The sequence below is a fragment of the Rhipicephalus microplus genome, chromosome 1 (genome assembly GCF_043290135.1).
Source record: "Rhipicephalus microplus isolate Deutch F79 chromosome 1, USDA_Rmic, whole genome shotgun sequence".
Taxonomy (NCBI): Eukaryota; Metazoa; Arthropoda; class Arachnida; order Ixodida; family Ixodidae; genus Rhipicephalus; species Rhipicephalus microplus.
This window is the reverse complement of record NC_134700.1, coordinates 128,441,732-128,513,820: the sequence shown is the minus strand read 5'-3', so window position 1 is coordinate 128,513,820 and position 72,089 is coordinate 128,441,732. Positions and strand designations below refer to the sequence as shown.

Here is a 72,089-nt window from a genome sequence, read left to right as displayed (position 1 = left end):
TTGGACGAACGTACACACAGACAGATGCATAGACGGACGCATGGTTGGCTGCACGGACGAATTCACGCATGGACGGACACACGCGCGAATGCATGGACGAACGCTGAGACGGACGCACGGATGAACGTGTGGATATACGAACACTCGCATGCACGGCCAGGTGGATGGACGCATGGAAGGTCACACAGACGGACGTGTGGATGGACGGAAGCAAGAACGAATGGACGGACGGATGCTTTGCCCCACTCTTCATTATTCACCCCGTAGATATGCTGCCATTTTTTTCAGCTACAGCTGGAGTTCTTTCTTTTTCAGATGCTCTTGCTAGAGGCGCTATTGAAAAACTTTTCTCGAGGAAGAATAAGAGTGTGAGGAGAGAAAGCTGCATCCGTTCGGTCACTGTGCGCTTCGCGCCAAACCAGGCACCATGCCGTGCTTCCGACCGGGCTGCAGAAATTACGTGCCTTTCTCCCCTTCTAACCCCTACCACCACCACTCCAAATGAGCGAGCCGCCCCTCGCGCCCTCCGAGGCAATCGGGGAGCAACATTTGAGCACTTGTTTGCGTGTCAAGGCCGTTTTACAGAATGTGACCGTTTCAAAAAGCGGCTACAGTTTTGTTGGGAGGCAGGCTTCACGCCACCATGAAAACTCGTGCTTGGATCGGTTATCCTCGGCTTGCATGATTGGGCTGCGCTCCCGTGGATGCTGGAAAACCTTATTTAAGCAGCGACTGGGGCCCTTTTAGGGGTGAGTGGACCCGGGGTCAACAGCGCATCTCACTACCAGAGACCAGTCATGCAAGCCGAAGGGTATGCCATGATCTTCCATGTTTTGTATTTGCGTCTTAGTGCATTGTGTAAATTTAAGTTGTATTAGATATATAAACCCCCAATCAGTGCTTCCCAAAATCATCGTGTCGACTTGTGATCGCTTGCGTGTGCACAAGTGCTTCCACACTTCTTTGTCTGGATTTGTCATCAGATTTGTCTAGCTTAAACAACCCCGAAGTAGCGCTACAAAGTGGTGGAGGTGTCCCGGTAGCAATATTACCGCTCTAAAATTATGCTTCAAGAAAATGACAAGCATCAAAAACAACCTAAGACTTTTCTACTATGACGCAATTGCTACCTTCCTCTTCGGGATGTCTACACCCCAATCAAAACCTTTCGTCGGACCCCCAGTGTTCAGAGGCATGCTGGAGGAATCTATTTCTGAGTGGCTACTTTGCTACGTCATTGAACAATTGAGACCAAGCCCCAAAGGCTAAATTTTTATATTTGGTACTAGATGGGAATGCAAAAACGTGGCACGCGACACAAATTCTAACGGGCGCCTCAAATTCATGGGAAGAGTGGGTGACGCTCTTGACAACCTAATTCACAAGTCGGCACTCGGTTGAGATCGCCCTTTTGCGGCTACGAAACCAGATCCAGCTGCCTTCCGAAACCTCCAAACAGTATTGTTATAATGTCACACAACTTTGTGCTAGGACCCGTCTATGACAGAAGACGATCGGTTGCGGCACGTTTTGCGCGGTCCGCGCGTGGACATTCAAGACAAAAATGATAATTTCGAGCCCGGAAACCTGCACTGCTCATCTCTAAATTTTACAGTGCTATAATCAAACATCTTTAAAAAGTCGCGCGTCAGGGCCCCATCTGATTGTCACTTATCATTCTATTGGCATGCAGTCATGGACGCAAAACATCGTGCTGCCGGTTAGAATAGCACCCGCCGCAGCAACAATACAGCCCCCTCCGTGTGTCGCCAGCTGGGCCACGGCCGAGTTGCGTTGCTCGCGGGAGGCTCCCGACCACGAAATAGACCTAAAGGCGATTGCTGAGTCCATCGCCTCGCTTTCTGACCGGCTCAAAAGCATCGAGTACGAGATGCGTCACCCTCCAATGCCTTGGCCACCGCGAAATTCCCGCACCAACGATGGCTGTCCCCGACGCCAAATTTGCCGCCACATAGGCCACATAGCGCAACAGTGCTGGCAGCGGTTTCTAGATGACAGGAATGATCAAGCGGCGTCTGTGGAGAACCAGAATGAACAGCATAACCCTTCGGTAAACGAGAACGGTCGGGTCTAGGGGGGTCAGCGCTGCCGCCCCATCGCCACATTATCTGAAAGTCAGGTGAACACAAGCCAAGTTATGCGACAGTTTGAGCAGGCTAACGCCACCACGCTTTCTCGCCTTCCCCATGAGCCTGCGCCCGTAAGCAAACAAATCCCCTTACCATTGCTGGTTATGCATCAGGGAATTGTTGGAAAAAAGCAGAGACAGGACTCGTGGATGAGAGGCATCATGCAACACCTCGAACAGCCGGACATTCCCGTTGTCAGAAAAATATAAAGGACGGCATGGAGCTTTCGGCTGGTCGATGGTGTATTGCATCGAAGGACGCAGGGGTTTCGGTATCGCACAGCACTCGCTGTTCCTCACAGATTAACAACCGAGGTTATAAGACGTTGTCATGAAGACGTAACGGCAGGTCATCTCGAACTCTGGCGAACTTGGAAAAAGTGAGGGGGTTCTATTTTTGGCCGGATATGTTTGAGCATGTGCACAATTACGTGGCGCTCTGCCCGGAATGCAAGATGACAAAACCCGAACCCAGCGTTCCTCCATTTTCCTTTTTGCACGGCAGCGAACCGCCCTTGCCCATTGACGCGAGCCGCCACTATCAATGCGGGAACGATGCAGCGTCACACCAGCTCAACAAATCCTGAAAATATAAATGCGAAAGAAAACAGTGGGAAATAAACAAGAAGGCCTACGAAGCCAAACGATGCAGTGAGGCCTATCGCGAGGGGGACTTGCAGTACGTGTGGAATACACCACAAACAAAGAGAAAGATAGCAAAGCTTTATGGCGTAGACAGCAGACCTTACCATCTTCTGCGCCGCGTAGGCGAAAACATCTAGGAGATGTTACCCCAAAATGAGCAAAACCGTCCCGTTGTTAATGTTAAGCGTCCAAAGTCCTACCACCTTCGATCCTCTTCTGATGCCGACGACGCCGACGATGAGTCTGGTGATAATCAGGAAGTATGCGATTGAGGTGGTGATGTTGGCGAGTGCAGTGCGAGGAGTGATATCCATGAACAACATCGAGCTGTTCACGTGCGTGGGTGCAGTAGGAACAATGATGAACACGAATTGCATCCAAGTGTTGTGCGCGAGTGCGGTTCGCGAGTGTGTCAAGAACTTTTTTTGCGACATGGTGTGCGCGGGACAGAGGCCAGTGTTCCAGTACGGAAGTGCGAAGGTTCCGACTCTGACAGTGAACTTTAAACCGTGGAAGACTTTTTCAATTGGTAACAACGCACAACAGAATGTTGGCGCTTACGACACGGACACTGAGTTGTATTACAGGGCCAACGAGTGAACTCCATTGATTTTTGTGTCGCGATGATTTTTGTTTTTCATCTGTGGTTTTACATATGCAAATGTTTTAAGGCTTCCACTTTTTAGATACATGTATAAACATCTCTAAGTAAGCCCCTCACACACTTGTTGAACTAAAACCTTTTTGTGTTTTAGTCTATTTGTTTTAGCATTTTGCAGATAAAATGAGTGGGTCACTCTTTTTCATAAGAAGAGGTGTCTTGAAGGCAATGTCTCGCACAAAGCTTTTTTTTTCTTTTTCAGCTACAGCTAGTGTTTGTTCTTTGCGAGATGCTCTTGCTAGAGGCGCTAATTAAAGACATTTCTCGAGGAAGACTGAGAGTATGAGGAGAAAAAGCTGCATCCGGTCGGTCACTGTGCGCTTCGCGTCAAACCAGACACCGCGCCGTGCTTCCAACCGGGCTGCAGAAATTAGGTGCCTTTCTCCTTTTCTAACCACTACCACAACCACCCCGAACAAACTAGTCGTCGCTCGCGTCCTCCGGCGCAATCGGGGAGCGACATTTGAGAACTTGTGTGCGCGTCAAGACAGTTTTAGAGAATATGCCCGTTTAAAAAAGCTGCTACAGTTTTGTTGCCAATCAGTCTTCACGCGACCATAAAAACTCGTGTTGGGATTGGGTATCCTCGGCTTGCCTGATTACTCCGCGCACCTGTGGATGCTGGAAAACCCTATTCAAACAGCGACTTGGACCCCTTTTGGGGTGAGCGGACTCGGGGTCAACGGCGCATCTCACCACCGGAGACCGGTCATGCTATCCGAGGGGTTTTGCATCATTTTTCATATTTTGTATTTGTGACTTAGTGCATTGTGCAAATTTAGGTTGTATTACATAAATAAGCTCCCACTGAGTGTTCCCCGAAATCACCGTGTCGACTTGTCATCGCTTGCCTGTGTGGAGTTGCTCCCACACTTCTTCGTCTGACTGGTCATCAGATGTGTCTAGCTTAAACAACCCCGAAGTTTCACTACAATAATTGAACCGCATTTTATGTCTCGCGTTGTGGATGCCGCGAATTTTACAGCCAAGCCACGTTCTTCTGCCAAAACTGAAATCGCATGACATAAAGTTTGGTTTTTATACTTCAGCACCATAGGCCTACACCATGTAAACATTCATGTTTTCCAGTACTACGCATCACTTCAAGGATAAAGACGTATTTAAAACTTTCATCTTGTTGCGTTTTACTAGCGGCTTATGCAGGTGATGCTTCTTAAAAAGCAGTTCTGTAAACGGAAATCTAATCCGAAATGTCGCAATTACTGATCCGGTAATGGATACATAAGTTATTCAGTGCAGCGTATACATACCATATGATAGTTGAGCGTTTTAATAAGTTTTCATGCCTTAGGGTGATACTGGACATCTCTCGGAAGACTGTTTCGAAATATACGTTTATTTCTCTCTCTATTTGCTACACAAGAAACGTTATTCCGACCACTCCCAGGCACATAAATCATGAACATATATAGCTATATGCAAGACTACAAGTGCATTGCTTACGAGGATAGTGCGTAACAAGGAACCACTGCATAGAGTGCCTTGGCAGGCATTAAATCGGTTATTTGTTTGCAACTTTTCATTGGAGATACAAAAATTTTCATGAAAGACCATTCATTATGAGACGTATCAAAACATGAGCTTGACATTGAAGAACAGCCATCAGAAGCATTCATCGACGTCGTCAAGTACTTGCAAGGCCATTCAAGGCCCCAACTTATCAGCCAGTTTTGTGTACTTATGCATACAATTATCAATTACTGTGGCATCAAGCGCTTTCTCGCAATTTGAATTTCACAATAAATATCACGATAATATACGTATGCTCTAAACTCTTGTTTCTTGAGTAATCTCAGTTAAGTGTGCGGAAAGTTTTTTTTCCGTGCTTTTCTTCATGTACCATGAACTCCATTGATAGTTTCGTTCGTCGTCGTGTTGTACAATGTTTTCCTGGTTGAATATTATTTTTATACTGGTCACATTCCCGCATGTGAGAGTTTTTTTTTTTAGTCCTTGAGACAGCACGAAGGATATTTGATTAGTGGACGTTTTGAAAGTAACCTACGTCTTTTATATTGCTAAATATTTTCTAACGGTATATCACAAATGCAAAGGGTGTACCAACAAGATTTTCCTTTTTTGTAACCATTAGAAATGTTACAAATATACATGTTACATGGATGTAACTTTCAGTTATTCGGTGAACAAAAATGTCAAAATGTTCATCTTTGCAATAGGTTACCAAATCTAGGTGTACATTTACAGGGTACTGTATAAAAAAAATGACCGCAGTTTCCCGAGAGGGAACACTGGTTAGAATGCGGAGCGTATATGTTGAACTGCGATAAACGTAGTTTGTAATTTGGGACATGCGTGTGTATTATGAATGAACACGAGTGAACACGAGTGAACATGCACGCACGTATTCTACAAAAGACGATGTTTATTGATGAGGCACTTTGGGTAATTGGAGCAAGATGGCTTTATGGTCTGTAAAGTGAAGGGTGAGTGGGTCTGGTTGCAGCGGTCGAAGGTCAAAATTCGCAAAGACGTGGTCGATGCACGTCCCGCGAACCGTGGTCGGATGATGTTTGCCGTCGTGCATTGCTCGTTTCAGCGAGTGCCGCGACTTCATGTAGTCGACCACCCAATCGTCCTTGATGACGTCGATGTTGAAGTCGCCAACTATCAAGAAGGGTCGTCGTTGCGGTCGTTGTTTCAGCTATTCTTCCACGGCTTCGTCGACGTACTTCTCCACGGCGGCACGCAACAGGGCGGCGTGCCCCAATACTCGGTTATTTATAGCGAGCGCCGGCCCCAGCCTGCGCATGCGCGCGTTAGCATACAGCTGGCGCACGTAAAACTAAAGGTTGCACAGCGCGCGGATGGGAGAAGCGAGCGCAGCGCGCGCTGTGTTGAGAAGAGGAAGGGATGCACAGATGGCTAGCGGAGGGGGAGGGGAGGCTGCGGACAGTGACGGCGCAAGACTAGCCCCTAGTATAACATGCTCCGCATGTAAAAGTTAATAGCAAAGCGTGGCTTCATCGCGCTAGTTGAATTAGATGGATGGATTGACATGGCTATACCCTTTAGATTGGGTGGTGGCTAACGCCACTAAGCCGTAATACTTAGTGAATCAGAAATGGTTTATTTTATTCTTTTAAATAGTGAGAATCGAGACTCGTACTCTGCAGTGAAGGGTTTGATATTCACTCATGCCTTGACTTTAGCCACCAATCATATAACACTCTTATAGTTAATTCTACCCGCTTAAAGTATATTTTGTCCTCCCCTCCCCTAAACCCCAGTGCTTTGAAAAACTCTGTGCCATCATCCTGAACTACAGAGTGAAGCCCTTTACAAAACATTATCAAGTGATCGGAGGTTTCCTTTTCCTCTCCACACGCACTGCATACCGTGTCTACACTACCCCTTCGCATTTGGTCCGATATGTCTTGATTCGCAATACTCCTGTCCTGGTCTCAAACAGTGAAGAACTACCCCGAGTATTATCATAGATCCTTTCCTTGGCAATTTACTGCTTAAAAGTTTGATGTATCTCTAGTGCGGACTTCTTAATCATGTCTATTTTCCACATATCGGTCTCAGCTTCCTTCACCTTCTTCTTAACCGATAATTCTTTTCAGTTTGGCCCCTTGTTTTTTTCCAAGTATTTACCCGTCAATTTTTTGGTTCGCTTCCTCCATTTTGTATCGACATTATTCATGTACAAAAGGCTGAAAACCATCCTATCCCAACGCTTCTCCCCATTTTTCTCAATCGCTTATCAAATTTTATTTTGCTGCTAGCTTCCCTGCCCTCAAATGATGTCCATCTCATATAACCTGTACTCTCTGATTTGGTGTATTCCCGTCAGCTCCTAAGGCAAGCCTACCTATTCCACGTTGCTTACTTTCTATTCTTGTTTAAACTTCTGATCTCATGCACAAGACCGCATTGCCGAACGTCAGACTATGAACCATGACCCCTTTTCATATTCCTTTCACAAAATCATTCCCACTGTAATTCCGCAGGGCTATATTTTTCATCACCGCTGCATTTCTGTTACCTTTAGCCGTCACATATATTTTGTGTTCTCTCAGGTACTCGGTATGATGAAGTAGTTATTTTAAAGTTAAACGTCCTCTTACGGTGGCGCATGCTCTTGAAAAAAAAATGTACAGCTGTCGCAATGATCAACAAGTGCGCGCGCATGGCAACTTTTCGTACGTCAGCACCATAGAACCCGAAAATTCTTAAACTGGTTAAGCACAAGTGCATGCCCAAGAAGGGCATTGGGCCATTTGTCTGCTATCAAGGAAAGAAGGAAGAAAAATAACTCTATTTGGTTCTACGGAAAACGACTGGGTCACACACCAGTTCCTTTATTATTTCACCATTTATTAGCTTACCTCATCTCACCTCATATATATGTATATATATATATATATATATATTTGATTGATTGATATGTAGGGTTTAGCGTCCCAAAGCCATCATATGGCTATGAGGGACGCCGTATGGGAGGGCTCCGGAAATTTAGACCACAAGAGGTTTTTTAGCGTGCACCCAAATCTAAGCGCACGGGCCTACAGCGTTTCCAGCCGTTGCTGCTGCAATTCAATCCCGCGCCATGAGGGTCACAAGCCGAGTACCTTAGCCCCTAGACCACCGCAGTGGCGCAGGTGCACGAAATGCTCCTCGCCCTATCGCGCATACTAATAAATATTTGGACGGCTGTACTAGCTTCCAAGAATTCCTATCAATTGCGACTGATTAAGAGGAATAATACAGGTTCTTTGCTTAAAGTCCAATTGTATGTGAGATTCTCGAATATCCCCTAATTGAATCGTTTTTTTTTCCTTTGGTACGTATGCAGTGAATCAAAAGGAAAAAACACCCAACGCATAGTATAACGTTCAGAGTGATCACAAGTTTCTTTAACAGGAAACAATTTCTCTTTGTTAGTACTGTTATTCAGTATTTTTTTGCAGATTTAGTGTTGCTTTATTTAGCGTTGTGCACAAGTTATCAACGTGTTTACTGCATCAGTGTTGCATACGAAACTATTTGACGTAGGACGAAGTAGTCGCGCCCTGTTGGTAAGACGTGAAAACTTATTTCAGCTTTTATATAAAATTGATGTTTATTGACGAGTAACTTTGCACAATCATTCTGCTAAACGCAACATCTAGTCGTCTTGGTAGACCCTGTCTTACAGTGTGGGAGGTTGTCCCACATTAGAAATAATTTCAATAGCGGTGATATTAAAGGTCCTCAACATTTACTCAGTGGAACGCGTAGGCTGCATTTCATTTGCGTTAGCTATACGAAACACCAAGTTTGGAGAAAAAATTGTGCTTTTTAAAACTGCTTTTAAAATTTCGTTGCATCGAGTAATTGCAAGATGATGTGGATTATAACGAACCTGTCATCAGTGTAAATAAATTGTTGAACCTTAGCGATATAAATATGCCATTCTCGAACTCATGAGAAATAGACATTGATGACACAACTTGATGAGAAACAGGCATTGAACTAAAAGCTGACTGAATAACTAACGTTGGGAGGTCTATTTGTCCTGGAAGTAGTTTATACCCGTAACGAAATTTATTTTCTACATTCACTGTTTCCATTCTGTACAACAATTGTTTTAGATAATCTTTGTTTCGCTTTTGCAGCTAAACTGAAGCACTAATAAGGCCCAATATCAGAGCACATTTCAAAATAAATAATGAGTGGATGCACTCTTACAAAAAATAAGTAAATAAAACCTATCAAAAGCGGGCGTTGCGCCATTCTGACATCAAAACGCTTGTGACGCATCCTGCGATACAGAAGTTCTTCTAGTGACACTGCAGGGAGAATTCTTTTTTGAAAATAAATTTAATTTTTACAGTGATGGCTTTTATTCTTTTTATTTTCTGTAGGGTCATCAAGGTTTTTGCATGAAAGGAAGTAAGGCATTAGTCTACACATTTTGTGATTGATAGTTTTCGAGGAAAACTTCGTTAGTCTGGCGTTGACGAATACAGGTAGTTTCAAACGGAAGCATCAGCAGAAAAGGGGCAAATTACTATGAGTTAATGTCAACGCTGAACGAACGTTACCTTTATAGTAGGTTTTGGTTCAATTTCAAAATAAATTTATCAGATATCTAAAGTTGTGTGTTTCTTCTACAAGGAATACGGTCATCGATCACGGGTTTTAATAAATTTTTTATTTATTTTGTATTTATCAATACTGCAACCCTAACATAGGGTTTTGGCAGGGTGGATATACATTTGATGAATTTACAAATCGGCAAAAAAATAAATATAAAACAGGTAAGGCATTTACACACTTTCAGAACGAAAAAAAAATAACGGTAGTTTGTAATAAACCGGCATAAGAACATATAGAGAAATGAGCGCTACATTCAAGATGATCACAAGTGGAGAATGGTTACAGTGATTGAAATAAGCAACAGGAGCACATGTCAAGTCAAGTCAAGTCAAGTTTATTAAATAGTTCAGTTAAGTTACATGGTTAGCGTTATTACAGCAGGAGGTCCCAAAGTTTCAGAGAAACTGACAGGGGGACCTCCTATGGCTACATGGATGGGGTAATTACAAAAAATACAGCAATAGTATACGGTCTTGTGAGTAATAATGAATAATCTTGATTAACAATAAAAACACGATCAATACACAACATAATGGTAATACTCACTATTGAAAAATAACAAGGAAACAATCAAAAGCATGTTAAGACTGATGTCATAGAATTTAGACACTCACTGCTATAGCTGCACAGCAAAAAGGTTCAAAGATGACTGGGAAACAACTTCGTTACTAAGGTTATTCCATTCGGTAATTGTTCTGGGGAAGAACGAATACTTGAATGTGTTATTACGGGTGGAAAATGGGGTAATGTGAAGGCATGCCTCTGCCTTGAGGTATATCCTGTGGACAAATGAAGTATATGTGATAAGTCTAACTTAAAAAAAAAAACCTTTAACTAACTGAAAGAAAAATTTCAATCTCAATACTTTATTTCTTTGAGTAGGTGTTGGGAGGTTAGCTTTTGCTAATAAACATGTTATTGAAGTACGACCGAAACTGTTATAAATAAACTTAACAGCTCTCTTTTGATTTTTTTCCATTTCGCTGATATGTTTCTGGTGTAAGGGTACCAAATTATGAATGCATAATCTAAAGTAGGTTGAACAATTGCATTAAATGCAACAAGGTGAACGGCGGGAGTGGAGTGCTTAAGAGCTCGCCTAAGATAAAATACTTTGTAATTGCACGACCTTATTACAGTGTTAATATGTCTCGTCCAGTTAAGGTCATTCAATATCCAAAGACTAAGGTACTTGTAGTGTTTTACCCCCTGCAAAAAAACATTATTGGCTGAATATGCAAAATGAAGAGTGTTACGTTTGTGAGAACTTTTCATGAAAACGTTTTTTTTAAATTAACTGACATCTGCCATTCATCGCACCAACGAGTGACCTTTTGAAATGCATCTTTCAAATGAATTTGATCAGTATGGTTTTCTATTTCCGAGTACAGCATGCAATCATCCGCATATAACTTCACTTTTAAAGGTATATCATGTGATATATCATTTATAAACAATAAAATGAGGAGGGTTCCGAGCACAAAGCCTTGGGGAACACCCGAGTCAACTGGTACTGTACGAGAACAATGGTCATTGAAAAAGACGTACTGTTTTCGATTTGAAAGATAACCAGAAATTCAATTTAGAAGCTGAGTATTCTTAAGAATATAAATCCAATTCGAAGTGTAATTTATTGCGAGAGACCGTATCGAAAGCTTTAGCGAAATCCATAAAAATTGCATCTACCTGTTTTCCGGAATTTATATATAGTGCTGAACTATGAGCTGTAGTTACCAGCTGAGTACAAGTAGAAAATCCTTTCCTGAATGTCAATTAACTGGTGTTTTTTCTTATACCTTGAACGTTTCCTAATTAGAATTATGTGCAACTGTTGACATATATTGAATTTCACATCGTTCAATTTCGGAACACCCTGAAGTGCTATAGAGCTCTTTGTGCTAAGCAAAGGTGATATTTTCCAAAGCAATACTACGCGAAAATAAAAGAAAAGTGGTTTAAGTTTACACATTAAATATTTTCACGTGCTTTCGGCAAGACAGACGATGCTAGATAGTTGTGCATGTGTCATGAAGGTCCATGAAATGAACGAAAAACAAAAACTCGCTTGCGCGTTCTAATAGAGAGCTCAACCTGCGTCTCGCGTCTTGATTTCTGCGGCAAGACCTCTATTTTGGCATCATGATAATATTGTTCGATATGGCATGTTTTACTTGGCTTAGATATCGTTTTTAAGAGCTAAAGAAAGTGCATGTTTCTTTCGTTCTCCATTTTTTATACTAAGCGCAGTAATAAAACACGGAGAACTTTGATAGCTGGAAACAAAAATCACTGGTAATTGTCCAGTAGTTCAAAAAATTTTTCACTTCACCTAATATTCAATTTATTGGGTTTCTGTCTTCACTGGATAATAAAGTTAGTATACTTTGCTGAATCTAGCAAAAGCAAAGCCTTGTTAAAGGCATTCAGTTTTGTAGAGTTCAACTAATGGAAAGCCATTTATGCACCTCCTGTAACTCATGAATTCTCCATTCAATGTTACTACGTAAATGATAAACCCAGATAACCAACAATACTTCAGCCACTTATAAGGTCGCGCATGATCAAGACAGATTATCCTTGTATAAAATGAAACTACTGACAATCGGTAATACATGGCTAGAAGTGCATGAGCTTGCCGTCCATGGTATGATAAAAAATAATCTATGGTTATGAGTATTTGTATGTTATATTCGCCTAACTTGACACATCGCATTATTCAATTTCAATTTTTTCTTCACTTAACAACATTCATGTCGAGCTGCTAAAGCAGTGTTCAACAATTTTAGCCCGAAACACTGGCGCTGCAAATAAAGAATACATTTGCGAATGCAACGAAATGATGCATTTTACAGAAGCAACGAGTAAGCACTACACAAGTGCACGCTCTTGCGGGAGTCTCTGTTCTTAAACAAATTTTCTACCACTTAAAGAAAGCATATTTCACAACGCTTTCTATAATGAAGTCCTCTAGTTCACATGGTCACACGGTTGTTCGTGTGATCACGAATATACGATGAGGATTCAAGTATTATCTAGGCTTTTCATTCTACAGTTTATGAACGTGAGACTTGCGGTATACAATGCAAATCATTTTTCTACGTGATCGTCCCCTTTGTCAATGCACGTTACCCAACGATCGAGTCCAAATTCAAGTTAAATTTAAAATTACGATTTTGTATTTTTCTGAATACACTTCAATTGCATTTCAAGTCCAAGCTTTTCTTTCCAAATGAACTATTTGGTCTCTTGAAAAGCCACTTTTGAACAGCATTCTGCAGGTCGATATCTCAGGCAAATACACACAGCAGAGATTCCTAGAGTGGTCCAAACAAGCGAAAGTCGCATGAAGCTTGGTCTCGGTATCAGGGTGTTTCAATGATTGAAAATTCAGCTTGTTGATATTTTCAAAATTGTCATGAGCTGTATGTGGCCGCGCATTGTCATGCAACAACAAAACTTTCTTAGACAACAAACCTTGGTGTTTGTAGCCAATTGCTTGCTGCATTCGTGGCGTACACCTAATTATTGATTCATAAAGTTTTACGTAATGACGCACTCTTATCATATTCCGACAATAGTCGGCGATGAATTTTTGAAGTTTGATACATGTGGAATGCCGGAGACAAATGAATGCTCATGGTTCATCTTTGGTAGAAACTTCTAATGTAGGGCAAATATATATCAGCAACAGAAAGAATGAAAGTGCAGTAATTAACGTCAACCATAATTAGCCTTATCACAACTGTATAAAAACGCATGTGAGAACAGAAATGACACTGCACAATATCAGAAAAGTTATCACAGAAGTTTAGGAAATCCTGGCTTGCCTATTTTTTCCAATAAGTTCTCAGCTATTAGTGCAAGGTCAATCTTGCTTATGGTAAGCTGTGTCAAGCTTTATTCCTTCTGTGTTACCGTATCTCCCTGCACCATCATTAAAACGTGAACATTCTCGAAAAAGATTCACAAAAAATAACGAGAAAAGGCGTTTTGTCGAGTGAGATGATTTGTGAGTCGAATTCACGACCTTGTAGTGCGCAGCCATAGGTGAAGGCAGCTCTCATTCGGCGTTATTGACACACTTGCTCAAAACTCAACAAACGCACCTAACGTTTTCCCCTTTTCTCCGGACGCAGAAGTTTCTTGCTTTCATGGTTAAACCTAGGAATCAAAGTATTGGTACAGGTAGTTTGTATTCTATCTCCTGTACCTACATGTTAAATTCGAAGCATTTCTTCGCGTACTGCAAGCATTTTTTCTATCTATCTATCTATCTATCTATCTATCTATCTATCTATCTATCTATCTATCTATCTATCTATCTATCTATCTATCTGTCTGTCTGTCTCTCTGTCTGTCTATCTATCAAGCCGCCTATGTCTGTGTGTTGCCCCGCCACGGTGGTCTAGTGGCTAAGGTACTCGGCTGCTGACCCGCAGGTCGCGGAATCAATTCCCGGCTGTGGCGGCTGCATTTCCGTAGAAGGCGGAAATATTGTAGGCCCGTGTACTCAGATTTGGGTGCGCGTTAAAGAAGCCAGGTGGTCGAAATTTCCGGAGCCCTCCACTACGGCATCTCTCATAATCATATAGTGGTTTTGGGATGTTAAACCCCACAAATCAAATCAAATCAATATGCCTGGGTGTTCTTGTATTGACCATCATAACTTGTGCTAAAGCATATTTTGTACGAGAGGGTAGCATGGTTTCATTAATACGACCCGCCAGTCATGCCAAGAATAACTTCACAATCCCACCGCGTGCGTTGTCACACTTTCCGCCAGACAGTGGCACGTACCCGCGGGCGGTCATGTGTCACTAGTTTGCAGGTATATGCAACAGGTAACTGATACTTTATATTTCCTCAGAAACGGCGAGAACACAAATAGGTGAGTTACCGCGTTTACCCGTAAGTTACCCGTATCTGCATGTTACGTTGCAAATGTCGTCGAAATACGATAGCCTTGCATCTGGAGAGAGTAAAAAAAAAAACGTTTATTTGATGTTCTCCGCAAGAAAGTCGGTGAATGGTATTCTGGAAGCACTGCGTTAAAGTGCTTCCTGCGTGCAGGGGAGGTGAACGAGCACATCGAGTCACGTTACACGTGAGGCATGAGCGCTATCTGGCGGTTATCTTGGAAACCAAAGGGCGCGGCGGGCGCACTCGTCTCAGAGGCGATAAGGTGTAGAACGCGAGGCGACAGGTAGGTGCCCACACCATGTCGTCTTAGCAAAGCGTTGGAAACACTTGCCTTTTCGTACAAGCATTGCATCATCAGAGCAGCGTGATCAATGCTACGGTCCTTATAATTACTTATGTGTGCCTTCTCTAGTACAAAGCCACACATACAAAATCTTGACCCGTTATAGTGTGTCAGATATGCGAAATAAATGCTTTTAAATGGAGACATTTCTTAGCAAACTTCGGCGGCTCTGAGCGTATCTATCTATCTATCTATCTATCTATCTATCTATCTATCTATCTATCTATCTATCTATCTATCTATCTATCTATCTATCCGCGCAAGGCTTTTAGGTCTCGTGAACATTTAGATAATGGTATTGCTATCAAACTTCGTATGCTTTTAAATGACTATATAACGAGCATATTTGTCTAGTCGTAACATGAAAATCATGACATGTATGTCATAAATGTCATGATTTACAATTCATGGTCTTGCTGCCCTTGCGGTGGTTCCGTTCACATGACATAATGCAAAACTGGTATGGTATGAAATGATTGCATGGCAAACACAAGCGAGGGACCCTAACATGAAAACCATGACATGTGTGTCATGCAACAACATGACTACATGCCACGCTCATTATGCGCTCTGGGTCATTTTGCTAGCGTCACATATATAAAATTTGGTATTACGGTACGTGAATGGATGACAAAGAAATCTGACTGGTCCAAACATCATAATCGTGAGATGCGCGTCATGTATCAACATAATTACATGCCACGCTCATGATGCTGCGGTGGCTGTTTCGCTAGCTTCACTTATAAGACATTTGGTATTACGGGACATGAATGTATGACGAAGGTATGAGACTGGTGCCAACATGGTAAACATGAGATGCATGTCATGTAACAACATGACCACATGTTACGCTCATGATGTGCTCGCGGCCGTTTCGCTAGCTTCACATATGCCAGATTCGGTATTCCGTGACGGGAACGGAATACATAGGTAAATGACACATCCAAACATGATAATAATCCCGACATGCGTATCATATAATGGCATGACTACATGCCACACTCAGGATGCGCTCGCGGCCGTTTCGCTAGCTTCACACAAGCCAAATTTGGTATAACGTGACGTCAATGGATGACGAAGGTATGTGACTGGTGCAAACATGATAATCATGAGATGCATGTCGTGTGAGAACATGACTAGATGCCCAAGTCAAGGCACCAATAACTTTCGACATGACGTGATGCGCGTGCTCGCCGGCGTTCGTTTCGTCGCCTCACGCTGGCGTTGCCGCGCCAGGCGCCGGTCCTTCCATATACTCGCAGGCACGCGCTGCGTTGCTTTGACGTATGCACGTTTCAGAGCCTCCGACGTTCCTCCCTCTCGAAAAGAGGCATACGCAGTGCTGTCTGGGTAACGCATTGGCGCCAAATGCAGCAAGTCGCATTTCGCGCCAGTTGCCGTCGGACCACGCCTACGGATGTTTGTCGCGCCGGTCGCGCTTGGCGTCGGACTATAGAGTGCTCGCAATTTGCTAACGTAGCGTCGCTGTCACCGTTACGTTAGAGCATGTTGGGCCCTACATGATGCACTCTAGGCCTTTCGCTAGCTCCACATATACCAAAATTGGTGATGTGTGACGTCAATGAATGACGAAGGTATATGACGGGTGCAAACATGATAATCATCAGACACGTGTCATGTAAGAACATGGCAACATACCACGCTCATAGCGTGCTCGCGGCCGCTTCGCTAGCTCCACATATACTAAATTTGAGATCACGTCACGTGAATAGATGACGAAGGTAAATGACACTTCTAAACACGATAATTATGACACGGAAGTCGTGTACGGCATAATTTACCTCCAGCTCGTAACATCGTGGTGATTTGAAAGTTGTATATCAACCTTCCCCAGTCGTGCTTCGCATATCATCAATTCCCGCAGTACTTGGGATATGCCAATTTTTATAATTGACAATCGCACGAGTATATTGCTGAAACTTGAGCAGTATTGGTCCTCGCTGCGGTTTGGGTTGGCCGTTTGGGGTATCTTTTGGCGCTCTTTGGGTTATCGTTTGGTGCCGTTTTGGGTATTGTTAAGGGCGAACAAACAAACTTTGTACAGACAGGCAGACCAAAATGTTTGTGTCGATGGTCGCCAACAAAGACTATCTTATTTAAAAACTCCACATCGGCTGCGTTGGCCCAAAAATGTAAAGAAAAAAATGTCACGGTGTCACACCAGTCCCGTTAATTAGGGAGGCGATCGCCGGGCTAATTCCAAGGGCCGAAGTATTGGCCCTCCGAACCACACCACGAAAGCGTGGAAAATTTAGAAGTGGTCCTTTTGGCGCGCCAGCGGACGCCGGCTGTTGCCCAAAGACCAAGTCAGAGCCGAGAGTTGATAAACAAAACAAATCCTATATTCTAAAAAATGGCGGATCGAAAACAATACACAAGAATGCACACTCCACAATAGTTACATACAATACGTCACCAAACAAACAACGTACTACACAGTACAATCAACCACGTTTGAAACAACGGACACAGACAACAATACGCACTACAATGCAGTCGCATGCATTGAACAACCAAGACACTTAAAGACTAAAGAGATAGAAAACCTATTCAGTCCAAAGTTCTTGGAACCAAAGTCTGGATGATACTCTTCCGAGAATCACTCACTCAAAGACCAGCGTTGTTGTCGTTCCGCAGCCCTCGAAGTTTCTCTTCCAGGAAACCTCGCGTCTTCAATTGGCCACTCTGCAAGCTCCAAACTTCTTCGCCCGAACACGTCGGCTTCACACACGCAGTTGTCGCCACGTGTCTTCGCTCGATAGCGGTAAACACACTCTCTTGCCGGTAGCTCGAGCCTTCACCCCTCAGGCGAACAGTCCCCACACACTCAAAGACTGTAACATAGTCCGTCGCTCATGACACGTCACATTCGCAATAGTTCACTCAATACAATTGTACATTGTAATTCAATTACACAACACATGAAATATAACCACAAGCACAAGAGTACAACACTCCACCACACATTCCCAATAATACAAATGTACAAAGTTCTCTCATTACAACAATTATACAACACTATACATCACATCACAGCACAAACACTTCGACACTTGTGGCACAGGATAACACAACATTAACACAACATATGGCACTCAGCACTGCCAAACACATTGTGATTCGACCTAAGCACCTATCCTGTGTATTTCGAGCTGCGCTTGCGTCCTTTCTTGCGGTGCTCGCTCAATCTCTTCTTGTTTTTCCTTGTTCTTTTTCGGCGAGCCTTTTCCGACGACGGTATCTGAGGCAGCGTCTCAGCCATCGTTGTCACTTCCGACCCTGCTAACGGGTCATGACGTTCGACGGGTCCGGTCTGTTTATTTACCAGCTTGTTCATGTCTCTACATTTGGCCTGGCTGGCCGACTCCGTCTCCTTTACACTGTCGGTCGGTTGGGGTCGTGCCGACGTACGTCCAGCTGCCCAGCGCGTGAACTCATTCAACACGATCGTCTTCTCATCCACTGTCTCTTGCGCCGCGGCTTCACCTTGGGCTCTAGTGAGATCCGTCACGGGATGCTTCTCCACTGTATCTCGCGGTCGCTGGGTTGGCGAGGGCTCTATCTTAGGGTCTTCTCCCAAACAATCCGGATCATTCGGTCCTCGCGCCCCGGCGATGTTTCCGATGACAAGGTCATAAAGGGGGGTCGTCATACATAGAGCGGTAACCTTCCCGCTGAAATACGGAGTTTTCACCTCAATCTCTGCTTCGGGAAGCATCCGAACCGTACGGTCAATTAGGCAAACCGGCTTCGTTTTGCCTGTTAACTCGCTTTCCCGTACCAAATTTCTCCGCACGATAACCGTGGAGCTACCGGTGTCTCTTAGAACCGTAATCTTCTTGCCTGCAACCTTTCCAGGCAGCTTTGGCATTCCCTTCGTAACACCGGTTGGCTGTTTTGACATTACAGCTCCCACAATAGGAATTTTCTCCCCATTCTTCAACTCTACAAATCCGTCGGTGACGGCATTATCATCTGATTTCGGTGCTGCTAGCACACAGGATACCTGGTGAGTTTCACTCGCTCCGTTTCGACATGTGTCTGCTTTGTGCCCAGTGTGACCACACTTGAAACATTTTACTGCCGTAGAGCTCGTAAAGATCGTTCGACAGTTTTTCGCGCGATGACCCACTCGGTTGCACAGAAAACATCGCGGAATGCTCTCTGGTGCACGCTTCTTTTCTTCGGGAGCCAATTTCTTCGAATCATCCGGACAATCCTTCTTGACCTCAGCCAAATTAGTTCCACCTTGCGCTTCCAAGAATTGATCAGCTAATTCAAGCATGTCCTCAAGTGACTCAGCCTTCCTCTCTTTCAAGTACAGCGACAGGCTTGGGTGGCAACTAGTAAGAAATTGTTCTCTAATTAGGAGCTCTCTAAGTTCATCGTACTCCTGCGCTGTCCCTGAAAGTTCAATCCATCTGTCGAAATAATGGCTAAGTCGGGCGGCGTACTGTGTAGCCGTCTCACCATCAGCTGGCTTTCCTATCCGAAATCTGTCCCGGAATCCTCCTACAGTAAATCTAAATCGCTTCAGCAAAGCAGCTTTCACCTTTGCATAGTTGGCTGCATCGGTCGGCGTCAGCCAACCGTACACACTGAGCGCTTCACCACTCAAGCAAGTACTGAAAGCAGTTGCCCATTGATGTTACGGCCAATTCTGGCTCTTCGCAATCGTCTCAAATCGGTGAAGGTAAGCGTCAAGGCTGTCCTTCCTTTCATCAAACGCTACGAGCAGCTTGCTTGGGTTCAAGCGGAAGCCGTGGTCCTCCCGTTCGCTGCTTTCAACTCTAGCTTGGACGGGAGTTTCACTTCGCTGTTGCAAACGGAGGCGCTCGAGTTCCATTTCGTGCTGCCGCTGCCGTTCCCTTTCAGCCATCTCCGCTTCTCTTTCTTCTTTCGCCCTTTCGGCTGCCAACTTTTCTCTCTCCAGCTCCAACTTCAATTGTTGCGCTCTTTCTTCCTTCAGCTGTCGCTCCTTTGCCTCTCTTTCTTCTCTCGCCCTTTCGGCTGCCAACTTTTCTCTCTCCAGCTCCAACTTCAATTGTTGCTCTCTTTCTTCTCTCAGCTGTCGCTCCTTTGCCTCTCTTTCTTCTCTCGCCCTCTCAGCGGCCAGCTTTTCTCTCTCCAGCTCCAACTTCAATTGCTGCTCTCCTTCTTCTTTCTCTCTCGCAGCTGCCAACCTCTCTCTCTCCACATCAGCTGCTCTTTCTTCCTTGGCCCTCTCAGCTGCCAACCTCTCTCGTTCCAACTCAGCTGCTTTTTCTTCCTTGGCTCTCTCAGCTTCTAACCTCTCTCTCTCCACCGCCTCTTTCTCCTTCTGGCTTACCCATTTCCGTAGTTCAGCGCCAGAAAGACCCATCTTTTCACCAAGAGCAACTAACTTTTCGAGAACCATGGTGTCTCGCAAATAAAGTCTTGCCGCGTGTAAAAAGTATCTGCCTAAATCAGTCTATCGGAACACTCCCCTGCACTCGTTAACGAGAACACAGAGCAACACACAAAATCATTCCGATAGCACTATCAACAACTCGAGGCTCTTTCTCACTACTTTGGACACACTGTGCACCAAAAGGTCCTGTGTCGCGGACGACAGATTAATTGTCACACCAGTCCCGTTAATTAGGGAGGCGATCGCCGGGCTAATTCCAAGGGCCGAAGTATTGGCCCTCCGAACCACACCACGAAAGCGTGGACAATTTAGAAGTGGTCCTTTTGGCGCGCCAGCGGACGCCGGCTGTTGCCCAAAGACCAAGTCAGAGCCGAGAGTTGATAAACAAAACAAATACTATATTCTAAAAAATGGCAGATCGAAAACAATACACAAGAATGCACACTCCACAATAGTTACATACAATACGTCACCAAACAAACAACGTACTACACAGTACAATCAACCACGTTTGAAACAACGGACACAGACAACAATACGCACTACAATGCAGTCGCATGCATTGAACAACCAAGACACTTAAAGACTAAAGAGATAGAAAACCTATTCAGTCCAAAGTTCTTGGAACCAAAGTCTGGATGATACTCTTCCGAGAATCACTCACTCAAAGACCAGCGTTGTTGTCGTTCCGCAGCCCTCGAAGTTTCTCTTCCAGGAAACCTCGCGTCTTCAATTGGCCACTCTGCAAGCTCCAAACTTCTTCGCCCGAACACGTCGGCTTCACACACGCAGTTGTCGCCACGTGTCTTCGCTCGATAGCGGTAAACACACTCTCTTGCCGGTAGCTCGAGCCTTCACCCCTCAGGCGAACAGTCCCCACACACTCAAAGACTGTAACATAGTCCGTCGCTCATGACACGTCACATTCGCAATAGTTCACTCAATACAATTGTACATTGTAATTCAATTACACAACACATGAAATATAACCACAAGCACAAGAGTACAACACTCCACCACACATTCCCAATAATACAAATGTACAAAGTTCTCTCATTACAACAATTATACAACACTATACATCACATCACAGCACAAACACTTCGACACTTGTGGCACAGGATAACACAACATTAACACAACATATGGCACTCAGCACTGCCAAACACATTGTGATTCGACCTCAGCACCTATCCTGTGTATTTCGAGCTGCGCTTGCGTCCTTTCTTGCGGTGCTCGCTCAATCTCTTCTTGTTTTTCCTTGTTCTTTTTCGGCGAGCCTTTTCCGACGACGGTATCTGAGGCAGCGTCTCAGCCATCGTTGTCACTTCCGACCCTGCTAACGGGTCATGACGTTCGACGGGTCCGGTCTGTTTATTTACCAGCTTGTTCATGTCTCTACATTTGGCCTGGCTGGCCGACTCCGTCTCCTTTACACTGTCGGTCGGTTGGGGTCGTGCCGACGTACGTCCAGCTGCCCAGCGCGTGAACTCATTCAACACGATCGTCTTCTCATCCACTGTCTCTTGCGCCGCGGCTTCACCTTGGGCTCTAGTGAGATCCGTCACGGGATGCTTCTCCACTGTATCTCGCGGTCGCTGGGTTGGCGAGGGCTCTATCTTAGGGTCTTCTCCCAAACAATCCGGATCATTCGGTCCTCGCGCCCCGGCGATGTTTCCGATGACAAGGTCATAAAGGGGGGTCGTCATACATAGAGCGGTAACCTTCCCGCTGAAGTACGGAGTTTTCACCTCAATCTCTGCTTCGGGAAGCATCCGAACCGTACGGTCAATTAGGCAAACCGGCTTCGTTTTGCCTGTTAACTCGCTTTCCCGTACCAAATTTCTCCGCACGATAACCGTGGAGCTACCGGTGTCTCTTAGAACCGTAATCTTCTTGCCTGCAACCTTTCCAGGCAGCTTTGGCATTCCCTTCGTAACACCGGTTGGCTGTTTTGACATTACAGCTCCCACAATAGGAATTTTCTCCCCATTCTTCAACTCTACAAATCCGTCGGTGACGGCATTATCATCTGATTTCGGTGCTGCTAGCACACAGGATACCTGGTGAGTTTGACTCGCTCCGTTTCGACATGTGTCTGCTTTGTGCCCAGTGTGACCACACTTGAAACATTTTACTGCCGTAGAGCTCGTAAAGATCGTTCGACAGTTTTTCGCGCGATGACCCACTCGGTTGCACAGAAAACATCGCGGAATGCTCTCTGGTGCACGCTTCTTTTCTTCGGGAGCCAATTTCTTCGAATCATCCGGACAATCCTTCTTGACCTCAGTCAAATTAGTTCCACCTTGCGCTTCCAAGAATTGATCAGCTAATTCAAGCATGTCCTCAAGTGACTCAGCCTTCCTCTCTTTCAAGTACAGCGACAGGCTTGGGTGGCAACTAGTAAGAAATTGTTCTCTAATTAGGAGCTCTCTAAGTTCATCGTACTCCTGCGCTGTCCCTGAAAGTTCAATCCATCTGTCAAAATAATGGCTAAGTCGGGCGGCGTACTGTGTAGCCGTCTCACCATCAGCTGGCTTTCCTATCCGAAATCTGTCCCGGAATCCTCCTACAGTAAATCTAAATCGCTTCAGCAAAGCAGCTTTCACCTTTGCATAGTTGGCTGCATCGGTCGGCGTCAGCCAACCGTACACACTGAGCGCTTCACCACTCAAGCAAGTACTGAAAGCAGTTGCCCATTGATGTTACGGCCAATTCTGGCTCTTCGCAATCGTCTCAAATCGGTGAAGGTACGCGTCAAGGCCGTCCTTCCTTTCATCAAACGCTACGAGCAGCTTGCTTGGGTTCAAGCGGAAGCCGTGGTCCTCCCGTTCGCTGCTTTCAACTCTAGCTTGGACGGGAGTTTCACTTCGCTGTTGCAAACGGAGGCGCTCGAGTTCCATTTCGTGCTGCCGCTGCCGTTCCCTTTCAGCCATCTCCGCTTCTCTTTCTTCTTTCGCCCTTTCGGCTGCCAACTTTTCTCTCTCCAGCTCCAACTTCAATTGTTGCGCTCTTTCTTCCTTCAGCTGTCGCTCCTTTGCCTCTCTTTCTTCTCTCGCCCTTTCGGCTGCCAACTTTTCTCTCTCCAGCTCCAACTTCAATTGTTGCTCTCTTTCTTCTCTCAGCTGTCGCTCCTTTGCCTCTCTTTCTTCTCTCGCCCTCTCAGCGGCCAGCTTTTCTCTCTCCAGCTCCAACTTCAATTGCTGCTCTCCTTCTTCTTTCTCTCTCGCAGCTGCCAACCTCTCTCTCTCCACATCAGCTGCTCTTTCTTCCTTGGCCCTCTCAGCTGCCAACCTCTCTCGTTCCAACTCAGCTGCTTTTTCTTCCTTGGCTCTCTCAGCTTCTAACCTCTCTCTCTCCACCGCCTCTTTCTCCTTCTGGCTTACCCATTTCCGTAGTTCAGCGCCAGAAAGACCCATCTTTTCACCAAGAGCAACTAACTTTTCGAGAACCATGGTGTCTCGCAAATAAAGTCTTGCCGCGTGTAAAAAGTATCTGCCTAAATCAGTCTATCGGAACACTCCCCTGCACTCGTTAACGAGAACACAGAGCAACACACAAAATCATTCCGATAGCACTATCAACAACTCGAGGCTCTTTCTCACTACTTTGGACACACTGTGCACCAAAAGGTCCTGTGTCGCGGACGACAGATTAATTGTCACACCAGTCCCGTTAATTAGGGAGGCGATCGCCGGGCTAATTCCAAGGGCCGAAGTATTGGCCCTCCGAACCACACCACGAAAGCGTGGACAATTTAGAAGTGGTCCTTTTGGCGCGCCAGCGGACGCCGGCTGTTGCCCAAAGACCAAGTCAGAGCCGAGAGTTGATAAACAAAACAAATACTATATTCTAAAAAATGGCAGATCGAAAACAATACACAAGAATGCACACTCCACAATAGTTACATACAATACGTCACCAAACAAACAACGTACTACACAGTACAATCAACCACGTTTGAAACAACGGACACAGACAACAATACGCACTACAATGCAGTCGCATGCATTGAACAACCAAGACACTTAAAGACTAAAGAGATAGAAAACCTATTCAGTCCAAAGTTCTTGGAACCAAAGTCTGGATGATACTCTTCCGAGAATCACTCACTCAAAGACCAGCGTTGTTGTCGTTCCGCAGCCCTCGAAGTTTCTCTTCCAGGAAACCTCGCGTCTTCAATTGGCCACTCTGCAAGCTCCAAACTTCTTCGCCCGAACACGTCGGCTTCACACACGCAGTTGTCGCCACGTGTCTTCGCTCGATAGCGGTAAACACACTCTCTTGCCGGTAGCTCGAGCCTTCACCCCTCAGGCGAACAGTCCCCACACACTCAAAGACTGTAACATAGTCCGTCGCTCATGACACGTCACATTCGCAATAGTTCACTCAATACAATTGTACATTGTAATTCAATTACACAACACATGAAATATAACCACAAGCACAAGAGTACAACACTCCACCACACATTCCCAATAATACAAATGTACAAAGTTCTCTCATTACAACAATTATACAACACTATACATCACATCACAGCACAAACACTTCGACACTTGTGGCACAGGATAACACAACATTAACACAACATATGGCACTCAGCACTGCCAAACACATTGTGATTCGACCTCAGCACCTATCCTGTGTATTTCGAGCTGCGCTTGCGTCCTTTCTTGCGGTGCTCGCTCAATCTCTTCTTGTTTTTCCTTGTTCTTTTTCGGCGAGCCTTTTCCGACGACGGTATCTGAGGCAGCGTCTCAGCCATCGTTGTCACTTCCGACCCTGCTAACGGGTCATGACGTTCGACGGGTCCGGTCTGTTTATTTACCAGCTTGTTCATGTCTCTACATTTGGCCTGGCTGGCCGACTCCGTCTCCTTTACACTGTCGGTCGGTTGGGGTCGTGCCGACGTACGTCCAGCTGCCCAGCGCGTGAACTCATTCAACACGATCGTCTTCTCATCCACTGTCTCTTGCGCCGCGGCTTCACCTTGGGCTCTAGTGAGATCCGTCACGGGATGCTTCTCCACTGTATCTCGCGGTCGCTGGGTTGGCGAGGGCTCTATCTTAGGGTCTTCTCCCAAACAATCCGGATCATTCGGTCCTCGCGCCCCGGCGATGTTTCCGATGACAAGGTCATAAAGGGGGGTCGTCATACATAGAGCGGTAACCTTCCCGCTGAAGTACGGAGTTTTCACCTCAATCTCTGCTTCGGGAAGCATCCGAACCGTACGGTCAATTAGGCAAACCGGCTTCGTTTTGCCTGTTAACTCGCTTTCCCGTACCAAATTTCTCCGCACGATAACCGTGGAGCTACCGGTGTCTCTTAGAACCGTAATCTTCTTGCCTGCAACCTTTCCAGGCAGCTTTGGCATTCCCTTCGTAACACCGGTTGGCTGTTTTGACATTACAGCTCCCACAATAGGAATTTTCTCCCCATTCTTCAACTCTACAAATCCGTCGGTGACGGCATTATCATCTGATTTCGGTGCTGCTAGCACACAGGATACCTGGTGAGTTTGACTCGCTCCGTTTCGACATGTGTCTGCTTTGTGCCCAGTGTGACCACACTTGAAACATTTTACTGCCGTAGAGCTCGTAAAGATCGTTCGACAGTTTTTCGCGCGATGACCCACTCGGTTGCACAGAAAACATCGCGGAATGCTCTCTGGTGCACGCTTCTTTTCTTCGGGAGCCAATTTCTTCGAATCATCCGGACAATCCTTCTTGACCTCAGCCAAATTAGTTCCACCTTGCGCTTCCAAGAATTGATCAGCTAATTCAAGCATGTCCTCAAGTGACTCAGCCTTCCTCTCTTTCAAGTACAGCGACAGGCTTGGGTGGCAACTAGTAAGAAATTGTTCTCTAATTAGGAGCTCTCTAAGTTCATCGTACTCCTGCGCTGTCCCTGAAAGTTCAATCCATCTGTCAAAATAATGGCTAAGTCGGGCGGCGTACTGTGTAGCCGTCTCACCATCAGCTGGCTTTCCTATCCGAAATCTGTCCCGGAATCCTCCTACAGTAAATCTAAATCGCTTCAGCAAAGCAGCTTTCACCTTTGCATAGTTGGCTGCATCGGTCGGCGTCAGCCAAGCGTACACACTTAGCGCTTCACCACTCAAGCAAGTACTGAAAGCAGTTGCCCATTGATGTTACGGCCAATTCTGGCTCTTCGCAATCGTCTCAAATCGGTGAAGGTACGCGTCAAGGCCGCCCTTCCTTTCATCAAACGCTACGAGCAGCTTGCTTGGGTTCAAGCGGAAGCCGTGGTCCTCCCGTTCGCTGCTTTCAACTCTAGCTTGGACGGGAGTTTCACTTCGCTGTTGCAAACGGAGGCGCTCGAGTTCCATTTCGTGCTGCCGCTGCCGTTCCCTTTCAGCCATCTCCGCTTCTCTTTCTTCTTTCGCCCTTTCGGCTGCCAACTTTTCTCTCTCCAGCTCCAACTTCAATTGTTGCGCTCTTTCTTCCTTCAGCTGTCGCTCCTTTGCCTCTCTTTCTTCTCTCGCCCTTTCGGCTGCCAACTTTTCTCTCTCCAGCTCCAACTTCAATTGTTGCTCTCTTTCTTCTCTCAGCTGTCGCTCCTTTGCCTCTCTTTCTTCTCTCGCCCTCTCAGCGGCCAGCTTTTCTCTCTCCAGCTCCAACTTCAATTGCTGCTCTCCTTCTTCTTTCTCTCTCGCAGCTGCCAACCTCTCTCTCTCCACATCAGCTGCTCTTTCTTCCTTGGCCCTCTCAGCTGCCAACCTCTCTCGTTCCAACTCAGCTGCTTTTTCTTCCTTGGCTCTCTCAGCTTCTAACCTCTCTCTCTCCACCGCCTCTTTCTCCTTCTGGCTTACCCATTTCCGTAGTTCAGCGCCAGAAAGACCCATCTTTTCACCAAGAGCAACTAACTTTTCGAGAACCATGGTGTCTCGCAAATAAAGTCTTGCCGCGTGTAAAAAGTATCTGCCTAAATCAGTCTATCGGAACACTCCCCTGCACTCGTTAACGAGAACACAGAGCAACACACAAAATCATTCCGATAGCACTATCAACAACTCGAGGCTCTTTCTCACTACTTTGGACACACTGTGCACCAAAAGGTCCTGTGTCGCGGACGACAGATTAATTGTCACACCAGTCCCGTTAATTAGGGAGGCGATCGCCGGGCTAATTCCAAGGGCCGAAGTATTGGCCCTCCGAACCACACCACGAAAGCGTGGACAATTTAGAAGTGGTCCTTTTTGGCGCGCCAGTGGACGCCGGCTGTGGCCCAAAGAACAAGTCAGAGCCGAAAGTTGATAAACAAAACAAATACTATATTCTCATAAAGGGCAGATCAAAAACAATACACAAGAATGCACACTCCACAATAGTTACATGCAATACGTCACCAAACAAACAACGTACTACACAGTACAATCAACCACGCTTGAAACAACGGACACAGACAACAATACGCACTACAATGCCGTCGCATCCATTGAACAACCAAGACACTTAAAGACTAAAGAGATAGAAAACCTATTCAGTCCAAAGTTCTTGGAACCAAAGTCTGGATGATACTCTTCCGAGAATCACTCACTCAAAGACCAGCGTTGTTGTCGTTCCGCAGCCCTCGAAGTTTCTCTTCCAGGAAACCTCGCGTCTTCAATTGGCCGCTCTTCAAGGTTCAACTTCTTCACCGGAAACACGTCGGCTTCACACTCGCAGCTGTTGCCACGCGTCTTCGCTCGATAGTGGTAAACACATGCTCTTGCCTGTAGCTCGAGCCTTCACCCCTCAGGTGGAAATCCTCTTCATCTCCTGCTTTGTCGCTACGGACAAAACCTTCGCCGACTACACGGCGGGATCCCTTCGCGCTCTGGCGCTAACCTCCGTCTTCTCCTGAGCTCTCATCTCGGCTGCTCTGTTAAATACCTTGCGCGCGACATTCCAGAAGGTTCTCGTCATTTCGTCGGCGCGATACGCAGCGAAGGCTGGGAAGAGGGCGAGACAGTTGGAATGCCCTCCGCGGCCGATGACTCAACTCGGTATGACCACGCCCCTTTCGTTCTAGAACTTTCGCGGGCTATCTCGGCCGCCGATGTGGGGTGAGGAGGTTCGTCGGCGAAGCCACGCTTCCAAGGGGAGAGCGCGCGCCCGGGGAGCCTTGGATGTTTGTTTTCTTTTTTTTTTCTTTTGACCTCCTGGCGTGTCTTCCGCGCGGTACCGCGAGAATTTGCGGCGCGCCCATTTTTAGCGCTCGTTCTGTGACACACGGTTCCAGCGGGAACCAAATTCCAGCATTCAGCATGGCGACAAAGCAATTTACCTAAGAACCTCGACAGGTCTCACTACTGCTTTTCGAAATAGACTGTAACGATCGTGAAGCGTTAATTTGGGGATGCAGTGATGGTCATGACGTTTTATGACCATTATACCTACATATCTACGCATACGTTACCGCCGTAACGTCAGTTTGAGGTCAACTGTAGTTAGGCGCAATACATTGAATGTGATTCACACTTTATAACTACCGAAGAACGGCGCCAACACACATAGGTTTTTCTTTTTCGTGTGCGTTCAGAAAACCAAGTGCATTTCCACGAAGTGAATGACGACAAGTAGGTGAACTTATACGTCCTAAAGTGCATAAAGACTACGCTGACGTCGGGGATTATAATACAGGGCGGACATATTGACGAACGGATGCACGAATGGATGGACAGTTCGGCGTATGTACGGATTGGAAGACAGGTGCACGTATGCACAAATGCCCGAATGGTAGGAGGTGCGGTCAGACGGATGGGCAGATAGGTAGATACATGTTTGGACGGACGGGCAGATGCATGAACGAGCGGACAGATGGACAACGCGTGTGATCATGTATTGTGCTTTCGTATATTTTGGTACTCATAAAGTCTATTGTGTCCACATATGATTACGATTTTTCTTGTTACTGTGTTCACTTTCGGCTTGGGTTTTTCAGGCGTGATGGGCTAAAACTAGGTGCTGCAACCCTATAAGATAGTATCAGCAGCGTTGGCCCAACTAATGGATTGGGTAAATATTATGGTCCCAACAGAAATCGAACACCATTGTTCTGCGCGGCAGTCAAGTTTTCTACCACAAACTCATGCCACGTCCCAAAACGGCCTTTCAAATAATCCTTAATGTTCGTGAAAGGAAAAATGTGGTTCAAGTGGTGACTATCCAAGCTTATAAGCAGTACATGCGTACTTCTATCATGAAGCCGTCACGTCTGGTTAACGATAATGGTAGGGAGGTGCTATTCAATGAAGCTCATTTATACAGAAGCGTCCTAGGCCGCCATCCACGCTAACACAAGCGCTACATATCAGCTTGCCGCTTCTGGTGTTGCTCATTCTTCTGTTGCTGGTGGCATCGTCACACAACTGGAAAGATGCGACTGTTTAGCATGTGTATGAGCGTACAACATTTTTACTTACCTTTAGCGTCATTTCATCATATTTCGCCCTGTTTACAAAAAAATGCAGAATTTTCTGAAAACTCCTTTCATTTTGTGCTCACGAGTCCAGTTCTCATACAACGACTCAAGGCTGTCCAGAAGACCCACGATGCGGCGGTGAGGCTGGGCCTCCCCGTCCCAACGTGGGAGCGGCCCGCGATCCTACCCATATAAAACGGGGGTGGAATCTTTAAGGACCCCAATAAAAGTTTTGCATCCATCCATCCATCGCTCAATAAAAAAATAGAACAAAGTCACGTTTCCTCCGCATGCTTCGCATATATCATCGATTCGCTAGGTACGCGTAATGTGTGGAATTCTCTTTTTTTTTCTTCAAGTAAAAACTAGCTGACACTCAAGGCTCGTCGTTGTGGGTTTTCTGTCACTTAGTTTCTGCCCACGCTGCATGAGCACGGGCTCCAGCTAGGAACCTGCTTCTCGCATTACTGAAACATTGTGTGGCATATGCACATAGACAGGTAGTTGCATGTTACCACATTACGGGGGAATGCAGGGTCTGTTTATTTGTTCAAATAATGCCGCTTTAAAAAAGTACATATCCAGTAGCGCTGTTTATTGTGTTTTTATCGATGTCCGCTTTGCACGGTATTTACCACACGCTCAGCGCAGGCGTATGTTTACTATTACGGCTTCAAAATTGTCTATTTCGGCTACCACAACAGTTGTATCTTAATCATAGACGTTAGTAGTGTGGTTCGGAATCAGCTACCAGGCGTCAACATGAATGGCCGCACGTGAATCGGTAATATAGCGGACTAACAACGTTGTACATTCTCTAAGCTGCCAAATACGAAAGTACAGCAAAGAGTCAAGATGTTGGAACTGCGAGCGCGCATTCCACTTCTGTGGTATATTAGTTGCTTTGAAAAACAAATTGATCATGTTTTGAAAATTTTACTTAGTTGCTCCTGGTTGTCTTTCGTTTCTCATTTTTTAATTGAATTTCTTAAGAAAAGTCTGCTTAGTAAATATCAATTGCTGTTGTAATTACATATATTGTCCTACGTTTCTTAACGAGATTACGACATTGGCATCTATATTATTTGTTTATTTTAAAGTAGGCGATAGTATTCAAAGTAAAAAAAATAACAAATTAAGAGCGAAAAATAAAGGTTCCTTAGAGTACACATCGCATTCCACAGCAGCCTAAACTTAGTCACAGTGGTCAGTTGGCAAATAGAGGACGGTATGTAGCTCTTTTAGTTCGAGCTAGATAAGAAGAAATGAATCGTTGACGAATTTGATGCATGAAAAAAAGTACTGTGTACTTTTTGTGAATGCTCATATGTATTGAATAAGTAGCAATTTTTAGAAAGAAGGTCGTATTTTAGTGGTGGATTGTGGAAATATTTTGCAACAATAGCGAGATGATTCACGTCCTTGCGCGAACAAAAAACGGAACGATCAAAAAAGTTTTCATAGGTGATGCAGTAGATGTGCGTGCATAATCTGAGAGGATGAGAAGATTCTAGAGTTTGAAATAGTCAGTTAGTGCCGGAAAAATACACCATGTAAGTAATTCTCAAAAGCGTGCACGTGACTTCTTGATTCTACCAATATAAGCGTGTAAATTGATGGTTTATTTTTGTGTGCACTAACAGCACTTGTATTAAAACAGAAAGGTGATAAGGAGCTGCATACACGGCAGCTAACACTTTCAGCTACATAAGTTTGTGCTTTTTCCGTGTCTTCATAACCTGTTTTTTTCGATGGCTATTAGTACGAAATAAACAGAAACATTAAAAGTGGAACACATGCATGTCGGCTAACGGAAGGAAGCTCTGAAAAGTGGAACAAATAATGCATTGTTTACTAGCAAGTTTTCAGGCAGGCAAAAATTGAGGAAGATTCTTAGAGTGATGATTACGATGCCGTAAGTTGGCACGTTTTTGTGCTATCGTCTTTTCATTCTCTTCTCTTTCAAACATCAAATAGCCTAAGTGCGAGAAAAATAAGCATGTGTGCACTTCAGAAAGAAATCATTTGCCGATTTATACCGAACAAAAGAACATTCCATGATGATTTTGATAGTGCCTATCGCGAATTTTGCGTGCAACTTCAAGTTAATGGAAGAACAAAAATGTTTTAGGTTTTGAATTTTCACATATAGCGACCACCCTAAATCACAGTTTTTGCGAAGTGGGACCCAGCCACTCCACCATTATAATTCTTTTTGCACATAACTCACTACAAATCTGTGAGCACATGTGTGCACTTGAGGATGCTGCATGTGCATGATGACTATTAAAATTTCAGCTTAGCACTATGCTGTGTTTTGTAATTTTTACTATGATTTCTCATGACTTGGCATTTTGTCAGTCTAAAGTACTTGATATATTTTCGTGAACTAAGAAATTCGCAAACCGAAGCTTGTGAGTGGCCAACTATTGCTTGAAAGTTTCTCTTTACTTGTATTTCACTCAGCGGCAAATATGAGGGCTTGCGAGGGAGAAAACTCCAAATTGAAAACTAGTTGTTTTATTAGTTTACAGGCTTTATTTTTAATAACTTAGAGAATGTACTATTATCAGTACTAACTTAATGCTTCTATTTTTGTGATCTCTCACTATAGCCATGCTCATTGGGGGTATCGTAGAATATGAGTGAGTGGTCAAAGCAGCAGTACTTGTGTAGCTATTGTTAATACCACACAATATCATAGCAAACAAGTATATTCCAACCCGTATGATTATGTGTATGTGTGTCGATATCAGAGTAGGGTGTATATACAACAGCTCTCGTTGAAAGCGTCCATGTGAAATGCTAGAAACAGCATCGAAGCTCAAGCGACAGTTGCAGCTGGCTATATTTTGGGTTACGTATATTACAAAGACTATCACGCTTCCTCAACGATTACCGTTTATTACTGGTCGTTGCCATGGTTATCATAAACTTCGCCGACTCTTCACGTGAAATACTCCGCTAGAAGCTTCAGTATGAATAACTTACACTAACATGAACATCGATGCAAGCGTTCGTGTATATATGGTCAGCGACGTGTGGTACTGTCACAGAATTTTATACTACATAACTGCTCTCTTTGATGTAACTTTTGAGGCGGAAATGTTAAATGCCTCATCAAAAAAATTGAACTTTGACGTTGGCGTCATGCAGCGTTGGGGAGGACACAAGTGCCGCAAAAAATCATCGTCACGTGATTACTGCCCTTAGGACGCCATCACGATCGCACATATTGCCAAAGACGGTGACTTCACGTAACGTCGAGTTCCGCGATGACATCATCACATTGAATTGTAGCTAGGTGAAAAGTGGCCCAATCAAAGACTCAGTGCAAAATATGGTGAGATGCCTTGTATTTCGAAGGCAGTAGAAAACCACCTAAGGTGCAGAAAGCTGTCGGAAGATAGCGAGCCAGGATTAAAACATCTATAGCCTTCCTAAATAAATCGACTGGAAAGAAATAGATGACTTTCATCATTCAGTCCCCTCTATAAGAGATGAAAGAATACTTTGTGTGCTTGAAACTAGTCTGATGTACGTTTTCAAGACGAAGGCATTCTGTTGAAGTAATCAGTTCAATTTTTAATTTATTAACTTGTATGTCACTTGTAATCAATATACATAGTTGTATGAATACACAGGAGTTTTTCATCAGCATAGCCTAAGTGACAAAAATATATGTGTTCTGCAAAGATACGCTGGACAACTTCAGTTACGTTGTATTAGATAAAATGCCAGGCCACGTGAATGCAGAGTGTATTTGGAATTATATACTCTAACTTACCCGTAGTAAAACATCAGTAGTTAAAGCACATATATTTGAGTAGATCGATGATGTTCCTTATGAAAAAAATTGCTGAAGTAAAACAATCTAAGTGCTGTAATAAATGATACAAAGTAGAAAAATAGGGTGAGGCAATAAAAATAACAATAAAAAAGTCGTAGAAATATGCTCCTACTCAAGTTCCAAAGTGCAAGACTTTTATTACTCTGTGTAGCATTCATTTCGTCATTCGTCATAGACATCCCTTCTATTGTTCCTGTGCTGTTTCATTGCTTTATTTCCGGCCTCTTCAGTGGTCACTCAGCTTGCTTTGGTGAGCAGCAAGACAATGCAAAAGCTCAATGATGCTACATGCCTATGACACTGAAAAAAAAAGCACAATTCAGAAAGTACAGCAGCCCTACTAGCCTTGTGGATAACGCCCATCAGAAGGAATTTACGTTTCCTTCTCACACCCAATTGATGATTGTCAGTGGAAACGACAAGGGTAGGGGTGCTCACGCTGTAACGGCTTTGCACTTATAAAACGAAACCCTACGATTCGCGTCAATATTGCAGTTTCCTTTTAAGAATTGGTACACTGAATGATTTTGAAACTGTTGCTATAGGCCTGGACCAAAAACATGGTCACAAAATAATTAGCTCTTGTGCTGCTCATTGACGTTTCGCTGTGTTATCCAATATCTCTTAAGCTTTGTTCTTGACTAAGGTCATAGATTACACTTATCAGCTTATCTTACTTCTGCCACATTGCAACAAGGCACATGCTGCAGTATGATATATAATATGAAGTCCTTGCCGACAAATGTCATTTACGCCTGCAGGGAACACGTCAAACCTCACATACTGAATTATCACCTGTAAGTAGGCACTATTCCTTCAAACCAATAATTTTTCAGGAATTCTAATAACGAGTGCTATGCACGAAATAAGATGACGGCATTACACTGCACATATTTAATTATTCTTATTTGTATAAAACAATATAGAAGTATTCAAATAAAACTGACTGTTGCATATTTGTCAAGATTTATTGAAATGGGTTGTCAGGTTCTTTATTTTGGTATTGGTATTTGATTCCGGTCTTCATATATGTTTTTGCCCTGCAAAAGATCCCGCTTATAATTACCGGAAAACCGTCTAAGGATGTGCGGTTTATGAGAATCTGAGACAACGTTTTGAATTTTGATTTATGTTAGCGCTCTCATTCAACAGGTTGTTCGGACAAAGGGAGTGTTGTAATGGTCGTATCTTAATTCGTAAGGCATATTTGCGACTAGATTGCAGTTCTACTATATCCAGAAGGACTAAGCCTAATGTCATTAAAACACAAGTAAAGGAAATAATATATTTGGTTCACCTTTAGAACATAGTGTTCTAAAAAGTACGAACCTGTGCGGTAGTTATACGGGAGGTTTTGAATGTATCTTATTGCTTTCTACTGCAGTCTTATCAGCCTTACATGATTAGTTTCAGAGTTAGACCCCCAAACTATTATACACTAGTGATGGTGTGAATGAATTAGAGTGTAATATAGCTGCCACTTTCAAGATTTTGGAACGAGTTCTCTAGGTTTGGGAAGTTCAGTGAGTGACCATGATATGTTGGCATGAATTTTATGAATGAGATGTGACCAATCTAAGTGTTATTCAAAAAAGTCACCTAAAAGCTTGTAGGAACAAGCACATTCAACTACACAGTTTTTGAATGCAGGCTGGAGTTCGGAATAATCTGGCTTGTTACGTGTTTAAAAACAATAACTTTTGTTTTACTAAGAATCAAGTTAACTTTCTTTATATGTAAGTATAATGCTAACTCTTCTAACCTTGTATTAGCTTGAACGCCTATTTTATCCAGTTGCATGCTAGAGAAAAACACACTAGTGTTCCCTGCTTACAGAATGATTGCAGCAGATCTTCGGATGGCAATCAGCATTTTAAGGCAAATGTATATCTCGGATACATGGATAAGAGGCAGATGTGCTCTGTCTGATGGTACCCGAGCACCCAAATGCACCACTGAGAGCATGGTCAGAGAAATACAAAGTAACACTCCAATAATACATCCATTGCATTGTTCTTATACAGAGTCAACGAAATGCATACTTGTACAGTAGAAATAGAGAATCGTAACACTACAATTACCGAAACGATAGGAAATAAAGAGATCATTGATTAATTGATTTTTGATTCAATGATTGATTGATTGATTGATTGATTGATCATTTGAACTCATTCTCGTGGTTTTCAGAGCACCAAAAAGTTGCAGGTATCGAGGTTCAGCATCATGCGGCAATTGATCCCGGCAATCCTGTTTGTGGGCGTGTTCTTTTTCACAGGTAAACTTCGAGTATTCCTTTTATGAATGTCCTCTTCAAATAAACCGAATCAAACTGAGACGTTTCATTATTTGGTAAATACCTAAAACTGATGAGGCCATCAGCAGGTGGCAGCAAAATTGCGCCTCACGCAAAGGATTGTGGGCTACAGAGCCCGTCTGCATCGGCTTCCTTTTTGAGATACCGTGCCGCCGTACGGAGATTCTAGCCAGTGCCGTTGCTTTCTGCGTGTTCCACCCAGCACTCGTGGTGCCCTTTTCTAAAAAATTGGTGCATACTGCTTTGGACAGATATGCTGTTTAGTTTAATAAGAAATGCAGTCACTGCGGGATAGTTATAATCGTGCAAGCAGTCATTTCGTCATTCAAGCGGCAACACCTCCGGACACGTGCTTGTTCTTTTGCTGCGGACGGTGTTTCTAGACGTCATAGCATCAGGAAATATCCATTCATTTGATTTGTATGCTGCTTATCTGTAAAATATTTATTTGCTTTTGTGTTACGAAGACACCTTCCCGTGTTCAATATAGTCAACTTTTTCTTACTCTGAAAATGGAATGCGCTCGTAGCTTTCTGACTTTGTTTAAATGCGAAGCATTTCTTAACGAACTTCGGCAAATTTGAGTGCATCTATCTATCTATCTATATAACCATCCATCCATCTATCTATCTATCTGTCTATCTATCTATCTATCTATCTATCTATCTATCTATCTATCTATCTATCTATCTGTCTATCTATCTAGCCACCTAAGACTAACATCTCCTGGCCGTTTGCTGTCGTTACCAAACTTGGTGTGACATAACATGACTGTATAAAGAACATATTTGACTAGTCATAACATGAAAATTCTGACATGTATGTCATGAATCTCATGATTTACATTTCATTACTGCAGCTCTTGCGGTGGTTTTGTTCACATGGCATGTTGCACAACTGGTATGGTATGGCATGATTGCATGGCGAACAGAAGCGACACACGCTTACATGAAAATCATGACATGCGTATCATGAAACAAGATGACTACATACCACACTGATGATGCGCTCGCGGCCGTTGTGCTAGCGTAACATATACCAAATTTTGTATTACAGTACGTGAATAGATGATGAAGGTATGCGACTGCTGCAAACATGATAATCATGAGATGCGTGTCATGTAACAACATGACTAGATGCCACGCTCGTGATGTGCTGGTGGCCGTTTCGCTAGCTTCACTTATACCAAATTTAAACCACGTGACATGAATAGATGCCGAAGGTAAACGACTCATCCAAACACAATGATCATGAAACGGAAGTCATGTACGGCATCACTTACCTCCACCTCGTAACGTTGTGTTGATTTTAAAGTGACATATCAACATTTCTTATTCATGCTTCGCATATCATCGATTCCCATTGTACGTGGGATCTGCCAATTTTTTTTACGCCTGCCCATTTTTATACGTTACATTTCAATTCACCATGGACTCGAAGGTTATGTTCAAATATATCCGACATAATAAAGCCTATCGGCACTTGACACGTGCAAGTCTGACACAATAAAGACGCCATACCTTAGTGCTCGTTGCTTCAAAAGCTACTTCCATCAATTTACGTCCCACGATGCCAGTAACAAAGCGTCTGTTTTGTCCCGTGGGGCTTTAGACGCTGAGTGGTTTCCGCAAGAATGACAGAGTACGCATACTTCTGTTGTCATCGAACGTATGTTGACATTGAGCATCATGTGCATATATACGTGTGGGTGATTTTGAAGTGGTTACCGTTTGTGCTCAAAATATTAATAAGAGGTGGTTCTGTAAATATTAGAGCATGAATCAAAGCACATTCGCATGCTGCGTTCGAAACCCGCTTATTATCGTTCTTTCCGTTTGCCCATTTCCACGTCTCGCTTCAGTCACAGCAATGCGCAAAATATCATATATAGATGCGCAAATAAAAACTAAGAATATATTCACGAAGCGTCGCAGAATCGCACATGTCTCCTCCTCTGTTACACTGTGCAGCAGGCAACTTTAAGCGGGGAAGGGATATGCCTTGAACGGGAAGTACCATAGAAACGAAGCACCATTTTGCTATCCAACTATTGACGTCGACTTTACGAACCACGGCGCATCGCACAGATGCTGGTTGAATTTTAGCAGCAGTTTGCGTACGAGCCCCATTCGCTAAAATTTACGAATGAAAAATTTCAACATACACAACCTTATTCGATACCGAAGTAGAAAAAAAGATGTACATTTTTATTCCATTGTGGAAATGTGCCCACAACTAGCATATAAATGACGTGTGCTCTGTGTATAAGACTATAATCAATGATGTACATTGTAAACAATATGATAAATGAATTGGCCAGAATTCAGCTCTCGCATACTGTAACGCAGTCCTCTGAGAGAAATTATATCACTAATAAGACCACACTTTAAGTACCAGTTCATTCTTTCCACATACAATAAATAATTTACGGTCCCTTCGAACGTCTTAGTGTCTACTTCAGATACCGATTGAGCAATTTCAGATCAGAGACAAGGTGATGCACTACGATAGTTAGATCCATTATTTGTTACCTCATTGAGTCTGTACTGGCATGACATCTCTGCTGTGTGGTAGTATGCCTAGCGGCCAAGTCATTTTCACGGATCAACTGCGAAAGGTAACTCTCTATTCCATTCTTTTCTCAAAACACAGACAGAGAACTGTATATTGCAAGGAAGATAGTATATCCAGTTAAAGGAATCGCAACATGTATTTGGATGTAGCGAAGTTAAAGGGATGTCGAGAAACACACTATCTATCTATCTATCTATCTATCTATCTATCTATCTATCTATCTATCTATCTATCTATCTATCTATCTATCTATCTATCTATCTATCTATCTATCTATCTATCTATCTATCTATCTATCTATCTATCTATCTATGTACTCTGTGCTTAAAACACGTCTCCTTAATTCGTATGTATCTAAATTGTCATAGCTGTCGACGGGAGTGCAAAATAACCACAATTACTTGAATTAAATGTAACGTGCGTCATGAAACCCAACCCAGGAGTGACGTGTGGTAATTGCTCGCCCACTGCTGCTCGTCGTACGCGGATATTCACCACAAGTAATCGATTTATAGTTCATACTAGGGGTGTGAAAGGCTCCGGTCGGCACATGAGTGTACTCTTCATATAGGTTCTTCATCTTCTGAATAACAATAACACGCTTGTTTCGCGAAGCATCCCTTGCTTTCACCATACGTTGGAACATAATCACAAAACTAAAATCTACCTCTCACAAACGGCGTCCAGATTTCAGTCATTCTGCACCATGGTACGGATGTTTTTTTTTTCATTCCTCACTGCATGTGTCTTCTAGAACTGAACCATATATGAGACATGTTAAATTCCTTCTAACAAATGAGAACGTTAGCTGACATCTTTTTAGGCGCTTCCTGTTGCAGCCCTAGTGGGATTGCATGTAGACACTGCGGCACGCAGGATGTGGTCAGTTTGAGACCCTTAGTGTACATCGTCCCATCTTTTGAAGAATTATGAAGGAGTAAAGTGCATGGGGCGCAATACATAGAAGAAACTACAGAAGAGACGAACAACGCAGATGCACACACGCAACTGAAGATTTATGGAAGAAGCATGCAGCTTACAAAATCAGCACGTGGTAGTATTTCTCCTGCTGAAAAAAAATTCGCAGATTCCCACGCTCAGTGGGAATTGATAATATGTGAAGCACAAACGGAGGAGATTGATATGTCACTTTAAAATCAGCAAAATGTTACGAGGTGGAGGTAAACTATGCTGCGCACAACTTCCAAGTGATGATTATCATGTTTAGGCGTGTCATTTATCTTCGTAATCTATTCACGTCACGGGATAACAAATTTGGTATATGTGTAGCAAACGAAACGGCGGCGAGCTCATCCTGAGCGTAGTATGTAGTCATGTTCTTACATGACACGCGTGCCATGATTATCATGTTTGGACGTGTCATATACTTTTATCGTCCGTTGGCGTCCCGTGATACCAACGTTGAAGGGTCTTTATACTCCGCAGGGCCAATATGCCCCGATGTATTGTAGACGCGCGCGCACTCTGGGCGCAGCGATGCTACGCTAGCAAAATACCAGGCACGACCGGCGCGACCGGCGTGATCATCGTTCAACAGCGCTGCCCGTCGGCAACGGGCGCGAATTGCGACATGCTGCATTTCGCGCCTACGACAGCGTCCTTCATCTATTCATGATGGAAGGACGCAGGGCACGCTCAAACGCGCATGCGTCAAAGCAACTTAGGTCGGCGCCTGGTGTGGCATCGCTAGCGTGACACGACAAAATGAACACCGGCGAGCACGTATGCCTCGTCATGTTGGAGTGTTTTGGCGCCTTCGAAGTGTGGCATGCAGTCATGTTCTAACATGACATGCATCTCATGATTATTATGTTTGCACTGTCACACACCTTCGTAATCAATCCACGTGACGTAATACTAAATTTAGCATATTTTATGCTAGCGGATTGGCCACGAGCGCATCATGAGGAGTGTGGTATGTAGTCATGTTGTTACATGACACGCATGTCACGATTATCATGTTTGTACGTGCTATTTACTTAAGCCGTCCGTTCGCGTCGCGCTATATTGAATTTGGGACATTTAAAGCTGGCGAAACGGCTGCAGACGCATTATGAGCGTAGCGTGTAGTCATGTTGTTACATGACCCACTTCTAATGGTAATCATGCTTTTCCTAGTCACATACCATCGTCATCTATTCACGTCCCGTAATACAAAACTTGGCTATGTGAAGCTAGCGAAACGACCGGGAGTGAACAATACCGACGGACGTTGGTCGCGCTTGGCATCTGACTAGAGTTATAGTGCCTAGAATATACTTATTGGAGTGCTTGCGTTTTGCTAGCGTAGCATCACTGTGCTCAGCGTGCACGCCCGCCAACTTTGTCAGTAATATATTGGGCCTTACATGGTGCGCTCGCGGCCGTTTCACTAACCTCAGATATATCAAGTTTGGTATTACGGGACGTGAATGGACGACGAAAGAATGTGACTGGTGAGAACATTATAATCATAAGATGCCTGTCATGTAACAACATGACCACAAGCTCCGCTCATAATACGCTCGTGGCCAATTCGCTAGCTTCAGATGTACCAAATTCAGGAATACGTGTTGTGAATGGGAGACATAGGTAAATATCACGTCCAAACGTCATAATAATTAGATGCGTGTCATGAAACAACATGACTACATGTCCCGGTCATGATGCGCTTGCGGCCGTGTCGCTAATCTGCATATACCAAATTTGACATAACGAGACGTGAATAGATGACGATACTATGCGACTGCTGCAAACGTGAAAATCTTGAGAGGCTTGTCAGCTAACAACATGACTACATATAACACTGAACGCGCCAATAGCATTCGATGTTACCCGGTGCGTGTGTGCGCCAGCGGTCGTTTTGTCACGTCAGGCTGGTGATGCCACGGTAGCCGCCAATCTGTCATACTCGCAGGTGCGCACCGCGCTGCGTTGCTTTGACGCATGGCCGTTTAAGTACGCCCGGCGTTCTTCCCTCACGATCACAAGGAGACACAGTGCTGTCTGGGTAACGTCATTGTCTCGAAACGCAGCATCTCGCGCTTCGTGCCAGTTGCCGCCGGGCCGCACCGATGGACTCTGGTCCCGCCGATGCGATTCTTAAAGATAAAAGAAAAGTTAGCCCCGTAACTGTCAGCATCAGAGTGCGACACCGCAACAGTAGCTCACAAGGAATGGGGGTAAGGAGGGATTAAATGAATAGGATTAAACGGTAAATAGATACAGAGGAGAAGGAGAGAGTGAGGCACAGGGACAGTGAACGACAGAAAACGGCGGAAGAAAAGAGGAGATAGGAAAGATGGACATGATCGCAGGTGTCCGAGGACGGGACACCACTCGGTTAGAGCTCTTGTCGGCGACAGGAGATGGCGTAGGGGGAGTCCAGTTGGCCAGAGTTCTGCTGTCATCGAAAATAGCGGGGGCACGACCGGTCGGCACGAAATCGAGTGAGCGAGTCTCTGCTGGTAACGTCGGTCACGCCTGGCACGCTGCGTTACTTGTATCTTACACCGTGTCCTGGCGTTAGACTATAGAGTGAGACAGAGAGAAGTGAAGTGAAGTAAACGTTCATTTTCGAAAAAGTGCCTCGAGCAATGTCCGGTGTTACTCGTAGGTGAGAGGGCTTCTTAGTCCAGGAACCCTCTGGCTTTTACTGCCCTCTTGGCCCTGGCGACGAGTTGTTTTTGGTCTTCTATGTCCTCAAGGGCGAGCTTCGCCTCCCACGTTTCGGCTAGCTCTTCGTTCGTCTGCCCTGCCTCATTATCATCAGTGTGTTGTGGTAGATTGCGTCTGGCAATACACTGGCATGCAGGCAGCAAGTGTGCCAGGGTGTCGGGTACGCTGCAGAGCGTGCACATATAGCTATATCTCGTTGGGTAGAGATGGTGCATTAGGGCCCCATGTGTGTACGTGGTGCTTTGCAGGCGTCTGAGTATCTAGCATTCCTCTTTTGTCAGTTTTGGGTGTGGTGGAGGGTATACTCTTCGCTCCAGACTGTAATGCTGGAGTAACGACTAGTAGGTGTTTTGAACAACTTACGTCTTTTCAATGACGGGTCGGATGTCTTGTGGGCAGGGGGCAGCCGGCTGACGTGCTTGTGAGCAGCGTCGTGGGCCACTTCATTTCCCTGCAGACCCTCGTGTCCTGGCACCCATAATATACAAGTATATGGGAGTGGAGTGCTTCGCCGTTTTAATATATTGATGGCATTGGCTGACATAAGGCCCTTAGCGAAATTCCTGCAGGCGGCTTGCGAGTCGGTGGAAATCACCGCGGCGTCTATTTATGTTGTGGTTGCTAGAGCGATCGCCGATTCTATTTTTCGGCTGCGTCTGAGCTGAGTGCACTGACCGTGGCCGATGGCAATTCTCGGCCTTGAGTATCTACGACGCTGACAGCGTACGCGTTTCCATGCGAATACTTGGCCGCGTCAGTGTAGCGGGCACCCGGGTCTTGCTTGAACTTTCGTTGAATAGCGTCTGATCTAGCCTTGCGTCTACTTTTGTGGAAAGTATGATGCGTGTTGTTTGGAACAGGTGCAATGGACAGCGACACTTTAGCGAACAGTGGGATGCGCTTTCCGGTCTGCATCGGTGATGAACGTGTCGCTGTAATTGTGGTACCGGAGCACCGACCTCTCATGGGCGTCAGCTTGAGCCTCTTCAGCTGACTGTTCTTATGCGCTTCGATGAGCTCTTTTCACGTGTTGTGGACGCCCATCTTTGGGAGACGCGTGGTAGAGGCCATTGGAGAAGTCCCAGGGCTACTTTAGTGGCCGTTCTTGTCATGATATTAAGTTTTTCAATTTCAGCTGTTTTCAAATTCAGGTACGGCGTGCCGTACGTAAAGCAGCTGGTGAACAGAGCTTGCAATATACGTAGCGTGTCATGCTCTTTCAGTCCGTTTCGTGGATTCGCGATCCCCTTGACGAGGTGCGTGAGTTGTGATAGTGTCCATTGGAGTCTCAGTATGGTGGCAGCTCCCAATCCATCCTTGTAGACGTGAACTCCAAGCACTCGCAGGGTCTCGACTTTTAGAATTAAGGTCCCTTCCAGCGTTACGCTAGGGTCGGGCTCGTCGTATAGAGGGGGTCTGCCTTTTGTTCTCGCTTTGAGGACGAGGTGCTCGGATTTCTCGGAGGCACAGCAGAGACCGCAGTTTCTGAGATACCGTTCGATGGTATCTACGGCGGTTTGTAGGCGGGTCTCCTGTCACCCAGTATTCGAAGCTCTGGCCCAGAGCGTGATGTCATCAGCGTAAATTGCGTGCTATAAGTCTGGTATTTTGTCGAGAATTTTCGGCAGATTAGTCATAGCCACGTTAAAAATTAACGGCGAGATGACCGATCCCTGCGGTGTGCTTTTTTTTGGTAGTTGGAAGCTGTTGCTGCGGATGTTGCATATGCGCACAGTGGCCGTACGGTCTGTCAGAAAGTTTCTGACGTACGTGCAGGTTCTAACGCCGCAGCCAATGCCTTCGAGGTTGTTGAGGATCGCGTCGTGGCTTACGTTATAGAAGGGCGCCTAGACGTCAACTCTGAGTATGGAGTACTTTCTTCGATGGGTGATGTGATCAAGGAGGTCTTCTTTGAGTAATAAGAGCACGTCGTGCTTAGAAAGACGCTGCTTGAAGCCGAACATGGAGTCCGGTAGGTGTCCACTATCTTCTAGGTACTGAGTTAAGCCGTCGTTCACCATATGTTCGAGCAGTTTTTCCACGTACGAGGTGAGAAAAGCGGGCGTAGTTCTCATTGCCGACCGGTTTGTTAGGCTTAGGGATCATGGTGATTAGGGATTATGGTGATCATGGTGATTAGGGATCATGTGGAGCCGTGGTGGCCTGGTGCGGTAGGTTGCGTAAGTGCTTGTTAATAATACTCTCTATTCTGGGGCTAATATTTCTTGTCAACTTCGTTACGTCTGTGTGCCGTGCAGTCTGGCTGAAGTGCCGGTTGAGCTCAGTGCTTGGTGCGCCAGTGTATTCTTTTGTGTGAATTGAAGCCCCAGTGGGTGCATCGCCACAGAGCTTCTTTTGTATTTCTTTTAGGTGTTCTTCTGTACCGGCGTAGTTTCGAATAAGCCTCTGAAGGTGCTGCTTCTGTGCTGCTTTGAAGGGTTGCGTGGCTAGAAGTGTGCGCAGCAGATGCCAGGTCTTCTTCGTGCTCAGAGATCCTTGCAGCTTGTCACAAAGGGCGTGCTAGTTCGGCCTGGCCAATTGGTTCGCATATTCTTGAGATTGCTCGGCGAGGAGAGAAATGCATTTCCGTAACTTTTTGTTTAGTTTTTGCCGCTTCGACCGTTTTAGAAGTCCTCTTCTAGCCTACAAAAGGTGGAGGAGATGTGCGTCGACCGCGGGTGTATCGGCGTCAAGCTGTATGTTCTTAGTGTAGCTTTGAAGTGTGACAGCTTGGGCTAGTTGGTATGGCATGACGATAGTTATAGCGTGAGAACAAAATGACGTTTTGTTCTCGCGCTATAACTATCGTCTTAGTGTAGCATTCAGCTATCTTGAGCATATTCTTAAAGCAGTCTTCAATGTCGATTACGGTGGTTTCAACGTCGAGGTCATTACTAAAGGATTGCCGTTCTGTTAACCGCGCTATTCTAGCCTTGGTCTGATTACGAGTGTGCTCAACGGAGAGTTGGATGATGCGATGATCACTACCTAAAGTTTCCGGTAGCACACTTCACTCTGCCCCTGTGACGTTCGCTATAAAGGTAAGATCGGGATTTGTATCCCTGGAGACGCTGTTCCCGATTCTCATCTTCTGGAGAGGGTTGTTCCACAGTGTTAGCCTGTGGTTCTTTAGCAGTATTGTGCACCCTAGAACCCTTCCTCATGGTGATATGATAGCCCTATGCCATGTGAGAGGTGTTGAAGTCTCCCATTATTACAATCTGATGGCCACTCGTGAGCTTCCTGATTTCTCGTATGAAGTGATCGAAGTCTGGTAGTTGGTCTTATGGGGGACTGTATATGTTGGTTATGAAAAGACTTTGCTGCGTCTTTTGTTCCGTTAGAATCCCTATTATGGTGTGTTCCGTGTGAGTGTCCTGGATTTCGTGCCTTTGCGTTGAAAGTGCTTTCTTGACAAGTATGGCATCACGACACACCGAGATTGAGCGAGAAGCATTGTGACTATTTGGTCGTGCTTTCTTCTGAGCCATTTGGCGTGGGTTGTTCAAGCTGTCGAACAGTGCCATGACTACGTAAGTTTTCTTCACTTGCTCAATGAAATCGTTGACTTGCGCAGCAATCCCGTCAATTTTGGCCTTAAGTGTAGTGATCTTGTGTTTAAACATTGAGGCTGTTTTTTCTATTGCTGACTGGATAATTTTTTCCATCGTGGCGTGCATGTTATTCATGAAAGATTCTTCAAATATCGCGCACCTTGCGTTCAATAGGGCTTAGACGTCTACCTTGGTCAGCGTCGTTGCCGGCTCTGTGCTTGAATTTGCTTGTTTTTGATATTGTTGTTCTGCGTTGTCTGAATGTCCTCTCTGACGCGTGCACTTTTCAAGTAGTTTGTCATTAAGCTCTTGTTGTCTTTTTTCACTCTGAAGCAGTTTATTCATGAGGCTTTGTTCGCTTTGCAGTTGGCTGTGCTGATTCTGGAGCTTTTTTTTTTGCTCGTTTTTTCAGTATATCTTCGGGAACCTGTATGGATGAGGTGTCCGCCTTCAAAGAGGTTAAGCTACTGCTGTCGTTACACCCCCTTGCCATGGTAGCGTAGCTCGCAAGTTTAGCGGAATGCTAGTGCGCGCGAAAGCAGGAGCGCGAACTGGAACGCAACTTTGACTTGGATCTGCTGCGCGTAGAGACGGAACGCGTGCGAGAGCGGGAGCGCGAACTCGAACGAAATATTGACTTGGATGTGCTGCGCGTGCAGACGCGGCCCCCATCGTTCCTGTTAGAGGTAGCGGCGGATATGTTAACCTCAGGGAATTCTTCCCTGCTGGCATTTCAGTTGTTCTCTATTTCTTGAAGCCTGTTGAGGCGCTGTTGTCCTACGTTGTAGGGTGGTGGACTTGGCATTAGTCTCCTTTTACGTTCCTTACTTGCAGTTTCATGTCCTTCTCCGCATATAGAAAGAAAAACTGTTTATTTCAATCATACAGAAATGTCTGGTGTGGCTCTCAGTCTAGAGCTCCAACAGCCGCTGCTGCGTCCTGTGCCCGCCGAACGAGTGCCCGTTGGTCACTTTGACTTTTGTCACGCAGCATGGCCTCCAAGTCTTGCGGGGTGGGAAATAGGAGAGGAATTGACAGGGCGCCTGGCAGGCTGACGCTGACATACCAGCGTTACTCGAAATAATGTCGGTACCGCTCCGCAGCCGGGGAATTAGTCAGAGTAAGAAGGGGGATGGATGATGTTGAGGAAATAGAAATTCAAAAATTTGTTGGCCCGCAGTTGAAGCACCGCAGTTGCGTCTTCTCGTGTGAGCGTGTGGGGTGGTGGAGGGTACTGAATGCGGTCTCCTCTATAGTAATCGTCGTCATCATTGTTCACCGCAGATTTAATTGTAAAACTGCGACAGTGGTGTCTAGCGGCGTCGCAGCATGACAGAGTGTTTGGAAGAGACTGAATGATGACGCGCGTAAGGTTTTTCTCCCTTGCCCGCCGGCGCTGAGTGTTGCGCTCAAGGGTGCAATTTGCGTGGAAGTGGTGCGACTGTAATTATCGCTGAGTAGGTGCGTAGTTGTTTGCCTGGTGTGTTGTATCCACATCAGGTCAGGGGATAGCCTAGCCTTACAAGAAGCCACTCTCCCACTAGGGTGCTGCAGAATCTTCGCAGCGGACTATTACGTTGTGATTGGGTTAGTTCTCCTAAGTTGTTGTGTACTTCCATGGCTAGAAGGCGGTTGGCGGATGCGCACGTAGGTAGTTTAAGTGCCGCCTTGGTGGCTCTGCTGAGAAAAATGTCCTGTTTTCTCTCTTGTGTAAGCGTTAGGGTTTGATAAGGGACCTGGTAGGTGATGTGGCTTACTATGCAGGCATTAACTACACGTAGACTGTCTTGCTCCTGAAATCCATCCCTTCGGTTGGTGATGCGGTAGATCATATGCGTGATTTGAGATGCTCACGGTTCTAATATTTCGATAATGTGCGTTGCCTTCAGAAATGCTTGAATATAAAGGACAAGGCCGTGGAATTCCTGTACGCAGGGAATTGCATGGTGTTCTAAGGTGACTCTGATTCGCGGGCTGTTGTGATTTCGCTAGGGACGACGAATGAGCAGATGTGACTTCTCTGCAGAGCACGTTAAACCACCGGCTCGTGCGTATGCCAGAACTGAATTTACTGATTCTTCGAGCGCATCTTGTAATTGTCCAACTGAGCCTATGGTCACCCTTATAGTGACGCCGTGCATGTATAAAACATGCCGTATATTTGGAATCGTGGCCAGTAGAGGCAGTAATTTAGCCATGACGATGTTACAAAATGGCAGCGTATTCATTGGGTGAATGATGGGGAGTGGGGTGAATTATCCATCCGTCCATTCGTTCGTGCTTCCATCCGTCCATGCATACGTCTGTGTGACCGTCTGCGCGTGTGTCTGCTCGTGCGTCCACACGTCCCTCCGTGCGTCCATTCCTGCGCTCGTCCATGCATCCGCCCCTGTGTCCGTCCATTCATCCATACGTCTGTGCAGCCATCCGTGCGTTCGTCCATGCATCTGACTGTGCGTCTGTTCATCCATCTAGTCAACACTCCAAGTAACACCATCTCGCATCTTTTCATCATATATTCTGCATGTAGAAGCACCACAATCCAGCCGACATTTCAAGGACTAAACGAGAGGTAGCACACGCACACTTTCTTACGGCTTGCGCTTCGTGTCTACTTCTCACCTTTAACAACCTCGAGTTCATGGTATATACTAGTTCACTGTATTGATGGCACTGTGGCCCAACGATCGCTAAACCTTTCTTCGTCCATTCGTTCTTGCTTCCGTCCGTCCATGCGTTCGTCTGTGTGACTGTCCATGCGTGTACCCGCCTGTGCATGCGTGTGTCTGTTCGTGCGTCCACTCATCCATCCATGCGTCCATCCCTGCATTCGTCTATGCATCCGCCCCTGCGTCCGCTTACGCATCCATGCGTCCGTGCAGCCATCCATGCGTCCGTCCACGCATCTGTCTGTGTGTCCGTTCATCCACCTAGTCAACACTTCAAGTATGACCATCTCGGATATTTTCATCATATTTTCTCCATATAGAAACGCCGGCATACAGCGGACTTTCCAAGGACTAAACGAGAGGTGGCACACGCACACTTTCTCACGGCTTGCGCTTCGTGTATACTTCCCACCTTAAACCACCTCAAGTTCGTAGTATATTAGTTCACTGTATTCATGGCACTGCGTCTCAATGCTCGCTAAACCTTTCTAAAACCAAGGAGGCTACGCCCAGCGAGTATAACTTTTTAACTCTTTCTTGTCAGATAGTGCTCACTGTACATGCCATTGGCTGCTGACTGTGAATGAGAGACAGGAGAAATGGGCTTTTAGTTAACGCACACGCTGCGAATTTGTTATTGTTCAACAACGCACAGGAGAAATCTCCCACCGGCCCCACCTTGCAGGTCAAAGCGTAAGACACGTAAGGGACGAACGGGTGCCGCTTTAAGGAGCTTCGCACCTAAAATTGTCGGAGAGAACACCGGTCCTTGCGGCATGCCTTTACCCGCGAGCTTGATGATGTCACTGCGAAGAGTGCTTAACCTTATGGTCGCCATCCTGTTTGTTAGAAATGCTTTAAAATAGTCGTAAACTCATCGTCCGCTCCGTGTCAGCGCCAGATTCTCCAGTATCAGGTCATACGAGTCATTGTGAAATGCACTGCAGATGTCCAAGGTAAGCAGAGCTCTAGTTTGCGCCGAACTGAGCCTGTTCATTACTTCCTATTCTAGTTGAAAAAGCATGTATTGCGTTGACAGATGAGCCCGGTACCCAAACAGTGGCTGGAGAAAATCCCTGGGCTTCAAGGTATGGTTGCAATCTTTGGAGGACGACGTGCTTCCATAATTTAGTGAGGCAAGAAGTCAGAGTGGCTTGCCGCAGGTTTTAATGTTCTATGGGTTTCCCGGACTTGGGAATCAGTGTTATTTCGGCATGTCTCCATTCTTGGGATAACGTTTTGGATTCACAGTGAGTGTTGTAAAAATCTGTCAATTGTTCTAGATCTTCGTCATTGAGGTTACGAATGAGATTGTATTGTATGTTGTCTTTGCCTGGTTCTGTGTCGCGCATTCTTTCAACATGTCCCCATTCTTGGGAAAACGTTTCGGATTTACAGTGATTGTTGTAAAAATCTGTCAGCTGTTCTAGATCTTCATCAGTGAGGTTTCGAATGAGAGTTTATTGTATGTTGTCTTTGCCTAGTTCTGTGTCACGCTTGATATTCAGAAGGGCAGCTCAAACCTCGTGCACAGTTATATCAGCATTCAGTGGTGTTAACTCTGTATATGGGTAGTTTTGATATTTTGGTTGAGGGCCTGCAGTGATATACACTTCTTGAAGCATCTGTAAGATGATGTTGTCGTCCCCATCCTGCTTGTGGAAAAGTGTTTGGAAGGTACTGCTCGTGTAGGACGGCACTTTTCGGGTCTACAAGGGCTCTTAGTATGGCCCACGTGCGTGCAGTGCTTAGCGTACCATTAAATGACTTGCAGAAGTCGTGCCAGTTGTTCCTCGTGAGCTCTGTGGCGTATTGTTCGGCTTGCAACGTTATTTGAACAATGCGAAGTCTAAGCTCTTGATTGTGTCTCAAGCTATGCCAAAATTTTATGAGGCTTCTGCGTGCTTCCCATAGGTGTAGAAGGTAACTGTCTACATCTGGATTTGTGGTGGTAGTGCTTATCCTCTTGGTTTCTTTATCAATGTCAGCTTTCAGCCACTGTAGCCATTCACTTGAAGGTGTCCCTGTGTTGTCAGTCTTAGCGCGCTGTTTACTTAATGCAACCCGATTAGTGACACGAACCTTCCACTCTTGAGTATGGGGTTGAAGATTTGCAGTGTAGTAGAAACGATGCAATTATTATATCTAACGTTTCATGTAGATTTGACCAGTTATAATTGCTTACTCTCCTTACAAAGGTTAGGGCATGGCACGTATCTCTGGTTGTGCTGGTTTCTATTCTGGTTGGCTTTTGTGGATCTGTGAGCAGTGTAAATCTGCGATTGCAGATGAGGCGTTCTAGCTTGGTACCTAAAATAATGCAGATCACAGTGTTCGCGTTTTGCTAGCGTAGCGTTGCTACGCCCAGCATACGCGCGCGTCAACGTTACACCGGAGTATATTGGGCGCTTGGGATGCGCTCGCGGCCGTTTCGCTCACTCGACATATACAAAGTTTGGTGTTACGTGACGTCAATAGATGACGAAGGTACATGACACGTCTAAACAAGATAATCATGACATGTGAATTATGTAGAGCATGATTTACTTCCCCCTCGTAACGTTGTGCTGATTTCAAAGCGACATATTAACCTTCCTCAATCGTGCTTCACATATCATGAATTCCCACTGTACGTGGAATCTGCCAATTTTTTGAGCACCTCACTGAGATTATATGATGGTGAATTTCAAATTTTTTTCTAGCTTCTGCTTTCAAGCTTCCTGCTGATGACTTCACTGTGCAAGGCACATTTGGCGATAATTCCAAGGAGGCTGCCGCAGAAGCCATCTTAATAGGACACATTCTGCGCACCGCTGCAAGAGAACTTGAGCAGTACGATGATCATAGCAGTGAGGTGAGTGTTAATGCAGTGTAACCTCATTAAACAATTTCAGTTTAGTGATTAGGCAAGGCTGCACGTGTGGAACCTGCTGCACACACTACGTTTCAGACAGCTTTTTACAGCATTTGAGAGTTTTAGAACAGTGCAACGCAAAGCTTTGCCGCTACGTTGCGCATACGTCGTCGCAATTACTTCTTGCGGGCTTCTATCAGGTGGCAAACGCTAGCACTACACCTGCAAGTTGTGCGTATGGTATTGCAAATATCTCTATTAGCTTACAGTGCGCAAATTCCGAAACATGCAATGCCAATTAGCGCCAATAGACTTGCTTTTGAGTGTTACTTCGCGTCATCTATCAGGAAATACGCTGTAATAACTAATATTGGACGAAGCAACACACAAGTGAAGGCATCAGAAAGGCCAACCTCTTTCGGGGGTGAGTGGTGGTTCAGGTTTTTGAGTTGTGTTAGTGAAACTGCCTTTTTTCTTCAGACTGTGTCATGCAAAGCAGCACGACGGACACAACAAGCTCAAAAACGCATGCTTAGTGGTAATTTATATTTCATTTTCTCCGCTAAATACCTGCGACACTGCTAAAGAAAACGAACACCTTCTAGAAACGTGGGAGGCCAAGCTCGCATCGAAGTACCTAGATCAACATCCACGACTCATCGCCAGGGCCAAGGAGGCAGCGATAGCCACAGGGATCGTGGAAAAGGGAGACTTCTCAACTAAGGTGGAAGCAGAACCTACACAACTACACCATTTCGAAAAAAAAACGTTTATTCCTCCTCTCTCACAATACGACACTTAACTAAAATTGACAATACCACGATGAGATGGCTGTATCATAGGACTACGTAGGGTAATTTTTTATTGAATTAAGTAGCCAGCACTGCAACCACAATTCATGTTTCACGAATAGTAAGGCTTATCTGAAAAGCAGTTCCAAGACTTAGCGTTAGTTAATGGTATAACACTAGATTTCTACGCAGAATTCTGGGATTGTATTCCTATACGAATTCTGATACTTATTCTTTACATCCACAGAAGAAATGCTGCTGATGACTTTCTCGCGCGCTACAAGCTTGAATGAGACATTATACAAAGAGAAGTCACGTGTGTGGCTAAATGCATTATGTGTTTATTCCTGTAATATCATAATCATCGCCTACCAACTAGAGTAGCATGCCAGGCGAAAAACCAAACTAACACCTCCTTCTCTTCATAAAAATATCTCTTTCTGTAGAGGCTCTGTAGAAACTTCCACTCATTGTGCGCGCCTGAAACGACTGCTTGCCAAAAATTATGTGAAAGACAACAAAACGTGCGTTTAGATTTCATGATCTAAGTTGTAATGCATTGCTGGAACTTTCTGAAGTGTTAAACAGTACCCCTTTTGAATCAACACGCAAAAAAAGCACTTTTCTGTTTATCTTTGTTCTTGTTTTCAGATCGACGAATACTCTTTTAAAAGCTTTTGGGCAAAGCTGAAGGAGGCACTGAAGAAGGGAACTGAAAAGGCCGCCATTTTTCTATACGACCTGGCGAAAGAAGTGAAAAGCTCTCTGAAAGAAATCATCGTAGCAGCGGCGGACGCGGCAGTCAAGACATCTAAAGAAAAGGCGAAGGAAAAGGCCGTCCTAATTGTGACAAAAGTCATGGACAAAATTGCGGCCGAAATGAAATTGCCAGAGGTCAACAGCAACGCCGAATTTACCAAGCTTCTGATCAAGGGTCTCGAGCAAGTTGGGCGATCACTTATTGAGGAAGGCTCAGAAATTTTGAAACAATAAAAACAATTCCACAATCTCTGAATGGAGTGCAAGTGGTTATATACTTTAAAAAGGTTGGAAGAAGGGGTGTGACATTGCTGTCATGTAAAAAAGTCCTAAAGGTATGAAAAAAATATTTATTGCTGTCTTCATAATTGTCCTTGTTCAAGTGGCACATATGGTATAGTAGGTTTAGAAAATAAACGAAGCAATGTATAAAAAATGAAGAAATTAAAGTGGAATCACGAAATCGGTAAACTTGTATAATGGAGGTCGTTCAGACTAACAGTCTACTGCTTCTTGAGGTTTTGAAAAAGCGGCTTCCGGTAAATATTATGGTGTAACGAAATTCGGTCAAAATGTTCGCAAAATGTAAACTTACTTTTACACGACTGCCATGATGTCACTCTTCAGGAGAGCGACTGTGCAGGGTGTTGGAATATTTCTCACGCATTTGCTCAGGTATGTGTGTCATGCGGGTGTAGTCGTCATCGCTACGCATGAAGAGAAGCAGATGCGTAATTGACTATGATTGCTCATTGTGAACCTGTTGGTATAATAAGGCAGCTGAGTTAACTCGCGCCTTGGTGTCTCTTTCAGAAGTCACAACTGACTTTTCCTTAATGGTAAAATTGCAACCATCCGCTTTTACGAAGCCTTAAAACGGCAATTGATTCTTTGCCGATAGTCTGCCGATCTTCAATTATACTTGACCGCTTGTATCCACTATATAAAAGTTATTAGTTTAGATACCTTAATTATAGCCACAGTTGATGTATCTAGTCATATTAGTATGCCTTTCGTTAGGAGGAAAAATAAAAATGATGGAGACGAACAAATAATTAATTACCGTGTTTTGTAGTACCTTCAAACTCATTTAGTGAAACACAGAGTATCTATTGCATATAATGTTGAACCCAATCCCTGGAGAATACCATCAAAAATTAGATAAGTGTTGCGACCATAATAGCCTGGTCAGGCCTCCATATTTTATTTTCCCCGCAAAAGCAAAACATGTTTTTGTATGCGTGCAATACTTAAATACATTCCACCAATATTAACATCGATTTCGGTCTCCCTTGTTCCCTCGTTAGGTTTCTCGAGACTGAGCTACTTCTTCCTTCATCAGCGCTCTATATCGTTAGAAAAGGGAAAGGTTCATAGAGAGTGGTGCACTAAATAAAACCAAAAAATTGAAAAGAGCGGTAAGGCAATGTTTTGCAGGGTTGCCTCTCTATTTTCAATATTACTTTAGGTGTCGCCTTGAATAACTTCATGACAGATACTCCTCGCAGAAGTCCTTGGATATGCTGAAGTCACGTAAAAACTTTTGCTGCTCAATGTAAGATATCATTGCATTCCAAACAACGCTGTAAGTTGATTGCAGCTGCATTAATAGTATAGTTCATTGTTTGGGCAAAATTCCGGGGAAGCGATCATTGTTTTAACTGTGGTTCTTCACGGAACGAAATTGCGTTTATCGCTAACCAAGAGCACAATTTATGACGGCGCGAAAAATTGAAATGAAGAAAACATGAAACGTCGCCAAGGACACAATTTCGCGACAAAATGTTCTTCGCCCGTCGAGCCACACGTTGGCAGTGAGATTAAAACATATTGGCACATTGTGAACACTGCATACATAGACCAATGTCGTTAACCTTTGTCGTATCTTGTCGCGATTGTTGTAATGACCAAGTTCAGAAATTCGAGATATCAAACGCTAGCCTTCAGCGAGGAGGTGGCTAGATAAGCTTTCAATCTTGGTCTTCCAGTTTGTAGACGCAAATAGCTAGCAATTGCGTTCAGGTTGAGCGTCTGGCGAAACTGGAGTAGCTTTGCAAAGATGAAAGAAATGGTTCACTTTCCGCAACCGAGCATTGTGCCAAAAGTCCCATGCAAAAGCTTCATTTTAATGTACATACTAGCATTGTTCTTTGATTTAGGCTGTATTACGCCACCAAACGTAGATAAGATTATAATTGGTACTATAGGGCAGATCTCAACATGATTTTGAACATCTCAGGTTGGCTATTCATTGAAATCGCACTGTACACTAGATCTATAATTTTTCCTTACATCAAAATGCAGTTTCCATGGTTGAAATGAAAACTCGGTCTTTCCTGTCAGCAGCCAAGCATCTTAATCCATGAAGCACTGAGGTAATGTCACTCTGTATTGTAGAACTTAGTATTAATCCTAAGTAAGACTAATATACGTACGCAATATAACTACAATTGAAGGAAAAGGAATCTATCCTCACTTCAAGTATTTGAAGACGGGTCTTCTGAAATTTATTTATTTATTTATTTGCAATACTGCCAGACTCTATTGAGACCATAGTAGGTGGGCAGAGATGCTGCGATTGCTCATCATGGCAAAAGAACTGTAATATATAACATAAAAGCAACATCAGCCTGGCACTCTGTATATTAGCAATATTTACCCAACATCATAAACAAAATACAAGTGCATACAAAATGGTTAGTTTAACAATAAGGCCGCTTACATGTCTGTTTACAGAACATACAAGTAGTACATACTGGTTTCATTACCATTGTCGCTGGGTATTTAAAGAAGCTGAAAATTGTTTTTATTGTCTATCTTAAACTGAGACAGTGACTTACTGTTGATGATGTAAGGGGCCAACATGTTCCAATTTTGAATAGCAACCGGAAAAAATGAATATATAAACACATCAGTGTTGCATTTGTATTGTACTATTGCATGTGTATGTTTGTGTCTCGTGGCTTGAGTTTGGAAATAAGACATGTAATTTGGAATGTTCATTTTCAGATAATTGTGCAGGAGTTCATAAAGAAATTTTTGACATGCCTGTTTTGCTCGTACTTCTAGCGTAGGAAGTTCGGAAAGTGTTAGAAGACTATTGAGTGAGTGTTCACGCTTATATTTGTTGTTGATGAGTATTATGGCTTTCCTCTGTACTGCTTCAATTTTCTTTATGTTTGTGCGGGTGTGAGGAAAGCACACTGTACTTTCATATTCGAGGATGGGCCTGACGAATGCCTTGTAGGCTAGGAAATTTGTTGGCAAGTTTGCCATTTGAAGTTATATGCGAAGAAAAAATACTTTTGCGTGGCAGTTGAAGTATTGTTACTATTGTGCTCGTCCCACCTCAAGTCGGACGTTATTGTTAAGCCTAGGTATTTATGTTTGTGAACTCTGCTCAGAGCAGCGCCACTTATAGTGTTGCAAAAATTTGATGGCTTCCTCTTCCTCGTTATTATCTTGTAAGCTGATTTTTTAACAATTGATGGTCATCTGCCAGTTTGAACACCATTCAGAAATAGCAGAGTGAATTGTTGAGCGAATAGTGATCTTGGACATTTTTATTTTCTCTAATAAGGATACCGTCATCCGCAAATAACTTTATTTTACAGTCTATATTAGTAGATATGCCATTGATATACACGAGAAATGACAAGGGCCCGAGCATGCAATTTTCGGGCACTCCTTAGTAACCGGTACAATATTTGATGCAATATTTTTGACAACAACAAACTGAGACCTATTAGACAAAAATTTACGCACCCAAGCAACCATTTTTCCGTCCCCGATAATGTTCTGTCGCTTAGCAATTATCTTGGTGTGAAAAACGCAGTCAAACGCTTTTGAATAGTCAAGTAAAATTACGTCTGTTTTGCTGTGATTGTCAATACCTAGCCCAAGATTGTGTATGACCTCAGTCAGCTGCGTCGTGGTCGATAAACTCCTAGAAAATCCAAGCTGGTTGGGGGACAGAACGCCCTCGTTTTCGAAAAAACAAATTTTATATGTTTCAAGACTATATGCTCGGGTAGTTTGCATACCATGCTCGTTAAAGATATTGGTATGAAATTAGAATCAATGGATTTGGCTCCCGATTTATAAATTGGAATATTTTTAGCTATTTTTCAATCATCTGGTGGTCATGATGTTGAAAGCAATTTACAGAAAATACTGCCGGGATATCTGCTACCCCATTCTGCGTACCTTTTCAGAAATCAGTTGGGTATATTATCCGGACCACATGCTTTCTCAGTATCTAAGGCAAGCAGAAGAATAGGAATACCAGTGTCTGTGATAACGAGAGAGTCGATCAAAGACACTGCGCGTGGAACCGATTCCGGCATGACGCCATCATCTCTTGTAAAATCTGAATGAAAGAACTGGTTATATTTGTTGGCTTTACAAACTTTTTCAAATGACGATAGTTGAGTTGTGGGCGTGTTCTTTCAGCGAGAGTGGTTCCACAATTTTGTAGATCTTTGTGGAAATAAAACGATCGTCTTTACTGTACGTGTTAGTGGTGTAGTATGAGGACCACTCACGAGCTAGAGGAAAGCCCTGTGATCAGTTTTTCTATGGTATTGTATACCAGAATTCGCGCTATTCACTCTTTCTTATGTAAAGAATGCCTCAGACACAAGCTAGAACAAGACGTCTTATACCCAGAACGAGAATATAAGTTATACAGTGAGCACGAAAAGACAGGCACCGCTGCGCTTGGCTAAATATTTTGCTCTTCGTAGTAACTATCATCAATGGTTACCGGTGCGTGTGGGCGAGTATTAGCTCTTCAAAAGAAATAACATCGATTTCATCTGTTATTGAAGGCACATGGTAAGTGACAGAAGTGAGATTACCCTAACAGTGTAGAAATATTTACGGGCTTTTCAACAAGTGTTAAACAAACCAGAGAGACATCGCCAGATCTTTGCCGCTATAATAGCAGGCCCAACAGATATCGATGAAAAGAATCGTGCCGTCTCTGAGCACATTCCCAATCAATTATCTTTGGGCATCGAGAGTGACGCTTTTGGGCTATAGAGAGGGGTGATGGTGACTCACAGAAGTTTGCAAATGGTGAGTGAGGAGCACCGCACTGCGAACGATGTTAACATCCATGACCTTTGGTGTAGCCGTGATCACACCCATGACCATTTTTCTTACTATACACATTTATTTATCATAGTACCCACAGCGCCAAGGGCATTACAGTAGGGGGAAAGTATACAAAATTTCAACACTGAATACATATACTCACACTTCATAACACACTAATGACGCAATTCATTGTCTACTATACATAGCCGCACGAGGGAGTAGACAATACAGGTCAGTTTCCTACGTGAAACGAAGTGCACGTAAGATACCCTAAGTAGAATGCTAAAATTTTACGACGCCGTGCTTCTGCACTTCTGAAGAGTCCAGCAGCTCTCATGACTTTTTTTCCAGCGCTGACAGATCCGTCAATGAGGAAACTGAACAAAACGGTAACCTAGATGTCGACAAAAGCGGTGATCGGTAGTCGTCACTTCGAGAGTAACATGGTCGTGCGATCAAGTTTAGTAACAAGTGTAAATAGCCGTTCTGAACACCCATGCGGATGAAAAAGAGACAAAAAAATGGGCAGATCACACATATTGTAGGAATCATGATATGCAAAACACGAATGAGGAAAGATGGTATGTCAATTTAAAATCAGTACAACATTGTGAGGCAGACGTAAATTATGCCGTACACGACTTCCATGTTGTGATTATCATGGTCGAATGTGTCATTTACCTTTGTCATCTATTCACGTCACATGATACCCAATTTAGTATCATGGGACCTGATATGTGGAGCTAGCGAAACAGCCGTAGCACGCTATGAGCGCAGCATGTCCTGCTTTACATTACATGCATATCAAGATTATCATGTTTGTACGTGTCATTTACCTTCGTCGTTCAATACTTCACGTAATACCGAATTTCGTATATGTGGAGCTAGCGAAACGGCCACGACCACTCTATGACGTAGCATGCAGTCATGTTTTACATGACACGCATATCGTATGATTATCATGTTTGAACGTGTCATTTATCTTTGTCGTCCATTTTTCTCTCGTAACCCTAAACCTGGTATATGGAAAGCGAGTGAAAAGGCCGGGAGAGCGTCATGAGCGTGGCATGTAGTGATGTTGTTATATGGCAGGCATGTCATGATTTCCATGTGAGGGTCTGTAGCTTGTGCTCGCTGTGGAGGCATGTCATACTATACCAGTTTTTCAAGATATCATGTGAACGAAACCCCGACAAAAGCAGTAAGACGGTGAAATGTAAATCATGACATTCATGACATACATGTAATTACTTTCATGTTATGACAAGTCAGTTATGATCGTCATACAGTCCCGTTACGCCGTACCGATTTTGCTATCGATCCTACTATTGAGACGGCCGGGAGAGCTAAAAGCCGTAGGCGGCTAGATACATGAATAAATAATTGCACTCAATGTCGCAGAAGTTTGTTATGCAGAATTTTGTTACGTGTAGCTGCAACAACTATAATAAAAGTGGACAGCACGAAGATCACAAACATTGCACATCCAGATATCCAAGTTCGACAACAGTCTGTTTTAAACAACTTTATATTTGATTTACTTTTTCATTATTCGTGCAGAACGTGTACTCCGGTCTGTGCATTCTTGGTTTATTGTTGTACTCACGTGAGTCGACAATTTTTATTATTTCAACAGCGTTTTCTCAATCCGCTAAATTGATAAGTGCTTTCAACGTTTCACCCCATTTTAACTGAACAAATCTGTAGATAGCCAAGAGCGTTGTAGGGAACAGACAAGACGTTATAGCCAAGAGTATGACTTAACGAGGTGTTGAGTGTAAAAAAGGAGTATTCTAAACAATTCCGACAGAGGAATTCTAAAGGATTGATGAGGGGACAGCTGATTGAGAGTTATTCAGACTTTTGTGTAGGTTTGCACCGTGAGCCCACATTTTGACTATATTAATATTGAATTGACAGTGTATTCATAATAAGTTTCAAGATTTTACGGCCGATTGAATATAAAGGCAGCCATCCAAAAGAGTTTCAAGTAAGCTTCTAAAGTTCACCAGAAAAAACATGAAATGAAAAGATGCTTGAGCAAAATAGCACAAAAAGGATGATATACAAGTGTAGGACTACGATGCATTCATTTTTTTACGACTGGTGCTTTTGTTGTCTGTGAGTAGCAAGGTATATATGCTTTCATGACCTCAACATGAAGAGAGAGGGAAGGAAATAGACGTAAAAGCAAAACAAAAAGAAGTTGGCATGTTGTGGTATTGCTACAAAATAAATATAGATTTAAGCTGCATACCATAAAAACCATACTAAACACACATAATGTTCTGATTTGGTGTGTTTAGAAACATTTAAAACGCTTGCAATTTCGAAAGTAAATTTCGTGGTTCTCTCTCTAGAAATCGTACACATCCGTAATGAGTTTTTGTAGGGGCACAAATGTATCGTTGTCAAGCATGAGATGGTTTAGCTTCTTTATTGAACTTAATTATGTACGTTTGTATTGGCTGTATTTGTGTATTTCGTTATAGCCTCGGAATATAGGCTCCCCTCTAATCACTGCTCTCTGAACGCATTATGTGTACCTTACTCCAATGAAGCTGCGAAGGAAGCCATGTTGCTAGGAGAGAGACTTCCTCACATGGCCAATAAAAAAAATTCGCTATACAAGAGACTACAGTGAGGTAGGTATTGGTGCCTTAAAGTAAACTTTGCCTTATAGGTCTAACAAAACGAGTTCAAGTGCATTTAATTTTTTCGACATGGCTAAAAAATAATTGTTAACCATACTAGACAAAGTAATAGTTATTCCTAGTGTGGGTTCATGCACTGCGCACTGTAATTTACGATGCTCAAAATGAGCCTAGTCATTTGCATTGTTCTTCGCGATTTGCCTGATTAAAATAATCAAGCTATCTACACCATGTTCTTCGCAATGCATTGCATTACTACAGCGCATATACGCTCTTGCGGATTGTATATTCTTTGCTCGCAATCGGGAGGAGTGAGAAATAATGTGTCGTTTTTTCTATTTCCACTTTTCTTTTTCAGACGGACGCAGGTGAGTATTTCTTCAGAAGCCTCTGGCAGAAAAAATGTCGGAGCATAATGAAGGCTGCGCAGGCAATGTGTGTTTTTTAAAGAAAATCGCTAAAGATATCAAAGGTGCAACAAAAAAAATTGCCACTTTCGTATCCAAAGTATTCAAGAACACCTCAATCACCTACTCGTCCAACAAGTACCTGAGCAAAGCCGATATCGTCAAGGACATTGAACAGGAAAATACGATTCTTCCACAGAGGCATGAGAAGGCCCCATGATGTGGGAAATAATACATTTTTCATAAGTGACACAATTTTCGTTTTTACCTAAGTAGGACAACGTCCAGTTGGTTTTCTCTTGTTTTAAATAAATACCTCGCACCTGAGCTTCTTTTCCACAAAAAAAAAAAACGTAACATTGTACTGGCTATTTTTATTGCTGGTAGAAACCTCCCTCATTTTCCAAAGAAATGTCTGAATCAATCGCCATTAAAGTTAGTTTAAAGTTAGTTTAGCTTTCGGCTAAACTAACTTTAAAATGTAGGGCATGGTATTTTGAAGATATAAGAGCAGAATCGCAGAGAATCACTGTAAATATTTACACAATGAATAGCTGGCACGTATTGCCATTGCATGAGAACGTGCGCAATATCATATCACATCTGTCATACTGATCTGTTTGTATTGCTCGAAAAAAAAGCTCACCCTCACTATTGACACTTCCACTGTATACGAGTAGAAGCAGTTGCACGTCGCAGAACTTGCGTGCGCATGGTTTCCCATTGCGAATATTCAAGATTTTCTAGAGCTTGACTCCGCCTCCATGGACGGTCTACTGCGGAAGACACCAGACATTACACTGGACGCGAATCCATATTAAAAAAAGCTATGCGATGATGTTGTTATCAACACGTCATACATTTGGTTCTTGGGGGGGGGGGAGGAGGTGTAGGTAATGCTCTTAGAATGCCACATTGGCAATATCATGACACTTTAATTATCTATGGATCCGGCTGGACTACTGAAGGTGTGCTGGATACGGCCACCTTCATTAGATGCTGAATACTGGCGTCGTAGAAATTTCAAAGAGAGTAAAGGGTAACTAAAACAACCAGCTAAGCACTTCGTCTGTGGTGTTAGGCACTGATTTGCGCTCCTTGTTTCCACGCTGTAAGCATAAAGCATTTGCAACCAACTTATCAACGGAATCGCTCGTCTTTACATGGTTAGGGAGATAGATCCAGTGCCCTCGAGGCTGTCGACACGCCTATACAATATATACATACTTAATATGCTTGAAACTACGCGAGTTTCTTTTAAAGAAGGCGCAGTTTGCTACCGCAAGTTTTAGGCTCAACAGATCCAGCACGACTTTTTAGCGCAGTGACGGTCTTGGCTCTGAATAAAGCCATCAAAACCTCTTCTGTCGAGTGTGTAGCTAGTAGCACTATTTTCACGTAGCTTCAAGATTTCGCATGCAGAGCAGTCGCATTATAAAAGATAAAATGTTATTTACGTAAAATATAAATATCGTTGCGTGATCCCTCGCTGCGAAAACCGGACCCAGTGATGTGCTGGTTTGGGTGCGCTTGTAGCAATTCATTTTATGGTTTCTTCGAACCTTGTTCACTTTTTTCGGTAATTGCTTTATTTTTAGAACACCAATCGCCAGCAGTTGGACTCAATGATATAAAATTAATTTCTACCGTAACCACACAGTAACAAAAAAAATACAGACTAAGGTGTAGAAAAATAGAGCCTTCGCGTTTTTTTTTTTTTTTTTTGCTGAGTATCACTTCTGCGGCTGTCTTCCTAAACAGCGTAAACTAAGAAAATTGATATACACAACTAGAGTAAAAGAGATTATATCTGAACAAACACTAAAATTTGTCAATTCCGGCTGTAACATACTAACTTTAAGTATTGAAAACAAGCCACACGTAGGACAAGAAATGGTAACAAATGTGAAAGTTAGGGCACCACGTTTTGTATGCTACTGCAAAGTGAGTTTTGTATTTCTTTTGTTAGGTGGTCTCAGACATCGACAAATTGTAAATCTAGCAGCTTGTGAGATATAATGTTGAGTGAATCAGTTCCTCGAACCTTGGATCATCGTGCCGTGGATCAGTTGAAGCGTATTGCAGATGTTTCTGTTACGTGCTCAGTGAGCAAACATGCATACTACACGAGATTTTCAAGACGGAATAACAAATGTGTGGTTTTTTACAAATTCTAAATACACCACCGGTTCTCCAACTTTATTAGGCAGAGACAAATATCTGAGAAACGTTTTGCAACCAACATGCTTTACTCATTCACGCATGTTCCCCCAATTTATTCATAAGTACCAGATCAGCTGACAAGCAGGCCTGCTTAAAAAATTGAGAATTACCCAACATATACGGTCGCTTTAAACACGATATGATGTTAGCTTTTGCGCTACGTTGAGTTGTGGGACATTACGAACTTTCTCAGCAACACACATTTGTGAAACACTTTATCAAGTTATCGCTTGCATGGTTTTTATTAAATCTATTTGCATTGCGCCTTTCTGCTGATTTGTAGTACATTCATGAATCAGACGCTAAGTTTGCTCGAACAATATACATAACAATAAAATATGTTCCTGCGTTTCTTCCCGACCCTTCGACGCTCAACTCGTGCAGTGTAGCCATCTGTGTGTCGCTGCTGTTTCCTGGCCTGGCAAGGCGTTCTCATAGAGACGACTGTATCGGGGGCTATCAGCTGAGAGGATATGACACAAGAATGGCAGATTGTGCACAGGTCGCACTCGGCACCGGATAGCAAAATAATAATGTGAGTGCAGGCGACCCGATAAGAAAACAAAGGAAGTCGGCGACATGATCCCGCTGTCGAGTGGTTTGCATTCGCTGTTACGCCCGCCCTTGAAAGACTCGTCATGACGTGGTACACCAGAATCAGTATGCACAATGCGTGCAGCGCGATGGCACCGCCAAGGTGAATCTCTGTAATATGCGAGAAACCAGCACGAGTGTATTAAATTTTTTTTTCAAGTCAAATGTTATTTACGACATGCATCAAGTAAAATGTTGAAGGCCACCCTAGCAAGAAAGCTGTAAGCATACGTCTTGACAAAGCTAGGGGGCCGGAACCAGGCAACAGCAGCAGTGCACACATGCGCAGTGGAGACAACGCTTTTGTTTGTTTTAATTACATATAAATACATGCGTGCGCACTGTTATTAGTTAGAGTATGTGCGAATAGTGAATAGTGGGACCTCCAAGAAAGTATCGTTCATTTACAATGCAAACATAGATATGAAGAACAAACCTGACTTTTTGTTGACTGTACGATTACAGGTAATACTTTTCCTTAGTTATCAATATGGCATCCACATGGTCAGGCGCGTTCATAACCTCCCATGGCGGCAACGTGAAATGCCTTCCATATATAGACGCCAACTGTGAGGCATGCTCTTGGGAAGCAGGACGGTCGTCATTATGAAGGTACTACGATGAAGGCCGGTCGAGGATCAACAATGCCACAGCTGCCGCTACCGTTGTTTGTTCAACGTCATTGGTTGATATCTTCTTGTTGATTATATACAAAACTGCTGTGATTGTGGGTGCTTAGGAACACATGAAAACACCGGGATACCAGGATGTGATGCTACTTTACGTTGTCTCGTACTAATCTACGTTAAGGTAAGACGTAGCTTGAGACGAAGTAATTTCTTTCATTGCGAAAATACTTCGGTTTTGCTGACCTAAAAGCATGCATCAAATCAACAAGCTCTCAATAAACAAAAGGATTTTATTTTCTTCACAAAAACTCACGCAATAGATATAGCCATGTATACGTCTGTTTTTGTGACTGTAACAATAATAGTCTGATCGCCACGATTGATTTGTCAAAATACTTCAAGTGACGAGAATAAAAAGTTCCACCTGCAGCAACAAATATTTCATAGAATGGTGACGCTGATTTTAATGTGTTTTTAGACGCAAAGTGGGCCTGTTTGTAGAAGGCTTGATATGCCTTATTTTTTATATTTACGTGTCATTGGTTTGCAAGATGAATACAGTTACGCATATGAGCTTATGATAATTGTATTGCATATTATTGAAAGCATTAGCCGACCACTTCTACCAACTGCTTTGAATTAGAAGCCATGGAGTCTGAACTTGTATCCTACGCGCTTTTCTTCATAACGATAGCGTCAAAGAGCACGCTTCGCCAAACTCCTTTTTCAGCGTGGTTGAGTGTGAGCGAAAAATAATCTTGCACATCTCCGCAAGATTGAGGAAAATACAAATAAAATAAATAAGAAAGATCTCCAAGAAGTGAAGCATGAAAACTGCGCGAAGCTATGGCTATCGTATGGAAAAGTAATTATACGTTGTCAGAGTGTTGTCCCATGTAATGAAAATTGAGCGACCTAAGTCACCGACAAGGCTAAGGTCCACAATGTAAACGTTGAAGTCACCCACAAGTACAAAGTGTTTCTGTGTATTGAGAAATTGTGGTTTTTCAATTATTGAGCTAGAGAGCATGAACGATCCCACCAATCTACGCGGCTGTATTCAGGTTCAAAAACACTTTATAAACACAAGAAGCACACACACTAAACCCATACCACGAAAAAACAGTGAAAGCTCGCACTTATCAATTAGTGTCTCCAACCCCACACGAAAGTCACGTGCACTAAGGTGACGCGGGCTCACCCACTTCACTGTTCGTCACGTTGAGAGAGGCGTAACGCTGAAGCGTCGTGGCTAAATGAGGTGCTGAATGGTGAGAGGGCTGCTTCCGGGAGGTGGGCAGATGTTCCTGATAACTTGCAAGGGTATAGATGTGTGTGCTGGCGAGGCGCAGGAGATGGAGGTAGTTGGCGGCCACGTGACGCCTGTGGCCTCAACTCGTCCACCACAACGTTGATGTATGACGCTTGGGTCCGGCCACCCAACTACATCGAACGACTCAACGTCGTCGGTCCCTTCCTTTTAATCCTTTGTATTATCTTCCATGTGCTCGCGATTGTCTTGCACGCGCATTAGTGTTCTCGTCCTCTCCTTCCAGTATCACTCACGCACGGCCCACTCGCTCCTTGCGCGCGCACCATACAAGCTCCCACTCAAGTCTTCTGTTCATCTAGCAATACGAACAAAAGGTTACACATTCGCACGTCACATTAGAAGACAAAACACTTCAGGCCCTACACGGTTTCCTCTGCATGAGACTTGAACTCCGTAATCTAAATATGGGTTAATTATTCTGTTCAAAATTTGAAAGATACTACGTCAAACAATCAATTTTCTGCTCATTTCCAAGACCCACAGCACTCAAACTTGTGGGTTCTACTCTAAAAAAGAACACGTTGGCTACTTAAGGAACAGTCCCAACCTAAGCCATTTGCAATGCACATACTTAACTTCACGCAAACACTCCTGTAACTGGTGACAAAACAGTACAATAAAGCTCCTGCAAACTTCAGTTCTCAACAGCACTGTACTGCATTTTCTGCGTAAAAACCTACACATATTTGTACGCTAAGGGATGCGATGTCCCGTTAATCTTTTTCATGAGTACTGCCCCTTTTGTTAAGCCAAAGACAACGACCAGCTGTAAAACAGCTTTGCAGAAACTTAGCAGTTTTCTCGTTGCTGACACATGACTAGGCACTAAGGGCGCCACCGCTCCCTAGTGCAGCTGATTCACCTTGCCTCTAGCTTCCCTCTAGGTGGCTCGGACTCGCTGTTGGGCTACTTCTGCATACGTTAAACTAAAGTCGCTTCAGAGGCTGTTTAGATCCAGCAATAACATCTCCACTTCCTTGATTTCCGGGTGCTTCGGCGAAAACAGCTTTCATGCTCTTGTCTGCAATATATATAGTGAATGGCTTTTCCTGGTAAAGCAACAGCCAAGAAAGCCGAGGCTGTAGATGCGGACGTGCTGCAAATGTGGCTTCATGGCCAAACCGACTTGATCAAGTGTATATCGTGTTATTTTGTTGCTTAGTTTGTAAGATGGCGTTAGCCGGCTTTTCTGCTTGGATTGTAGACTCCCCTAAGCTCACGCAGGCTGCTTGATGCTTTTCAGCGTCTCCTTCAGTGGTTTGCAATGCACACCTTGAGTTGTTTTCCATTACGGAGCAATCTTATTCCGGCAGACGCAATAACCATCTAGAGGCATCTAAACTATGAGTCAAAGACGGACGCTCTTGACGTGGAGTCTGTATGTCTTCCTTATTGACAGGGAACTTCGTAGATGTACCTGCTGCCCGTAAGTCCTGTTTCCTTTCAGCATTGGCAACAGCAATAAGGTCGTTCTCCCATACCCTCTTCTTAACTATAGTTAGCGAGTCTCTTTCGGCCAGTACTGTCATGTCGAAACGGGGCATTACCATATGGGCACCCAGAATAATACCGATAATTACATCGTACACTGGAAGCTCTATGCACGTAACAAGCAGCCTTCCTGGGTAGTACGGTGCCGACAGATACACCCGTGTCTTTACCTGATGTCCCGTCCGCCAAAATGATTGTACCGTTACCGTTTGGCAGTAGTTTGGCGGCAGTGCGCATCGACTTCACATCGCCTGATAGTGTATATTTTTCCATGCAGCCTGTTTGAAGTTTGCGCAGCGAAACTGCCCTTAGAAGCGGAAAAAGGATCGGATCCGTCGGTTGCCGGCCACATCAGCTGTTAGTGGTGGAAGCAAGGCATACTACTCCTGCGCATGTCACGTGGCTTCTTGACCCTGCACATATAAGCCGAACATCCACCGGGTGATCTTCAGTTTGGCGGCAGTGCGCATCTACTTCACATCGCTTGATACTGTATATTTTTCTATGCAGCCTGTTTAAAGTGTGCACAGCAAAACTGCTCCTTGAAGCAGAAAAAGGATCAGATCCGCCGGTGGCCGGCCACATCAGCCATTGGTGGTGGAAGCAAGGCATACTACTCCTGCGCATGCCACGTGGCTTCTTGACCCTGCACATATAAACCGAACATCCACCGGGTGATCTTCAGTTCAGCGGCAGTGCGCATCGACTTCACATCGCTTGATACTGTATATTTTTCCATGCAGCCTGTTTGGAGTGCGCACAGCGAAACTGCCCTTAGAAGTGGAAAAAGAATCGGATCCGCTGGTTGCCGGCCATATCAGCTGTTGGTGGTGGAAGCAAAGCATACTACTTCTGCGCATGCCATGTGGCTTCTTGACCCTGCACATATAAACCGAACATCCACCGGGTGATCTTCAGTTCGGCGGCAGTGCGCATCGACTTCACATCGCTTGATACTGTATATTTTTCCATGCAGCCTGTTTGGAGTGCGCACAGCGAAACTGCCCTTAGAAGTGGAAAAAGAATCGGATCCGCTGGTTGCCGGCCATATCAGCTGTTGGTGGTGGAAGCAAAGCATACTACTTCTGCGCATGCCATGTGGCTTCTTGACCCTGCACATATAAACCGAACATCCACCGGGTGATCTTCAGTTCGGCGGCAGTGCGCATCGACTTCACATCGCTTGATACTGTATATTTTTCCATGCAGCCTGTTTGGAGTGCGCACAGCGAAACTGCCCTTAGAAGTGGAAAAAGAATCGGATCCGCTGGTTGCCGGCCATATCAGCTGTTGGTGGTGGAAGCAAGGCATACTCCTCCTGCGCATGCCACGTGGCTTCTTGACCCTGCACATATAAACCGAACATCCACCGGGTGATCTTCAGTTCGGCGGCAGTGCGCATCGACTTCACATCGCTTGATACTGTATATTTTTCCATGCAGCCTGTTTGAAGTGCGCACAGCGAAACTGCCCTTAAAAGCGGAAAAAGAATCGGATCCGCCGGTTGCCGGCCATATCAGCTGTTGGTGGTGGAAGCAAAGCATACTACTTCTGCGCATGCCATGTGGCTTCTTGACCCTGCACATATAAACCGAACATCCACCGGGTGATCTTCAGTTCGGTGGCAGTGCGCATCGACTTCACATCGCTTGATACTGTATATTTTTCCATGCAGCCTGTTTGAAGTGCGCACAGCGAAACTGCCCTTAGAAGTGGAAAAAGAATCGGATCCGCCGGTTGCCGGCCATATCAGCTGTTGGTGGTGGAAGCAAGGCATACTACTCCTGCGCATGCCACGTGGCTTCTTGACCCTGCACATATAAACCGAACATCCACCGGGTGATCTTCAGTTCGGCGGCAGTGCGCATCGACTTCACATTGCTTGATACTGTATATTTTTCCATGCAGCCTGTTTGAAGTGCGCACAGCGAAACTGCCCTTAAAAGCGGAAAAAGAATCGGATCCGCCGGTTGCCGGCCATATCAGCTGTTGGTGGTGGAAGCAAAGCATACTACTTCTGCGCATGCCATGTGGCTTCTTGACCCTGCACATATAAACCGAACATCCACCGAGTGATCTTAAGTTCGGCGGCAGTGCGCATCGACTTCACATCGCTTGATACTGTATATTTTTCCATGCAGCCTGTTTGAAGTGCGCACAGCGAAACTGCCCTTAGAAGTGGAAAAAGAATCGGATCCGCCGGTGGCCGGCCATATCAGCTGTTGGTGGTGGAAGCAAGGCATACTACTCCTGCGCATGCCACGTGGCTTCTTGACCCTGCACATATAAACCGAACATCCACCAGGTGATCTTAAGTTCGGCGGCAGTGCGCATCGACTTCACATCGCTTGATACTGTATATTTTTCCATGCAGCCTGTTTGAAGTGCGCACAGCGAAACTGCCCTTAGAAGCGGAAAAAGAATCGGATCCGCCGGTTGCCGGCCATACCAGCTGTTGGTGGTGGAAGCAAAGCATACTACTCCTGCGCATGCCATGTGGCTTCTTGACCCTGCACATATAAACCAAACATCCACCGGGTGATCTTCAGTTCGGCGGCAGTGCGCATCGACTTGACATCGCTTCATACTGTGTATTTTTCCATGCAGCCTGTTTGAAGTGCGCACAGCAAAACTACCCTTAGAAGTGAAAAAAGAATCGGATCCGCCGGTTGCCGGCCATATCAGCTGTTGGTGGTGGAAGCAAGGCATACTACTCCTGCGCATGCCACGTGGCTTCTTGACCCTGCACATATAAACCGAACATCCACCGGGTGATCTTCAGTTCGGCGGCAGTGCGCATCGACTTCACATCGCTTGATACTGTATATTTTTCCATGCAGCCTGTTTGAAGTGCGCACAGCAAAACTGCCCTTAGAAGTGGAAAAAGAATCGGATCCGCCGGTTGCCGGCCATATCAGCTGTTGGTGGTGGAAGCAAGGCATACTACTCCTGCGCATGCCACGTGGCTTCTTGACCCTGCACATATAAACCGAACATCCACCGGGTGATCTTCAGTTCGGCGGCAGTGCGCATCGACTTCACATCGGTTTATACTGTATATTTTTCCATGCAGGTGAGCGTTCTTCTACTTGCGATAGAATTATAAGCGTGTTACCTTTTTGCACTGCTGCCAAACTATTGTGTTTCGTGTTTCTTGACATGACGAGGGATATTAACAAAGCGCTTGAGGATTTTAAGAGAGAAATACGGGCCGAGATCCGTGGTTTCAGAGTGTTGATCATTGTAGTGAGACTTGTGACAATGTCAATTTGCTTTCGCAAGAACTTGAGGCTTTGCGCGAGGAACTAGTAATAACACGGAATGCTAACGAGAAACTAGTAACAGAAAATCGACAGCTACAAATAAAAGTGGAAGAGCTCGAGCAATATACCCGTGCTAAGAACCTTGAAATTAAAGGTGCGCCAAATGAAGGAGAGCCATTTCAGATTGTGAAAAAGTTGTGTGCCGCAGTCCAGGAACCGGTCACGGATTGTGATATTGACACCTGTCAAAGATGGGCATATCTAAGGAAGGAAATAGGAGCATTGTTGTATGTTTTGTGCGACACGACAAGCGCAATGCCGTTCTCATGAAAGCTTGAAAAGTGAGGCCCTCGGCTAGAGAAATTGGTCTCAAGAGCTCAGCACCAATCTTTGTAAATGAAAACCTAACTCGTCAGGTAAACAGTTGCTTGGTGCTGCAGTGGCACAAAAACGGGAAGTTGGTTGGCGATTCGTCTGGACGCAAGGAAGGAAAATCTTCGCGCGAAAATCGGAGACATCGGAGAGACTTTGAATCTGTTGTCGGGAAGATATAGATAAGATGCATTAGTGAATGAACTCCGAGTACTTGGGCTGTTTTTAATTACCCCAGGATGGCCAGTGTTTAAGATTGTCAATAATATGACCAAGATAATCTCTAGTGCATCTTCAAAGTGTTGTCTGAACAATTAGCTGCATTTCATCTAAATGCTCGCAGCATTAGAAATCAAACGGATGACATCAGCCTGTTCCTCAATCGTTTTGAGAATAAATTTCATGTTTTGTGTTTTACGGAATCTTGGCTGACTCCGAAAGATAGCCCACCACAGTTCGCGAGTTATGTTCATAATGGCATTGTTCGTTCTTCGACTCGGGGTGGTGGGATCAGTATGTATGTTAAAGATACCCCCGTTCATGACGTTATCGACGACTTGACCTGTATCACGCCTCATATCGAGTGTCTTACAATGTGTGTGCAAAATGTAATAGTTGCAGCTGTTTACCGACCTCCCACTGGGTATAAGTCTGATTTTTTTATTTTTATAGAAAAACTTCTGCGCAAACTCCATGTGATGCGTAGTCCATTCATTATCATGGATGATGTAAATGTTGACATGCTCAGTGGGGATGCATCATGTGAGCAGCTGCAAGCTATTCTAGATTCATTTGCCTGTTCCAATGTCATCACACAACCTACACGTCTTACCACCCACAAGGCCACTTTGCTCGATGTAAGTATCACAAACGCCACCAGTCAAACTTGGACCAGTGGTATATTACCACTTGATGTAAGCGATCACCTGCCTATCTTCACATTTTTGCCGCTTGATAGTGACAGGCGCCACTAGAGCGAAAAGCCTTGTTATCGTAGAATGAACTCAGATCAGCTTAACGAATTTTATTATGCGCTGGAAACCACGCAGTGGAACTTGGTTTACGCAGAAAAAGACCCCGATAAAGCATACAGTCTTTTCAATGAGGCACTTAAGGTTATCTATGAGCGACACTACCCACTTGTTCCATTCCCCAGGAAGAAAAAAATTCGCAAGCCTTGGGTTAGTCGATGTTTGTACAAAATAATAAAACATAAAAACAGAATGTATCATGCATTTCTACAGACACGTGACGGTGCTCTTAGCGAATTTAAAAGATACCGTAATAAGTTAAA

At 44.3% G+C, this 72,089-nt stretch overlaps 1 protein-coding gene across 1 annotated transcript; it reads left to right on the top strand.

The window, feature by feature from the left end:
• The first annotated feature begins 34,248 nt into the window (after positions 1 to 34,248).
• On the top strand, positions 34,249 to 52,985 carry LOC119178348 (uncharacterized). The gene is made up of 4 exons (XM_037429539.2): positions 34,249 to 34,333; positions 35,724 to 35,811; positions 51,028 to 51,179; positions 52,622 to 52,985. Exons 2-4 carry the CDS (start codon positions 35,760 to 35,762, stop codon positions 52,961 to 52,963), a joined length of 546 nt encoding a protein of 181 aa, XP_037285436.1. The 5' UTR covers positions 34,249 to 34,333; positions 35,724 to 35,759; the 3' UTR covers positions 52,964 to 52,985.
• Positions 52,986 to 72,089: the final 19,104 nt, after the last annotated feature.

Coding starts and splice junctions, on each gene's coding strand:
- LOC119178348 (XM_037429539.2), top strand. CDS start 35,760: ATGCGGCAATTGATCCCGGCAATCCTGTTTGTGGGCGTGTTCTTTTTC. Junction 35,812..51,027: donor GGGCGTGTTCTTTTTCACAG/GTAAACTTCGAG, acceptor ATTTTTTTCTAG/CTTCTGCTTTCAAGCTTCCT. Junction 51,180..52,621: donor ACGATGATCATAGCAGTGAG/GTGAGTGTTAAT, acceptor TCTTGTTTTCAG/ATCGACGAATACTCTTTTAA.